The following is a 70878-nucleotide window of genomic DNA, read 5'->3' on the forward strand; positions in this document are numbered from 1 at the left end:
TAGCTGTGAGTTTTCTCCCTAGGGATGTGTGGTGTAAAAAGCTCTTACAGTTGTATGAGAAGGGATTTTGCTGGCTTGGTATGCCTAGCACAGCCTGATAATTATAACTAAGAGCCATGTCAAGTGGTTAGTGCCTAAGTTAACTATCTCCCCTAAACCCTGCTGCTCTCAAGATCACTTGTTAGGGTCACTTGGCAAAGCCACTCTGATCCTATGGAGAGAAGAGCCACAGACGTGCCTGTGCATAGATGTGAGCCATATTCTCCATGAGTGCGAGTGTCACGGTCCTGCCTGCCTGCTCATGAAGAGGGCTCAGGTGTGCAATGCCTATTGCCCCCGAGGTCCAGCATGAGCTGCGGCAGAGCAACGGGCTTGAAGGTGCGACTCCCACACAATATCCCCAAGGTTCAGGCAAACTGAGAGCCAGGTCCTGGGTGGCTCCTTGGAACCAATTCAACCCTCGTCTCTAATTTATTCTTCCTAAGGATACCAGCTAAGTTACAAAGAAGAGGAACCCCAGGCAAGTATCCTCAGGGTTGAGCACTGTTTAACGTCATCATCTGCCCTTCAGTTTGCACGGTGTTGAAACCCAGGAAAGTTCTTTGCTCTGCTGCAGAAAGCAGCAATGGAACGAGATGTGACAGCAATAGCCACCCAGCAAACAGGAGTTAGAAATACATTAAAAAAAAAGGCAGAACCTGTATTTTTAAGTGAATTGCAAAATTTATTACAGTGGTTTGATCCTGACAAGAACATTGCTAACAACCTCCTGCCAGAGAGGGAATGGAGAGGGCGGAGGGGAGAGAGACACTTAAGGACACTTTGCATTTTCTGAAAATAAAACATATTTTAAATCCCAAACCGTATTCCCCAGCTCCTTAAATCCACAAAATACAAAGTGAAACTGAACCACGGCCGTGGAGAGGCAAATGCATGAACATGTCGAAATGCAGAAACAAACATGCTCATCTGCATCTAATAAGCTTCCAGAAAATGAGCTGCTTATAGTCACAAAACTCTGCCAAGAAGGTAGGCGGCAGCCGTGCACAAGGCCTGCAAAGCGCCAAACTTCAGGAGAAACCGCGTTTCTCTGGGTACAAAAGTCCACTCTAAACAAGCACCTGGAATGGAAAATATATCGGACCCCACCCCTTACAAAGGGCCATTATTCACCAAGAATATGACCTGTGTTGACAGGGAGCTTCAGAACAGGGAGCACACAGCAATGTCGTTTAAGCCTGGCCTGTGCTGGAGCCTGGGAAGGTCCCGTGCTCGGGGAATAGTAAAGGACAGTTGAGCTGAAGTAAACCAACGTGGCAGCCAGAATAAAGCACCTTCTGGTTTTACCTTGCCCTGCTAACTAAAGCGGGAGGGGGATGCATCCACGGTCAAAGGGGCGCTCTTGTATCTTCAGCTGTTCTCACCTCCCTGGGTGGGAAAGCTCTATTAACTGACACACATGAACATGCTGCCAACGGACAGACGCTGCTAACCAGGGCTTGAAGCAATACACTGCTGGGTGGCCAGGGTGATGCTCGGATGTCTCACCATTGGGCTGTAGGTTATGGTCTAATTACTCCCAGCCAGAGGAAGCAGGCAAATGGGGAGTGGAGTAGAAACCCTACTAACCAGCTCAGGAACCCAGGGCAGCCTTTATGCTCATGGCCGACACATTTGTACTATGGCCGCTAATTCAGATGCACACACAGAAGACCCAGAGAGCAGAAAGAAATCCCTTTCGTCTCATATTCTCTCCGGAGGCTCTGTATCCTGCACTGGCTTGAATAGCATGACGCTCAGAAGGGCTGTGGCCAGTTCATTACCCAGCTGCAGAACCCCTGGGCCGGGACTTTGTGCCCCTGGTCCTATAGTCCTCCAGCAGGGTCGAGTGCTTCGCTTTGACTTCAGTGTCCAAAAATGGAGGGGACACTAAATAAAAACCTGGAGGAAAATACAACATGAGTGAGCCAGGAGAGGCAGAGTGGAAAGGGTACAGTATCGTGCAGCTGGGCACAGTGTACAGGACCCTGAGTAGAATAAACAGAGAAAATGGTCAAAAGGGACTGACTCCACTAAGATAGTGCTCAGGTGATTGATTGTATTTGGTGCTAGGCTACTGCCAAAGGTTCCCCCGGATCCAGCCCATGGGAAGCATTCCCTAGAGCACGCACGGAGCAGCTGGTGAGATGTCACAGTCAGAGTTGTCATTAGATATGGTGAGAAAAAAAGGTCCTTTGATGGTTACCTCTTACCCCTAGTCTATTTCCTGTGGCGCATCTCAGCCCTGTTCATTCCTGCTAATTCTGCCACGGCACACATACCAGGCATTATGTGGAGAAATCCAATAGGTGGGTTCAGGAGACTGTGCTTCTTGATTGACTCTCCGACTGGGGGAGCTGCACCCCAGTTGCTCTGGTCCCTAGATTACAAGAACACAGCTGGTGGCCAAGAAAGCACCTGAGTGGGAACGGGGAATGTTGTGATGCAGAAAAGCAAGGGACGCTGCAGCTGGAAACCTTCCAAAGAGAGTGAGATGGGACTGGAGGCGGGAGAAAACCTTCCCGGAGATGGAGGCTGAGCTAAGAGCTGGGGCCAGAGCTCAATGGCGTTGCGAGCGTCCCTGCTGAAATGTCAGCATCAGGGCCAGACTCTGCTCCATGGTGTGACCGGGGTCACTGAAGCAGTTGGAATGGAGCCGCTCTGGATCGTCCCTGGCATGCCTGGGTGTTGCAGGTCAGTGTGCAGGGGCCAACCTGAGGCTAAGGGCTGAGCACTGAAGCCATAAAGCACAGTTTGAAACTCCAGGATGACACCCCCCCCCGTCCCTGGTGTCCTGCTGCCCACCCGCTGCAGGCAGCCCCCTGGACACTCATTAGCAGGATGAGGCAGAACTTGTAATCGCTGCTGTGCCGGACTGGGGGTGGGGTGAGTGCTGGCCCTCCCTGTTAGCCAGCCACAAAACTTGAATAAACAGCACTGTAGCCAGTCAGGAAGCTGTTTATTCAGAAAGGGAGCCTTTGCCGCCCACCCCTGCACACACAACCGGCCACATTCAGCTCAGCAACAGCCCGGTGCAGTTACACCAGGGAGGAATTTGTCCCAGCAACCCTGCTCTCCACCCTGCTTGGAACGAGGAATGGTACGTTCCACTGCTCCTGCATCCCTCAGTCCAAGTCTGCACCTGCTCTTCACCCCACGGGGAATGGGGCAGCTCGTGGGGAAAAGGATGGCTCGCCACTGTCCAGTTCCCCGTTCCTTCCTGTAACAGTCTCCTGATTCATGTAACTGCAGGAGTCCATCAGCCCGTCCTAGGGGCACACTCACCTGGCCAGCCCGCAAGCAGCTTCCAGCCCAGGGGGGTGCAGGACACAGGCTAGGAGATGCAGAGACGAATGACTGAACAGAGGAGCTGCGATTTCTCAGCACTTGGATACTATGGGGCTGTGCTATAATATTGACCTCAGAGAATAAGGCGATTCCCCAGTCAGAATGTGACCAAAAGTCTGCTAAGGCCCCTGACGCTGGTCAGCCGGCCTATTGCTGCAGCTGTGCACTGGCTGTGGTGACATGGTGACCCTATCTCAAGCACTGTCTCCTGACCCAAAATGGCTTTCCTGAGCTCTGGGGCTCAAAATCCCAGGCCCGCCTGGGACACAGGGCAGGAGCAGGATGGTGATATGATCATTTCTCTTCCCTGGATTTAATGGCTGGATCCAGGTACATGTAGGTGGTTGCATTTTCCCCAGTACCCTGTCCCAGTCTATGTCCATTCCAGGGGGCTCTAGCATCTCCGTTCTGCAAACTATTCCACAAGGCAGTCTCCCTGCTCAACCCCTGCAGGCCCATTGCTTGCTCCACAAAGTGTTTCACCCCCAGGGAGGTGGCGACAACCACAGAGCATCATTTGGAGAAGCCCTGGCCTGTCGGAAGGCTAAAACCAGCAAGGTATCTTTTTACCTCTCTCTCCCCCCTTTGCAAGTGGGGTCCTGAGATATGTTTGTGGGCAGAAGGTGAGGGGGCAGGGTTAGGGCAGACAGCTGCTGAGGAAAAATCAGTCAAAATGAACATAAATAAGAGAAAAGCCATTTCTAAGGTTTAATCCTCCACACCCTGGAATTTGTGTTAAGCCAAATCGATGCTATGTAGTCAGGGAAAGCCAAATGTAGGACAGGCAATGGTCCCAGAAGGGCAGTCCGCACAGAGTGGAACATATTCGTCTTAGAGCTGTTAAACCATAGTTACTGTATATTAAAATAAATCATCTGAAACTTTCCAATAGTACTGGTTAAATATAATCACCGGGCGAGGCGGCGATGGACAGGCAGTGCTGCTAGGCCCGCCCCCCCAGCTTCCTTCTGCCTCTCCTGCATGCTCCCAGCAGGGAATGTCTCTGAGGAGCTCCGTTGCGAGTCTCTTGTCCGGATGAGCCACACTCAAGTCCGCTTGGCATGCAGCATTTCAATGAGCAGGTTGTTGCAAGGCACCTCCCCGCTCAGGTGCTTATGGTAGAGGTACTCCTCGGCCTGCATGCTGAGGGAGCGGATCTCAGCCAGCCGCAGAAGGAGCTGACGGAACTTGTCTGCGGAGTGAGGGTAGTGGCAGATGGTGTACTCCAGCAGAGCTGCGTTGGCTTTCTCCTGAGCATCCTTCGACAGGCTGTGGTTTTCCAAATATTTCACATCTGCAACAGGAAAACAAAAGGCAGCGTCTCATGAAATGGCCCAAAGCGCAGCCCTGTGTCACATTTACATCAGACCCCATTATGGACCCACAATGCAGCTAGACACTGGTCTCTAAGAACGCTGCAGTGCTGCTCCAGACAGCACTTCCTCCAGTCCCAGGGCGGCCGCACGCATTCCAGGGGAGATGCCCACACCTGGTGCTCTTCTGCGGGGAAGAAGATTGTTGTTTTTCTGACTCTCAGGTAAAAGGGATTAAGTCTACAAGAGGCTGCTCTTTTTGTATGGAAAAGCATAGCATTAAGGGACAACAGGAACCTGGGAGGAGACAGGAAAGACTGAAGGACAGAAGTGCTTACACCCTTCTGCTTCCATCTGTATCACCACCACTGCAATGGTAGGACGCTGACTGTGAGACACACCCTCCTCTGATCTCTGCTGGGTGCTCTAAAGAAAGATTAAATCCATCCAGTGTGCCACAGGGAGGGAGGAAATCCCGACACCCTGCCCCCCACATTCAGCAATGAGTTTAATGCTGAGCATGTGAGCCAGTTCTTACGTGTGCGAGTACTCTACTGAGAGGCCATTGCTGTCCAAACAATCGTTGCACCTGATTGAATCTGCTAGCACTTTTGAGACAGAGAATTCCAAACCCTGATCTCCCAGCAAGTGGGAAATAAAGCCCTGCTCCATTGCCAAGTTCCCATCAAATCCTGCAGGTACCGGGGTGGGGAAGGGGAAGGAGTTTTGGGGAGAGTTTCTTGTGGACCGTCCCACAGGCCCATAAGACATAAGGTGGTGAAGCATCTCGGCGACACTCTCAGGAAGAGAGCTGGGCAGCAAATGTTCATCAAAGAGTTTTCTCTATGAAAAAATGTGAAAAAAACTTGTTATGCTTTTTCACCTGTTCTTTGACCTGCTTGTGTCATGAATGCACGAGGAACTGGCTTGGAGCTTGAGGAAAGAGGGTGTTTGTGAGAGGGAAGCACTCTGGGCTGGAGGGAGGTGACTAGCAAGGCCACACAGGACCAGCCTCGGGGTGGGTTTTGGTGTTCACTTAATCAGTCAGCCCCCGAGAGAAAAGAGAGTCTGCCGCAAGGGGATGAGGGCACCAAACCATGAAAGTGGGCAAGTCATAGCAAGGCTATGCAGCCGAGTACAAAGCACTGGGAAGAGGAACAACTGGAGGTGAAAACGTTCAGCTTAACAGGAGAGGCGGGAGAGAGAGAGTGTGTGTGTGTATATACACATGCCTGTGGGGGGGGGGGCGTGTTCTACGATCCACAGAAAAGGGTGGGAGAGAGAGAAGTGGCATAGCTAGAAAATGGAATTGTTCTTATACCGTATAAGGGACGGGAAAAACCTACGCAGGAACCCTGCCCCTTGTTATAAAACAGAGTAGCAGAAGATAGATGAACTACTAGAGGACCTTAGGGACCTTTTCATCCCTCATTTGTATGAGCAGAACCATGGAGGATACTGCAGAGCCAGCGGGGTACAGCCAGAATCCAGGCAGCTAAACAGCTGCCAAGTCAGCAAGTTCGCAGCTTCTAGAGCTGATGAATTTTTAATGGCTGCTGTGCCCACTTCCATCTCACACAATCAAAGAAAATCTTATAGGCCATTAGCCTTAGAGCTCATCCATTTCTGAATGTCTATGAAAAGACTGGCTTAATTCCCTGATAAACCTGGTGTTTTCAATGTGGCAACAGAGCTCAGCAAACATAGTAACCCTGAGCCTTTATGCCTCGCAAGTGTCTAAACAATTCTCCGGTAACACTGTTGTTGCCTGGAACTGGCCTTACTGAAATGCAAGGCAGAAAGCTCTCCGGTGCGGAGCCACCACCTCGCTACTGAGAGACACAGCTCCTAGCACATTGAGCTACATTATCCTTATAATCTGCACACCTTGCTGTGGGTTTCAAATCAGTAAGACCAGGATGCTGCCCTGGTAAAAGATCATGATAAAAAAATCACTTAAAAGCACTTGCTGCTGTTTGTGAGAGAAGAAAACACAAACCCACACCCTGGCTTTCGTCTGTCCCTAGTGGGGCTAATGCCTGACTGTAATCCTATTTTCCATATCAAGCCACTCTTCAGTCAGGTACTTCCCGGCAGCCATAGAGACCAGTCTCACGTCCACGATCTGCGGCTCTGCTATCTTGGACTGTGACCTCATAAGCCAAGCAGGGTTGATCCTGCCCACGGCGAGGAGGAACCTCTTCCTCCAGGACAATGCTGAGCCCAGTGCTCCAGTGGGCTGCGTTCTGATGGAGGTACCACCGTTCAGGTGAGATGGACCCAGAACCTGGCCACCAATCAGTATTAAGTGGTAATTTGACAAAAATCAGAGTGAGTTATCCAAATGTCAGCACTTAATTGTACTCTAGTCAGATCCCAAGGGAAGGGTTTGGCTTCACTGGGCTAATCGAATGTGCAGTTCATTTCTCCTGTTTGCTCTCTCTGACACCAAGGCCATGTCTGCACTCGCGAGCTTACAATGGCACGGCTGCCCCGATGCCACTGCAAGGCCGCTCGTGTAGCCGCTCTAGACCGATGGGAGAGAGCCTCCGCCGCCGACATAAGACCACCTCCACCAGCGGCGGGAGCTCTGCTGGCGGGAGAAGCTCTCTCACTGGCAGTGTTGGGCACACCACCACTTTTTTCCCCGCACCCCCTGAGGGACATAAGTGTTGCCAACATAAGTGGTAGCGTAGGCATGGCTTTAGTCTTTCTGGCCACTCCAGGTCCTTTAAGGAGTTTTATGACAACTCTTCCCAGTGGGTGGCAGGATGCTATTCTGGCACTTGACAATACAGAAGACTTGAGTTTTCCATTTTTGTTCGGCTAATTAATTTCATTTTTTAAATCTAACATGTTGAAATCTGGGTGATGTGTGTATTTAACAAAGGCTTTGGTAAAATGGCACTAAACATACTCCATGTTATTAGGCTACTACAGAAGTACACAGTGATCATACCTGAGCCCCGACTTACATGAGACCGTGCTATAAACATCCGCTCTGAAAACATTTGGGCCGATGGAGTTAACAGGATTGCCTGTACTTGGTGGAGCTGCAGCCACAAGTGCCATTATGTCTGATAGCAAATCTGTTACGTCTGTGTGCACGTATCCAGTGGAGAGATGGGCCTCGGCAACCAGCCCTTTTAGGTTCAAGTTCAGATGAGAGACGGCAGCTCAAACATCTTGAAGCTGAATATTGTGAAGAGTCAGAATTGGGTCCAGATTTGGAGCATGGCAGTTTGGAGTGTTTGGGCCCAGAGGTTTCCTTCTACCCATTATAGACACTATTAGATCTTAGTGTATTAAAGACTCAGCAGTTCCCTGGAAATGCCTTCACGCGAGACTGCCTCAAACGTCTGTAATACAAAGGAATCTGTAACAGAAATTGCCCAGGGAAAGGACTGAGCAAGAATACACAGTGACTTACAGGGAAAAGATTAGGGTACAAATTCTTGGGGTAATTCTATTGACTGCTGTAGGGTTTTACACCAAGACTGAATTTGGCTTTAGAACTGCAGAAAAGTAGAATGAGTTAATGTTCTACCCAAATGGATTAAAGACTTTAAAAAGTATATTAGATAGATGAGAAGCAGTGATGGCAAAGGAAGTCTCTTGGTATGTGTGGAGAGAAACACAATCATCAAGTATGTGCTTCTGAGATGGATGAGCTACTGAACTTCTTCCTGGAATCTGTCTCCAACAAGCAAAATAAAACAAAGTCTGGAATAGACAATGGAGACAGGATGATAAGAGGCAGGTCATAGAGTACTTGGAAAAGTTAAATATATACAGATCAGCAGGCCAGTAGGATAAGCACCCCAAGGCTTTTGGAGAATGAACTCAGTCATTGGATACCATTACTGGAAGTGATGGAGAATCAGGCTTAGCAGACCAATGGTACTACTTCTGTAAATGTTTATTTGAGTGAGGGTCTACAGAAGTGGCCCCTCCATGATGGAAAGGAATGCAGCAGATACAACGTAGCTAGACTGTAGCAAGCGCTTGATACAGAGTCTCACACATTATTACTGCACCAATGTTTCCAGCTGGTTTTGATATGAGCAGTTACCTGGAATGAAAACGGGCTGAAAAGCCCTAACAAAGAGCCATGACACAATCTGCTCTGCCTCACAATGGCTACAGTGCCCACTGCCCTTTCCAAATGTTTTCATTTTAATAAATACCTCTACATGGTCTGGAAAAAGGGAACTCAGAATCAGCGCATAACTGAAATTTGGCCCCAGTTCATCAAAGCAGCCAAGCACGTGCTTAAGTGCCATTAGGCTTTAAGGTGAGCAGGTGTTTAAGTGCTTTGTTGAACTGGGGCCTAAACTGAAAGGAGTTGCAACCTTTTTCGGTAAATATCTATCACAGAGGCCTATCAGACTGTGGAGCAGTCTCATAAGGGAAGTGGCGGAAGCCTCATTGCTCCAGTCAGATGAATAAAGCCCCCAAGAATATGCCACAGGGAAAATCCTGAACTGGCTGAGGGCTGGACACGGCGATGATCTAATGGGCCGTTCCCATCTTACTGTTGCTTTGTACTGTGTAGCATAGTCACAAAGTATCTGAGGTTCTGTATAACATACACTTTATCAGATCAGAATTCCCTTGTCACTCCTGTGGCACATTTGTTCTTAACGCGCCTGTCTCTGTTATATTACAGCATGTTGTTATGAAATCTCTTTATCTGCATAAGGTTATTATGAGTGTCATTTAAAAAAACAGAAGTTATATTGATAAATGTCAAATCTATACCCTGAGTTGGCTCAACAATAGCTAGTTCTACTTGATGAACTCACCTGGTTCTCAGAAAGACCCTATTCACTGGTTAATTGAATATTTGAATAATCTTTTCATTCCTGCAATGAATAAAGAATGTTGTCCAAATAACATTGACTCACTTCATTTAGAGACACTGCAGCAGTTGCAAAGACTCTGTCCTGTGACAAAGCAGCCAATCACACATACAGATATGCCTGGGATTATTTCTATGCCCTCAAGTGTTCTTCCTATTCACAGCTCCTTTTGTTTGGGAGAAGCTGCTGATAAATTGCAAACGCTTAAGGGAATGTGGGCTATAAAAGCCTCTCTTACTCCCCTCCCCAAGAAGAGCTGCTTCATGAATATAAGTCATGAAATCGAATGATAGGTCAATCCATTAAGGCTCTATTAAGCCCTTCTGTAGAACAAAGCTAACCTGTGCTGTCCTCATAAATATTGCTATTTTGAGAAGCCCTAATTTTAATTAAACCTCTTTACCTGCTCAGGAGAGAAATCTATTTAGAACTCAAATGGCAGCCTCTTGTGTCTGTGGCGTTGGCTTTGATTGTGCTGTGGCAGAGTGGTAAATGTGGAAATTCTCTTGTTAAAGGCAATTACATCCTACACGTAATATGCAATCCTGTTCTCCACAGCTGAGCCTGCGACGGGCAAATTATACACACAAAATGATGGGGTCTAAATTAGCTGTTACCACTCCAGAAAGAGATCTTGGAGTCATCGTGCACAGTTCTCTGAAAACATTGGCTCAATATGCAGCAACAGTCAAAAAAGCGAACCAAATGTTGGGAATCATTAGGAAAGGGACAGATAATAAACAAGAAAATACCATAATGCCACTGTATACATCCCTGGTACGCCCACACCTTGAATACTGTGTGCAGTTCTGATCACCCCATCTCAAAAGAGATCTATTGGAATTGGAAAAGGCACAGAGAAGGGCAACAAAAATGATTAGGGGTATGGAACAGCTTCCGTATGAGAAGAGATTAAAAAGAGTGGGACTGTTCACTTTAGAAAAGAGATGACTAAAGGGGGATATGATAGAGGTCTATAAACTCATGAATGGTGAGGAGAAAGTGAATAGGGAAGTGTTGTTTACCCCTTCCCATGACACAAGAACTAGGGGTCACCCAATGACATGAATAGGCGGCAGGTTTAAAAAAGACAGAAGGAAGCACTTCTTCACACAATGCACAGTGAACCTGTGGAACTTGTTGTGAAGGCCAAAACTATAACTAGGTTCAAAAAAGACCTAGATAAGTTCCTGGAGGATAGATCCATCAAAGGCTATTAGCTAAGATGGTCAGGGATCCAACCCCAGGCTCTGGGTGTCCCTAGACCTCTGACTGCCAGAAGCTAAGATTGGACGACAAGGGAGATCATTTAATAATTGCCCTGTTTTGTTCATTCCTTCTGAAGCAACTGGCACTGGCCACTGTCAGGGACAGGCCACTGGGCTGGATGGACCATCAGTCTGACCCAGTATGGCCATTTTTATGTTCTTATTGCTCCAAGTGAGCTTTGCATTATGGAGAGAAAAAGTTGGATTTGGGGCAAAATGAGACACAGGAAAATACAGCGTATTGTTGCACATCCTTCCCGGAAAGCCACAGAGAAAGAAAAAAGAGGAAGAAATGTAATATACTTAGCACAATGCACAGCAATACAGGCATGTTCACTTAACTTCTGGAAAGGTTTCTTTACTGCCTGCTCTACGCATGCAATGGAGACAGGATTTTAAACCATGGCCACCCTGAAGCTGGGGCTTATCACCCTCGGAGCCACCACTGACATTTCATCCACAGGAAAGGCAATGGGAATTCAACAGAAATGCCCGCAGAGGAAAGGAATAAGCCACGCTGAGGCTGCTGTTCCAGTGCCTTCCATGTCCCAAACAAGGAGCAGTGGCATCAGACTGGGAATGTTTCCTCTGAGGATCCTGACACAGATTGGTTTGTTCAAACGGGGTTGGGCTGGCAAAGCACCCCCTCCTAATAAAACGCTCCAGCCCTGCAAGGTACTGCTACCCTCCTACAGTGTGTGAGGATACTACTGTAGGATTTTTATTATGGGCACAGCCAGAGTGGAGAGCAGGAGCCCAGGATACTCCACCACAACATCTGCTCCCACTGGGGGAGTGGGGAAGGGGCTAGGGTCTCCCCCAGACTCCCATCCCTCCTCAGATCGGCTCTGCCATCCCAAGCCTCCAGCCCTTTTATTTTCTAGTCTGGGTTCTGTTTATGTCACAGCCTTATCACTGTTTAAACAGCGAATTATCATATTTAATTTTCTTGTACTTTAAAACAGCTTTTTCGAAAGGAAACAAGTGAGATGGAAGGTTATAAATGTGCTCTCGGGCGCCGGGAGTGGCTCCTTCTCATCAGCTCTGGGCTAAGTCTTGATCACACACAGCCACTCTGAAGGCAGGGAAGCTGCTTCATGCCTGGACCCCATTGCAGGATCAAGGACTGAATATGTGTCTGCTCACCAGCATTTCCCAAGGAGAGCCCAGTCGCACAGAGATGGGAGCTACAGAAATCAGTATAAACCAGCCAGATTTGAACAGGGGTGACCTACTGAGCAGCCCAGTTAAATGAGATATATCCTAGAGCACATCTGTTAAAAAATAATCCTATATAATACCTAATTGCTATTAGGGTTCATAAACCCCCATGTACCAGGCCAGAACTTAGGCGTGGTACAAATTAACCCTACTTGTATCATGCTAATGTAACTGTTTACTCCACGCACTGATCTCTAAAGTTTCTTTTCTCCTGCCAGAGCTATTAGGGCAAATTTTGCCATCAGCTACATCCAGGCCAGCTCCCCAACTGCGACATTGCCCAGGGCAAAATTAAACCCATGGACTCTGAATGCAGATGAAACGTGGCTTTGTGAAATATTATGGATCATACTCTATCCCGTCTCTCTCTCAGCAGAATTAGCTGATGGGAAGGGTGAATAGACCTTTTAAATAGCACAGGTCGAGTCCCTAACTGGATCAGTCCTCAGTCATTGTGTGCCATAGAGCTGCACATTGGGTACTTTTCAGACATGGGAATTTGCTAGTGTAAAATTCACAGCTGGAGAAATTCTTATGGTATTAAGCCCTGAATGTGCCAGGAGCATAACCAAGTACTTTTGGTCAACAGCAAAACATGGACGATGAAAGCTCTGGTTGTGATTTCCAAAAGGGCCTGAGAGACAGTTAGGAAACAGCATTGGCGGTGGGAGCCTAACTCCATAATAAACCAACGCAGCATTCAATGGTGTCATGATAACCAACGCACGCCTTCTGCCATGAGATGTTCCACTATTACCAATCCTAAGTGTGCAAAAATCATGACTGGGCCTCTCAAAGTCATGAGATTAGCTTCAAAATCATGATTTTTTAAAATAATAAATGTGGGATTCTTCTTATTTACTTTCTAGCTTATAGAGCTTTTAAGGTGCGCAAAGGTCATGATTTCAAGTTCCTCTCCACAACTCTGAGGGCTACAAGCTGAGATGCTCACATAATCAATCACTTGACTCCCTGAGCTGGAGTTTTAAGAAAACACCCAATATTGTGAGACTTGTGTTAAAAACAGGAGAGTTGGCAACGCTGGTTCTATGCATTAAATGTGCACAGAATATACCCCTTGGACTGTATCTACCTCTTGGTTTGTTCCCGGAGCAACAAGCATGTCAATATTTTCATTCAATGGAGAATATTCAATGGAGCTCATTAAAGCTCACAAAGTACGGAGAAGTTAGTGATCCATTTGGCAATGAGGGAATCAAAGGTGTGACCCATTTCTAAGAGCAATAACTTCACAGCATTTGAGCTCACTGCCTGTGTAATATAAGGCACACAACTTTACTACACCACAGCTTGTTATTCCCCACTCCCACCTGTAACTCCTCACAGGGAAGTGGGCAGGAGAGACTAGCTCAGTTTGCCAAAGTGAGCAGTGTCTCAATTTTGGACTGACAATCTGGGACACCTTAAATGGGCCTGATTCTCAGGAAGTGCTGAACACTTGCCCTCTGAAAAACAGGATCCTCTGAAGGTGCCTCAGACTGGGGCCCCCCAGAATCACGCATCTTTTGAAAATTTAGGCCCATTGTTTTTTTTAAATCTCTCTCTAAAGGCCCTTGGCACACCAATGAACAACAACAAGATCCGTGTTTATAGGACAAGAGGGAACGTGATCTACTGGGCTGAGGTGAGATCTGAGAGCTCTGCAGCCAACTGTAAGCCTGAACAAGTCACTGCCTCTGTCCATAACACGGGGGTAAGGATACTTATCTGCCTTCCCGCAGGCCGGGTGAGAATGGAAGGTGTTACTCAGAGCTAAGGAACGTTGGCATCCTTTGGTGAGGGTGCAACGTGCTAAACTAGCCAGAGGAGACATCCCTTATTATCCGCACCTACCCTAGGAACAGAGTGACAATTATAGGCAGGCAAACAGTCAGCCAGGTGGGCCATGGTCAGACAAAGCCAGCTCAACTCCACAGCAAGTGCAGCACCCACCTTTGCAAACAGGACTTAATTTCCTTGGGACTTTTGTTTGTCACCAGGAAGGGCAGGGAGGAGAGAGGGAAGTGGGAGAGGAGGAGACCACAGGGATGGAGGCCATGGGGGTAAGGCCTGGGGAGGAGGGAAAGGTGGGAGATGCCTCAAACCCACAGGGGTGATTCTGGCTCTGACAGAGCTGTGTGAAGGCTTGGCAGTGCCCCAGGCACTTCCCCCAGGCAGGGTCTCCAGGCCAGGGTGGGCACACTGGAGGACGCGTGCCCTGCGGATGCCCAGGCTGTCCCTGTTCTGTGGCTGAACAGAGGCTGTCAGTCCCCAGAGCCGCCCACCCACCCCTCTCACTCACCAAGGCGAGTGACAGAGAAACGCCGCTGGCCCCTGCCGTGCACATGCCAGGGGGGCAAGGCAGCCCCGGCAGGCGCTCTGCCTGGGCACGGGACCATAGCCAGGCGAGCATTAGACGCCTGCGGGATCAGTAGCAGCCTGCACCTGCAGCAGGCTCTCGGTCCTGTAGCTGCGTGTTGCTATGGTAACTGTGGCAAGGGGTGGGGTTTCGAGACGGGAGGCCAATGCACAAGCGAAAGGGGCTGGCAAAGGCTGTGGCAAGGCCCCCAGAAATGTGCAGGGCCAAGCAGGAGGGCCAGCTCTCCCAGCCAGTGGCTGCTGGGGATATTGTGTCTAGGTGAGAAGTAACTATGTGAATCAGCCTGAGTTACTTTTACCACAGACTCTGAGACGGTGGCTCTATCATGAGAAGTCTGCACTTCCCTGCCTTGCATTCCTCTGACGCCAATCCAGCGAGATAGGGCCAGTCCCTGCGCCAGGCTCTGTCAACACGGCTGTTTTGTAAAGGCCCTATCAGCCCGTTTGTTTCACTGCCCAAAACAGGCCCTATTTAATGCCGGATGGGGAACGAGCCTGCACTGGCCCCTGCATGCTGACCAAGGTGGGATCTTACCCACCACTTTCCTTTCGCCAGGACGACTGTTTTCTGGGGCTCAGGGGGAGAAAAGGACGTTCTGGGAAACACTCTGATGAAAATAAAAATATTTTTGCTTTAAAAATTTCTCTGTTGAGCTGCAAGCCAAGGGAGGCAGAGGGATGTCAGTATATTATCTGGTCATCTAGACTGTTAAGCTTTCTGTTACGTGTCTGTCCAGCGCCTCCCATGATGGGGCTCTGAGCCACGACAGGCCCTATTGAAGTAACATTGTCTAATGCTCCCCCTTCTCACCCAAGCGCTCTCTGAAGGGTTCGCCCCATGGAATGTATTCGTACCACCTGCCACATTAAAAATAACCAACTGTAGCTGTCGCATGGCCCAGTGTCATTCATGCAGCGGCTTTGCTGTACATGGATCCAATCCTGCAAACATTTCTGCTGGTGAATATTCGTTTCTCCTGTGAATAGCCCCACAGATATCTATGGGATTGTGTCCATGAGCAAAGTTAGTCTCATGCCTACACGTTCTCAGGATGAGGTCCCCGACGGGGCGGGAGAGCTGTGAATAACTTCAGCCTGCAAAGCCAGCTCTCATTGGCCTCATTCAGTTCTCTCCTCGCAGCTCACCTCTGCTGCGATCCCAACACTCACTCAGCAGCTGGTGCACGGTGACTGCTGCTCGTCACACAGCTCAGACCCAGCGGGCTGTCACCGGGTGCCTGCCTTCACTGCTAAGCTGCATCCACCTGCTGTCTTTCATTTTATACGGCCAGGGCCATCTTTGTATTATATGCCTGTATACAGCTCCTAGCAGGATGGAGGCCTGAGCCCTGGCTGGGTGTCGAGACGCTACCGCAACACAAATAAATACGCACAGAATGAGGAGGGATGCCAGGTGCTGAGAGGGGCACAGAGCACTGGCCAGAGACTGTCCCGAAGCCCTAATACGCTCACATTACAGCCCCCGAGCCTGTGCAATTTCTTGCTGCTGCAGCAATCTAACCAGCCGCTGTTCAGCCCAGGCTGTGCGTGGCCACTCCTCCCCTGGGAGCGTGATGCCCTGCTACAACACTAGCCCCTGGAAAATACCACAGTGGGACGAGCCTCTGGGAACTCGCGCGGTTGCAAACAGCCCCGGGTCTCAGGCAGAGGTGCTGCATCCCCAGAGAGGGATTTGGGGGGCAAAGGCGAGGAGTCGTCATTTGATTTGTGTCCCTCCTTGTTCTTGATAAAATTACAAGCTATTTTACAAAGGTTTTTGCCTAATTAACTTTTAGCGCTTTGGCTGTTGCGGGCTCAGCAGGTTTATTTTCAGCATGTTTGTCTCTGGCGCTCCCTTTAGACTCTACATTGTAATCACCACACTCCCCTCCCACAGACTTACAGATAATGACAGGTTACAGTGATTTTTGTGTGCGGCTCTGACCAGGGCTGGTGAGAGCTTCCCTTTAGTTTCCACCACATCAGAGAAGCTTTGAATTGGGCTCGGCGACTCAGAGAACGCAGCGGGGACGTGCCCACTGTCCAGCTGCACCCGGCAGGTTCCTAGACATCTAGCAAACCTTAGGGGCAGGGGGACACGCCAAGACCTGTCATCTGTGCTGCTACCTCTGGTCTTTACCGCCCCAGAAAGCCATCATCTACGGAGCAGCCTGCATTACTGAACAGGAAGAAGCATTGGCCCTCTGGAACCCTTTGGCCCTATGCCTCCCCTCTGGGGCCCAGGCCCCCGGGAAAGCCAGTGGCTCTTTGCGCAGAGAAAGCTAGAGCCATGAGCAGAAGCCCTCATGGTATACAGCACCCCAGGGAAGGCCCAGCCACTGCAAACCTCTGGCTGCTATTAAGGATCCCCTCAAATAAAGGCTCTTCTCTTGATTTCCAGCATGGCACCCCCCTCCCTCGATGCAAACGCTGCTTCACCCATGTGCTCATTTCATTCCATGTCTTCAGTGCCCAATGCCCATCACCTCCGGCTGCCGCACGCTTGTCCACCTCTGAGTGCCTCTTGCCCTGCCATAGTGGTGGTCGGTTAACACCCTGAGTGACCCTTTGTACAGTGCCCTGAAGGCAGCACAGCCCTGGCTCTGGCAGGCCACACAGGCCACGTGCCCTCTGTCCAAAACGCTCCAGCACCTGCTGATCCAGGAACTCCCAGCAGAGACCCTGGCAGAGCTTAGCCCTCGTGGGGGCGACACAGGGGAGAGCTGGTCTCAGCCAGCCAGCAGGACTTAAACATTTCTGAACAGCGCCTCGCACTGAGCAGGCAGAAGCGAGCAGGAGCCAGGGGATTGCTCAGAGCAGCTCACCCCAAAGCAGCTCTGAATCCCCGGACACACATCAGCAGGAGCAGAGGGGCCTCATGTCTCTAGAAACCAGGCTTCTGATCTCTAGCTATTCCGCCCTGACAGGAGCAGCCCGCCCTGTCTGTATGTTTCTCCTGGCTCATGGTGCCTGAGCATTCCTCTGCCCCATGAGCAGCGTAGGGACCCTCTAGCCCACCAAGGCATCCCCATAGCAGCTGGGAGGGCGCTTCCCAGTGCAGGGTGACAGAGGGGCGCGAGTGTGGTCAAGGTGGCAAGGGCAGTGGCTTGGGCTGGCCACCCAATTATGTATGCAGGGGATCGGCGGGCTTGTAGTCAGTCAGCTAGCCCACGCCAGTGCCCGTGCCACTGTGCTATGATTTTTAACAAAGACAGCTAGCCCATGTCTGTCTCCCTGCACTGAGACACATGCTCTCAGTGCTGGGCGGACATACCCTGGAGGCTGTGTTTCGCCAAGCTGAGATCCTCTGCCAGGGGAAGATTAGATCCCATATCCTGCTGACTGCCTTGCTCCTGTGTGCATCTCTCTGTCACTCCCCCGAATCTCTGCTACCCCTTCGCACTGCAGAGAACTGTTACTTAGCACCTGGTGATTTGCAGCTTGACCCCCTTCTCACCACAGTGAGAGATCGCTGGCCATCAGACAGCAGAGAGGTGTTCAGGGAGGATTTTCAACAAGGAGGCACCAATGTGTCTGTGGTGCAAACTCCTTATCTCTGGAGGGGTTACCAGGAGGATGAAAGGCTTCCACGGGACACACCGTGAGGAGGTGCAGTGAACTTAAAAACAAGTCACATTCTGTCTGGATACAAGCTACAGGATACTAGTCATGCAGCCTCTTTGTGCCTCACTCCCCCTGTGAAATGGAGAGAACCATACTCCCTTTCTCCCCCTCTTCATTGTCTCTTTGGGGCAGGGGACTGTCTTTTACTATCTCTTCACAGAGTGCTTGGCACTATGCGCCCTCGGTCATGGCAGGGGTCTCTCGGTGCTCCTGGGCCACAAGTAAATAAGAACAGTCACTAATAACAAAAAGAAAAGGAGGACTTGCGGCACCTTAGAGACTAACCAATTTATTTGAGCATGAGCTTTCGTGAGCTACAGCTCACTTCAGTACAACTTTCCACAGGATGCATCCGATGAAGTGAGCTGTAGCTCACGAAAGCTCATGCTCACATAAATTGGTTAGTCTCTAAGGTGCCGCAAGTCCTCCTTTTCTTTTTGCGGATACAGCCTAACACAGCTGTTACTCTGAAACCTGTCACTAATAACAGCTCTCCATGCTTCCACCAACCGGGCACAATGCGAGAGAGCAGCTGCTCCGCCTTTCCCTTTGCTAGCTTTGCGTTCCAATGTCTCCCCAGCGGCACGCTGCAGAACTCAGTCCCTTCTGGGGCACTTACCGAGACTGAAGAGTATCAGGAACTTCAAACACACAAACTCTTGTCTATCCACCTGGAGCGCATGCAAGTGTAGGACCAGTTCTTGTGCCCTCAAGACCAGGTTATTCAGGTTGGATCCCGCTTGAGCCGCGATTGTCGCCATCTCCACCTGAAAGCAAAGAAGGAAGCCGGGCTCAGCAGCCTGGAGCATCACACCCTGCAAGGGCCTGAGGAGCGGTGCGAACCACACTGCAAGGCACTGAGCAGGGTCGAGACCCCACCGTGTCTCTTAGCTACGCCCTGCCTGTGGAGAGGGCACGAGCTGCTCATTTTAAACCCCCCGCCACGCTCCTTGCCCTAGGGACCGCAAATAGCCAACACCGCAGTGGGTCTGGAGGTGGACTTGAAAAGACTCCTCTCGTGAGATTCACCCCCCAGCCGAGGAGCCAGCACAAGGTAGGACTTTGGTAGTGCCTAGGTCTTGTACTAGCCCTCTACACCCTAAGGGTGAATACACCCGAAGTGACTGAAACAATAATGGTACTGGCAGGACAGGTGTCCTCACAGTGTCCCCCACCGCCGTAAGACTGGCTGAGTGGGATTTAGAATTATTCCAGCTCTCTGGCTGGATTATCACAAGGAAATGGCAGTGGAGGGAAGGGAACAAACTACTCCTTGGCAGGGTTTTCAGCTAGCCAAACTATAGCTACAGGGCAGCTTGGCTGCATGCACAGACCGTAGGTGCTGGAACTAGGGGTGCGGGGGGAGCTGCCCCACCCACTGGCTTGGAGCGGTTTTCATCACATACAGGGTTTACAGTTTGGTTCAATGGCTCTCAGGGGATGGATGTCCCTGATTCCCAGGAGGGCAGGGAGCAGCAGCCAGTTCTGGCTTGTGGCTAAAACATTACAGGACAGAGGCAGCAAAACTGTGGAGTCAGGGTGAAATTCATCCCTGGGTAGCCAGTATAAACCCAAGAGACTACTTAAGTCCCACGGCATCACAAATGGTGCTGCACAGGTCCTCTGGACAGGGTGAATCTCACTTCAGAGAATAAACAGGGGTAACTTGGAGACACACAAGAGAAAATAGCAATCTTCTGGGTTATTATTTGTTCTAATTTGTGTTTAAAGAGGGAGCTCTCACTGCACAACAGCAATGCTGTCCTGGGAATAGCTGGAAGATCAGGCTGCGATTCTGGGGAGACTTTGTTCCCATGTTCCCTGCAAAATCTACTATTCAAACAGAGCTGGTCTGTTCTCACACCAATTTCTGTAAATACAGACATGACTGTTGATTTTTCTTATGAGAAACATTTTGCTCCAAACCCAAGAATTCTCCCCTGGCTGGAAGGCAGTACATGCCGGCCGCCTGCGCTCCGGGGATGGCTTGGGTCTATCTACAGATCATTATTTCTCCCCTTGTGCAAAAACAATTCCGGAACCCAGCAAAAACAAAACACCAGGCATCTGCTTGGGTCAGCCTCAGTTCACGCAGGAGGAGGGACAAGACAGGAGGGCCTTCATTAGAGGGAAAGAAGTAAGACAAAAGTCACCCATTTTTTCTTCCCAGTTTGGGCTCCGTGTAGCTGAGATTGTCTGAAACTACGGAGATGGATTTTGGTTCCCATGGGCTCCCTTCCTGGAGTCTGAAGTTCAAGCCAGCCCCAACATTTAAAGCCAAGCAACCAAAACTGCCCAGGCTGGCCTGACTTCACACTACAGCCCTGCAAAGCCGCTGAGTTTCCAATGGCTGCCACACAAAACCAGTTAGCCCATAGACTGCAGAGCCAGGCGGGCCACGGCCCGACTGCTTTTTGGCCAGGCCAAACCTGAGTGTGACCCTGTGCACCATTTCACAAGTCCACTCACTAAAATTTGGAGGGGGTGGCTGCATGGGCTGATGGGCCGGGGGGTTAGATTGCTTGGGGGAGGGGGAATTTCAGAGCAGGGGAGGAGTCAACGGCTCCCCCACTTTAAATGTTGCCCCGCAGCCCCCTGAATTGGCTCAAGGCTCACCCAAAATTCTGATCCTAGAGAGATGCCACCAGAACCACAACTAGAGCAATGAAACACACTTAATAACAACAGATTAACCAGCAGGCACATGGTGCCTTTCATGTGCTTTCCTTTTGGATTAAAAGAATTGGTTCTGACCCAGCGAGGAAGCAGTGGAATTTCTGATTTCAACTGGGTGAAAACAAAAATGGCAAAGAAAAGTGACTTTTCATCAGTCTCATTTGGGAATAAATGGTGAGAGAGGGAAGATTTTCCTTTGCAGAAATATGGCAGATTTGCAGATCCTGAAGTGAACAGAAGGATGGACTGGGGCAGCAGCACAGTTACAAATCAGGAAGGAACTGGCCCCCATATCGCCCGGCTCTGGTTAGTATCCCAACACATGGACAAAGGCACAGGGCCTGCTCCCCTCTGATGCTTCACTCTTTGTGTCCATCAATCCATCTGCAACAATAATGCAGGCTCACTATTAGCTGTGCTGTCCTGACCCTTTCATGCCGTTGTTCGACTTAGCAATGCAGGAATTGCAGGGGAAAGGTACAGTCTGCTGAAACACTGGAAGGCTTTTCCCATCAAAGGAGAGGACATTACCTCCTGGCCTGTCACAAGCAGCATACTGTGCTCCTTCCCATGTTGCACCTGCCTGTAGATATGGTCAAATACCAGCAGCTCGCTCCAGCAGTTCTGCAGCAGTTTCATCTGATCGCCTACCTGAAACACAGTTGAAAACACAGCCATTAAAACCTCTCAGATCTGCTCACAGGCTAGGGACCTGGCAACACACAATGCAGAAGGAAGGTTGGACTTGGATGCAAAGTTGTCAACGGATGAGGTCTTGGATGCTTTTGAAATGAATGAGCTCCCCCCACCCTGTCCGGTGTCTCTGAGGAGAAGCCTGCATCAGAGTTCCCTCTGCTCTCTGACATACCCCCTTTCCCCCGGCTCATTCCTCAAGCCCTTCCTGTCAATGCCAGTCCATGGCCCATTAAAGCATTGTGACAGTAGTGTGATCAAGCGCACTCCTGGCTCCTGTCATCGGTGACAGGTTGAATTCACATTGTCAGCTGCAAAAGCCCATGTATGAATCAATGTCAGATTTGGTGAGAGCCTCAGTGAGCTTCCCACATCTCACCATGCTCCCGCAATAATGCACAAGAAGCATGTGTTGGAGCAGAATAAGGCAGTTCAGCAGCAGAGGCAGCTCCCAAAAGGGCTTTCCTCATGTGCCGTGATCCCCAGCAAAGCCGAGCAGTCGGTCAATTTCCCTTAAATGCTGTACTGATTGGACTGTACACAAAATGTACAAGGCTGTTAACAGAGAATTCCCCCGCCCCGCGCAGTAGCATTGGGTGAAAGAGCATAGCTGGAGCCAAGGTGCATGCCTGTACGTACACCGATAGATAGAAATGCACACCTTAGCTCCATCTATGCAGACTCACCTATCACTACACACATATATTTATATATGGTTTTGAGTTTTCCAGCTATGTTGGGTCATGGTCCACACTCTACAGCCAGGGCGCTGGAGAGGTATGGGTCTGCATGTGTGTTTGTGGGCTGTTCTGCAGTGCCAAGATGGAAAACAAACTGGTGGACCAGAAAGCATTTTACATTTACCAGCTGGAAGAGGGGAATGTAGAGCAATTTGAATGGAGAAGCGAAATGCAGTTCTCAAAAGTCAGACAGCATGTTACCAGCACAGAAAGGCAGGCTGGTCCAGCCATCAGGGCTTTGGACCATTTCAAGCTGTGTGGTTCTGGTTCAGTCAGATGAGTTACTTCTTCAAGGAATTAGAAGCTGCCCCAAAGGGCAAACAGCAAAGAGTAAAGGGCAGGTGTTCAGCACAGCAGAGTTGGGGAAACAAGAGTGGTCTTGTCACTGAAAGAGACACAGCAACATCTTAGCATAAGGAGTTAGTTTGGCACGGCCTCCCTTTAAAGAAATACATCAGCTAGCTGCACCCTGGAATCTAACCCAACTCCACCTCATGCAGCAGAGTATGGCAAGAGGCTGTCTGCCAGCAGGATGCGCTGTTCAGTGCCCTCACTACATTATGCACAGTTGGATTAGTTGGACACTTGATAAGCTGAAGCGCTCTGTGATGGCAGGGCCAAGTTTTGCTGGGAATAATTTCTGTTCAGCAATTATCTAATGAAACATTTGACCAGTGTTACCCTGGGTTAAAACAGGTCAGGTGCGAGATTTGTACCTTGTTTTCTGAGAGCATATGTGGAGAGAAGCAGCATTTAGCCAGCTTGGTCCCCATGGCTTCTTGGTACTCCTGCCTCTCCTGAACAGCGTTTCCATGGAACACAATCGGTGCCAATTAATTAAAAAAACCCATCTTTTATGTCTCCGCATGGAGATTGACAGAGTCAGGGGAGAGGCAGAAATACCCCCGAGCTCTGGAGTTTGATGCAGACAGGAAAGCCCCTGGCGTGTCATTTTCGGCAGGGGCTCTCTCATTTGGTGTGTGCAGTCTATCCCAGCATGCCTGGTGGCACGTCGCTATAGACATGTCTGTTATCACTACATAGGCACACATAAAACAGGCTGGATTAGACCCCGGGTCCATCTAGTGCCCCCATTTTGCGTTCGCTCTTCTGGGCCTGCGTGCCCCCTAAATCCCACAAGAACCCCTTTGAGTGCTCAGGGGGGCCAAGACTGTGTCAGCTGTCTGCACAGGGGTGAATTTCACCCTCTGTTCACAGTGAGTGCTGGCAGGACAGGCAGTGACTCTGCGGGGACACAGCAAGATACTTGCACCAAGCGAATTTAGAATGTGTAATCGCCAGAATTCACCTCTGCCTTTTGCTTACCCAGTCAGGGAACAGACACTTATATAACTTGTACAGCCTGTCAAAAGAGCTCCAGTTTCAAGCAGGGACTACTGAACTTTTCACAGCTGTCCAGCCTGCCCGTTGACTGAAGCATGTTCAGCTGAACCACGCAGGGGGTATTTTCCAACCTGCCGATACATGTGTGGAAGTTGTGATCTGCTTGTAAGGCAGTCACCAAACAGGAAAGAGCTAAAGCTGATAAGAGAAATGTTAACTGCAAACAGCTCATTCCACTCCAGCTAAGGCACCTGTGCTGTGTTCCCAACACTGGTGGGGTAACTTCACAAGCCACATGGAAGGTGATAAGTCACTTATGTGCTATGTGCCTCAGTTTCCCCACCTGTACCATACATAGTATGTAAGAATACCGCTCTTCCTTCTCTCCCTCACAAGGGGGCTGCAAGACTTAACTACCATTGATAGCAATGCTGATAAGGCCTCCAAGATAGACAGGCTCAATAAGAATACCCAGCGGCTGCATTCTACCTGCAGTCTGCAGAGGTGTGTCTCTTCTGTACTGTGTCTGACCAAGCGTGCTGTCAGTGCTCAGTGAACACTCAGGATACAGTCCTGGGAGCTCCTCAGACGAAAGACGCTACAAGATGCAAAGGCACGGAGGACATGGCAAGTTGCATTGCACCAAGGAAACAGAGACCCACCCGGTACAGGAGAGGGAAGGAGCCAGCCACTGTGCAAAGCAAGCACCAAGCTGTATTACGGCCACCCCCACACCGCTTCAAGACAAGTAAGCTTGTTTCATTCGCACTCTTATCAGCACTGGTTTGCCTCCATAAGGCAAGAATCTAACACAACCTGTGCACAAATCTTTAACAAAATGACTCTTGGACGCAGCCCTTCGCCCAAAGCTGCCCGGAGCGAGAGAATGCAATGTTGTTATTTTACACAAAGGCTTTGTGTCTCTCGGGATGGAGCTTTGGCTACTTTTTAAATGAAAGAATACAGTGTCCATCCTTCCCTTGCCCAGGAATGTGGGGTGGAGACGGCCCGTTTTGGGGAGTGTCAGTCCTGAAACGTATTTTAATTCACTGACTCCAGGCTGGAGTGCATTCTGCAGGCAGGCCTGGGGGGTGCCCCGAGCTCAGGGAGGAAATGCAATCCGCACCTTCAGGGCAGGCAAACCATATTTCCGGCTCCAGGACTTGCAAACTGAAGTGACCTGATTTCTTTCCAAGTGGCCTCTGCCTCTTCAGAGTCTCTTTTCCTGGCTCCAGGCATTCTTCCCAGCTGCTGCCATAACATGAGCAGACTGCAAACCACAGCAGCCAGCTTCCACAATAAAAGCCAGGTAGCGCCGATGCTGTGAGGGACCCCATTTTCGGCATGGGGGCACCTCTGGCTCCTTTGGGACTGGTTTGCCCCCTATTCCTGGTCACGATTTTACACAATGTCGAGAGACAGGAAGCAGTAATGAGGCTGTCTCTGGGCAGATCAACAGGGACAGGAGCATCTGCTCACAGCTGCTGAACAGAGAGGGGCTCCTCACTCACTCCTTTAACAGAGGAGAGAGGAGAGCTAAACCCGAGGGCCAGATGCTTAGCTGATGTGAATGGGTGTAACTGGGCATCTGGTCCGAAAGCTGCAGCTCCCAACAATCCCCAACAGTCCACAATTAGGTCCCACCTCTGAAGCTGGACTTTGTGATTTAGGCCCACTGCTAACTGTGATCCAGTTCTACGCCCCGCCCACAGACCCCCCATTCTCTCAGCCGGCATGGGACAGAGCAGCCCGGGTTGCAGAAATCAGGTATTGAGCGACCAGATGCCACCTACTGAGAACAGATTCCACGTTATTATGTTTAGAACCATATGTCTTTTCTGATATATATGGCATTAGACGGGAATGTATCCAACCAGCCACATGCCACAGACAAGGATCCTTCTAAGGGATCAGAATAACTGTAATAACTAGTCCCCTTTTCAGGTTCAAATGAAAATAAATGTCCAGTGCATCAGGCACAAAATACAGCTTTTGTATTTAAAAAATTACAAAAACTAATACAAATGTTTTCATGATTTAAAAAATAAATAACAACTGGAACAGTTATTAGTTTGCATTTTAATGTATCCCCTCCACTCCACCCTGGATTTGAAGCCCAGACACTGCTGGCCAGGCAAAGAGAGAAAATAAACAACATCCGAAATAAAATGCAAAGTTGGGGGTGTGTGTGTGTTAATTCTTTCATCGTGATGACGTGAGGTGACGTGCTCAGGAGATGAGATTGCTGCACAGACACCCTTTAATTCTAGGAAATCTGAGGCCAGATTTTCTCACAAATTCTGCTCCCATCTAGGCACCACGAGTGTTGCCAACTCTTGCAATTTTTATCCACTCTGTTGTGATCTTTGGTGTTTTTCAGGAATCTTCAAGAGCCAGGGGAGAAATGAGAATCTCGGCTTTCATTTAAAAACAAAGTAGAAGGTTCTAGCCCTCATGGAGAAAAGCCTAGAAATGGGGGCTTTGCTGACAAAAAAACCAGAAGGCAAATAAAAAGACCCCCACATTTCTTGTTTAAAAATCTCCTCAATTTTAAGCCAACCTCATGATTTTGGGCGGCTTGGCTCAGGATTATTGCATGATTGGGGTTGGCAAAACTGAGACTTTCAGACACTATAGAGAACAAAGAGGACACCGCCCCCCCCCCACACACACACACTGTTCTCTGTGGGAGATGCTGGGTGCTGGGCTCTTTTGAAAATCTGGCCACTCGAGCACAGAGGCCAAGGCAAGGCCATGGAGCAGCAGCAGCGCCCCCCCCCCCCACACACACACACTGGCCATAGCTCGCTGCCTGTCACACTCACCAGCCACTGTGCTGCCCCTGATGCAAAACAAGCAGCTTTGAGCAGGGGAAGTTCCCCGGCTCCTGGCGCTTTTCCCTTCTCCAGCCCCTCCCCTCCACACCCTCCTCCCCCATCCCTGCCCCCACCACCACCTCCCCAGCCCCCTGCCAAGCCTCCAAACATGCTCCTCTCCCATCCCAGCAGTCCCCAGCCTCACACTGCTTCCTTGCTCCAGCTGGCCCCAGCTCCTCATGCTGCCCACGCAGAGCCAATTCCTCACTGCTCCCAGCCCAGGTGTGGCCCATCCCAGCTCTCCCTGCTGGCTCCTGGGAGAAGTCAGGAATCAGCAGCAAAGTGAGGTGGATCATTCTGGTGCGGGGGCTGAGACAGCTGGGGTGGGCTTCCCCAGGGTACCAGTCTGCCCTGCCTCCTACTGGCCACACACTCTCCTCCCCTGGGGCTGCAGCCCTAGGGCCTGGATCTGCGCTGGCCAGCACTTTGTGCGCAGGGAGTTCAAACACGCGCCGTCAGGTTTGGCCAGTCTCGGACAGGTGCAGAGAGCTGCACAAGGTGCTAGGCAATGGAGAACCAGGCCCATAGCAACCACCGCTGGGGAGCAGCCAGAGGCTGCAGGGTTAACTGCTATTCTGCATCTCTCTCCCTGGGCACCCCTACTTTCAGAGGGGTGAAGGACACTGAAGAAATGTTGCTTTGTTTTAACGTGCAGGAGGGGAAGGAATTCTGCCAACATCTTACCACACTTTTCTCCATCGTCAGCCCAGCTGCCAGGGCCTGGGTTAGCAAATCACCAGGATTTGGGCAGTGAGGAGAGAGGACGAAATAGCAGAGCTGGATCCTGTTTCGACCCGTCAGGGTAACAGCAGTAAGGCACCTGCGTCCTGCTCCAGGTCATCAGCCCTGCCTCCTGCTCTCTGGGAAGCAGGTATGAGTCACGAAGGCTGGAGCGTTCCCAGCTGGGTGCATGTTGAGGGCAGAGCCCTTTGGAAAACCTGGCCAGAAGTGTCACGGTGAGAGCTGCTATTGAAAACACTATTGAAAATCTGGACCCTTGTCTTGGTGCCTAGATGAGTCCTGAGCTCTTCTGAAATCCGAGCCCCAGTTGTGAGTGCTGAACCCCTGAACCGCTGGCTCTGAGCTCTCGTGAACATCTGGCCTTGTGAGACAATACGCTGTTGTCAGGGGAAGGAGGAATGGGAGAATTAGCAGAGGATGCATGAACCTCAGGAGTTCCAAGTTTTGTACTGAACCTAGAACTTGTGGGGTTTCAGTGGGTCCAAATCTAACAAGCCAAAATGAGTTTCCCCCTCCCTTTTTCTATAGGCTGATCCATCTGGTAGCATAAAGGATCCTGGTTCTAAATGATTTTGTGAGTGGCTTTCAATCCCTATAGAGAAGCCACCCTCATCTTATCCATCAGGAGGGAAAGAACCACATGTTACTGTATGCTGTGGTCTACCAAGCGCTGCTGAGCACTTTGGTGTGAGATAAGAGAGAGGAAAGTGTATCATGAATATGAGGAATACCTCCACAAAGAATGAATTCAGGTCTATTGGAAGGGCCTTGCAATGCCATTGCGTTTGCTGCTTTTAATAGAGGGAAGACAAATGCAGTGTCATGGAACTGGATAATAATATTGTCATTCTGCTGAAAGGGCTGCAATAAACTAGCGCCTGTAGATTGCAAAGGGAATAGACATCAGACAAGAAAGAGCGTTATGGTTTCTGTGCCCAGCAGCCTTTGCGAATTACCTGGGTTTCTTTTTGATATGCTTTGGGTGAAGTTAGAGTTCAGGAGAGAGGGACGGACAGTGCTGGGTACAGACAGACAAAGTGCAGGAAGCCTTTCCTGGCGCTTCCTCCACACTCAGCATTGACAGTGCAGCTGGATCCTCCTGCTCTGGCCCCTCAGCTATTCCAGCCATTGACCCCCAGGCCCTTCTGTCTATGCAGCTCAGACTTGCTCTGCAGCCCCTTGTTTTATTCCAGCTCTGCTGGTGTCCCCGGAATGCACAGCAAATTGTGCAAACCTTTGTTGTGACTGTACATGGACCCAGAGGGCTTGGAAGTGGGGCTACCAAACTCCAGGATTCAGTCAATAAAAGCTGTCCATCCCTATTAAATACATTGTGAAAAATCAGTGGGTATCTGGCTGCCCCATCACATGTGCGCTAGTGCTGGGAGGTACCCACTGCCCTTAAGCACTCTAGTGCTGCAGAGTGTAACCTGGTGCCTGCCCTTCCTTTGGGGCAGGGCAGAGGGAGGGTGGAACTAGCAGCGTTGCAGGCATGGCTGATTGACCCCGAGGAGGCGTGTCTGCATTGCAGTGTGGTTATGGAATCACCACACCATTAAAACCTGCTTCGGATTTGCCATGTAAGTGGGATTGAAATGTGTTTGAACTGGGTCCCGGCATCTCTCAACAGCCTTGAACTCTGCAAGGCAATAGCACAGTTCAGACATGGTTAAAAGAAGTTTAAATCCCATCTATTCTGCAAGATCAAACTGCATCCTACCCATGTCATGCACTACCAGGTTCTAATGGGATAGGGCAGCAGGGACAAAAATCACAATTCAAACTCTGAACTCCCAGCATCAGTGTGTAAAGGCTCCTTTCCTTGGCTTTCCCCCTTGCCATTGAAACATGCCCATTGACTTTGGACCATCAGCTCCATGAATCTCAGTTTTGGGGCTTTGCTTTGGTATGTCTCCATTACAGATACAAAGGGTAGAGCTCCACAGAGAGATCATCTCCATAAAACCTGTGACTTATCAATGTCCTCTAACAAGAAGAGGACTCTTAATGGATGGCCATTCATAAAACAGAATCCGTCAATCATTTCTTGCGGAGATGACATGTACACACATACTCTTCTAAAAGCTAAGCAAAGAGTTTTCCTATTTAATGTCAATGCTTTTTAATCAAGTACTTTATCAAGGACCTAACACACACTATCTTTAGAGAACACATTCTTCATTTTAAAAGAAAGCATCTAACTTGTTCACAAAACCCAGTAACGGACATTCCAAGACCTGGCGATCACCCCAGCTGCAGCATCCACAAGAAAATTCCCTTATGATTAAATAAGGTTTTCTTTTGGCATGATCGGAGCTCTACATAAAAATCCATTTACCTGTGATAAATGGTCTTTAGAATAGAGAGGGCTGGAGAGACAGGGCAGAAGCTATTTCAAAACATACAACATAACAAATTACCAGAGACCTGGTGTTGCTATTAAGAGGCACAAATTGTTTAAAGGTCTAGGCAACATGGTCACCTAATACAGTAACTTGTCACTACTAAAAGTCTGGGGTCAAGCTACTAAAGCTTATATAGTGAACAATAAAAATTCCCTAGCAGTTCTTCATACTTCCTGAGAACAACATGAAATTTCAAAGCCTTGAAAAATATTCAGCTTCATGAGTTATCTGAAGGGACTTTAACTAACGTGTCTAACAATTAATCGTTTTCCTTTAAACCCATATATGAATCTGACATGGAATTGTCGACGAAGTGCCTAGATCAGCATTCTGCATATTCTTTAGCATTAAGTTGCAAGGAAGCTGCATGCTTCTGCATGAACATGACATGAAGATGGAAGATGCATTATAGACACATTGCCTCACAGCGCTAGACACTGGTGCTGGTTTCCCCATCCTGGGCTGTCTAACAATCATTGAAAAGGTCTGGGCAGTGAAGCTCGTACATGGCTCAGTGACACAGGCTCACATTTTCAGCACGTACCTAAGGCTCTGCGGTCACACAGCAAAAATTACATGCCAGCGCCCCGCCCCAGGTACGGCTTCAGAAAGCCATGCCCAACATTTCCATGGGCGTTAGCCACACGTTCCTGCTTTTCAGGGGAGATGTGCAGCATCCAATATGCAGTGGCTGGGTTGCAGCTCCTTTCACCCATGCCATGAGATAAGCCCCAAAGCTCATTGGCTTTCCTTTGCCCTACTCCACATCCCATCTTTCTCGTTTCCAGCCCAGCCTGGCTTTTCTCCTTTCCTCCTAATCCTGCTCTGGCTCGGACAGGCCTCTCTCTCCCAAACATGCCTCCCACCCTGTGAATTCCACCTCCCTTCCTCTTGGCCCTACCTGGTCCCAGGTCTGGCTGTCTGCCTTGCTAGGGCTGATCTTTCTAAATCGCTCTGAGTGCAAGGAAGCCCCGGAACGTGGATCTCTGCAGATGCACAAGTGAGGCAGGACCGCAGGAAGGTGGGCACGAGGCAAAGTTTCTGGGAGCATTCAAGGCAAAATTAACCGAGTCCACGGAGTGGAGAGTACAGCATGTGCCCCTCTCCTGCTTGATGCAGGGGGAAAAAGGGACTAGCTGACCCACAATTGGCTGTTGAAGGCCTGTAGATCAGGGAGAGATTTCAGATTTTGCGAACCCCATCCCTTCCCAAGACTGGACCTGCCCGTGCTCCTCCCTTGAAGTACGGCTGACCTCAGCAGAGCTGCACTCAGAAATGGCTGAGTCCCAGCCCGGCCCCATGACTATGTCTTTAGCACCAGAAGCAGGCTGGGCAACGTACAGAGCAGGAGGACAAGGTTCAAGAAAGCTCCGGTGCTCCAGGCACTGGCATAGGCCTGGGGAGACCTGGGTTCAATTCCCCACTTTGCCAAAGACTCCCTGTGTGTGACACTGGGCAAATCTCCTGGTGCCTCAGTTCCCCCTCTGTCCAACAGCACTGACCTGCCCCACAGGATCAACGCAGCAAAGAGCATGAGGCTCTCAGATACTGTGGTGATGGGAGCCAGAGAAGTACCTCAGACAGGTCAGGTTCCCTCCAGAAGCATAATACAAACCAAGTGACATTTAGCAGAGGACGAGGCTGAGTCAAGGTCTCACTGTCTTCAGAGCCTTCAGCAGCAGCATCCCCCTTTTCACAGTTCTTGTCTCCCGATCCTTGGAACCCGCCTGGTTTTTCAGAGCAGACTCTTTCACTTTTTTAACATTGCAGAGGTTCAAGCAGAAGATAAGAGGGTCCTGTTAAAGCGGGGCTCAGCCCAGCCGTAAATCAGGAGCCAGAAAAGTGGCTGCACAAGGAATACATGCGGCCGAGTCCTTGTCCTGCAGGGAACAGCCGCAGTTCCTTCAGGGGCAAGCGCTGCCCCCTCTGCAGCGGGGAGTGGGCAGGTCTCGGGGGCTGGCTGTGCTCTTGCATACGGAACAGGCAGGTTCTGCTGGAGGAGGTGCGGCAACATTAGAACCGCCGGCGGGTCTCAGAGCGACCTCTGCCAGCGTTACACTTCAGATCCACACAAGTCTCCAGCACCAGCATCCTGCTGCCCTGTGACACCTCTTCAGATTTCTCACTGGAGCTCAAGGTCTCCATGAAAAGCTTTGCAGCTGGCACAAAAAGCAGAGGAGACAATGGCCTGCTCAGCTTGTGCTGTGAGCGCTGACCAAGCTCGCTCTTCCCAGTAGTGCGGGGGTGGTGCCGAAGCGGTAGGTGCTTTGCCAGAGTGCTCACGTGCCCACCCAGGGAAGCTTTCAGCAACCCCCCTTCAAAGGACAAGACCAGAACTTCTAAAACCAGAAGCACCGCTTTGCCCTGCCAAGCCCCAGTGCAGAGCAAGGTGCCAGGAAGTTCCTCTCTGGGATGAAATTTATGATTTTTAAAAGTCCGATTGCTGAGTTATTTTTCCCTCCTTCCCCCAGGGACTCGGGCACTTCAGATCCTTTCATCAAACAAAGGATGTAGATGGTTAAGTTTCATTTCTGTGGCGACATTGGAGGAAAACTTCATTGTAACAGAGAGAATTCTGACCCGCTGCATCAAATCACTGTACATGGAGCTGGCTTCTTTGGAAAGTGTACCGTAAATGGCTGACAACCATCTCTCACTTAAGAGCTGATGAATTCAAAGTATTTTTGCCAAGTGCTCTACCACCTAAATGTTCTAACCAACACCTTCAGATCTATTTGGTATAAAGCAAGAGTGACTTTATTAGTTTTGTAAAAGTTGGCTGCCTTTAACTTTCCCTGCACGTTCGAAAAGTCATATGGCTGGCAGAAATAATGCTGGTGCCAGATAAAACAAATAATCATTCTCATCCTGTTTTGCACACCTGTAGCACTTCCATGGCTGACAAAGCCCTTTCTAACATGCAGATAAAAGGTTTACACCACGCCTGTGAGGTAAGAATTATTATTTCCATTTTACAGCTGGGAAAATTGAGGCACAGAAAGGAGAAGTGGTCACACAGCTAGAGAGGGGCAGAGCCAGGGATGGAACCCAGGCATCCTAATTCCAAACACACTGAACCTGTTTTGGCCCTCGACTGTTCTCATCAGTGTCACCTGAGAAATAATATAACTCTGCTTTGGCAGGGAGTTAGACTTCATTTGTGCTGGGAAAGCATTTGCACAGCTATTGAGGATGGTGCTATGGAAGAGCAAAGTGTCATTATTATTAGAGCTGGTCAAAATATGGGTTTTGTGTCAGCTTTTTTGTTTGTTTAGGGTGGTGGTGTTTTTGCAAATTTTATGCAAAAAAAATTAGCTTTTCATTTATTTGCCCTTTTTTGCTCCCTTTCCCCATCTTTTCAAGTAGCAAAATGGGGGGGGGGAGGGAAGGAAGAAAGGGAGAAAAAAATGAAAAACTGAAAAAAATATTTTTGAATATAATTTTTGTTTGTTTTTCATCAAAAAACTGGAAAACATGAAACTAAAATGGTCTTTGCACACTTTTGTTTAGGAAAAAAAGGCCAGTTTTTATAAAAAAATGGTTTTGAACTAAAATATTTCCAGCTGTAATTATTTCTCAGGAGGGTAGTGGCACTCGTGGGACAAACCCAGGATTAATGCAAAGCCTTTGTTACATAAATTCTGGCCATGAATCTCAGTTTTCGTTCTGGTGAGTACCTCTCCCTGCCTAGGCAGCCTACAGGAAAGGTCCCTGATCCTACAGAGGGTCAAGCAAGGGTGGACGTGCCCAGAACTGTTCCCCAGATTTGGCCACTCAGACAGAATCAGCTGGGGAGGCGGAGATTGAGGTAACAATTACAAGGGTCAATTATTGGGTGCAGGTAGGAAGTGTCACCTTGCCAACTGAGAGGTGAGACAGTGGGCTCCTGCTCCGCCAGTAACTGACAATCCAAGCTCTGCGCTAGCGGAAGGTGTTAATGGTCAGACGCAGGTCCCTGCCCCCCGCCCCCCCGGTCAGATACCACAAGGACAGGCACCCTACACTAAAACATCGAGTTGAATGGCTGTTTCCTAATGCAAGCAGCCAAACGTGCCCTTTTAATCACCTGCAATAACTTTACCTGGATCAGAACAATGGCGCACAGGACCAGTCCATCCTGCTCCAGTTTGGGGCCAGTCTCCCACCAACACCATGTGCAACGGCTACCACCTGACAAGCCTGCTGAGCTCTGCCTCACAGTGGCCACGTCCTCAAAGGTGCTCTAACCACGCACCGTGCCCACAGCTCCCAAGGCCCCTCCCCTCACTATGGGGGCTCTCCCCAAAGGATACTGGTAGCCACATCTCCAAGGCTTTAGTGACTGCGATATCTAACACAACTCAGCAGGCAGAGACTTCATCTCCCCACTGGGAAAAAGAGACATGTCATGGCCCCTTGGTATTTCTATTTGCTCCTACTAGCATGCTGTCATTAGAGAGAGATGGGGCCGTGGGGGGAGAGACTGGCTGGCGACCAGACAGCGACCGTCACAAGGAATTGGATTGAACCCCAGTGCGTATGACGCTAGCCGTTGCTAGAGCACCATGAGGAGAAGGAGATTTTCGATAAGCCAGAAATGCTTTGGCCGGTAGTCAGGAGATGGGGGTCAAGATGACCCATGTATGTTAAAGCCAAAGCAGTAACCAGCTACAAATAGCTCACAAGCATGAAAAAAGAAACCTGTCCAAAAGGCAGACATGACGAGCGTGGCCCATGGCCATCCCTGCACCCTCGGGAACGGAGATTCCCTCGGGATTTTCCGCTGCTCCGTGACCCATCCTGGGAGGAAATAACTACCCCCTTCCCCTGGCAACCAGCACAGTTCCACTCCGGAGGAGAGCAGCAGGAGGGGGCTCAGAATCCTTCCCCCCACATGGAACCCAGCTCCTCGAGTCTCCCTCCATGTCCCCAGGGAGTCGAGTTTGGGGCAATGGATTCAATGGCACCAGATACCGCCTTCTTGCTGCATCAATGGACAGAGCTCTGCCGCCCATCCCAGGAGAGCCCTGGAAGTTAGAAGAGTTGCATGGAGTGGGGGTGGGCTCCAGCCCAAGGAAACATTCCCTCCCCTAGTGGCATTTCCCAGGGACACCAGCGATCTGGCTATTTCTGCAGCGCTGCTCACCACAGGAGCCCACAGCCTCGCGGCACTAGGAAAGCAGCCCAGCAAGCCATACGAAGAGAGGACCCATGTAGTAACATGCTAGTGCTTAGTGTCAAAGACCTGCCATTGTCCTGTGAATCAGACCCTCAGGAGCATCCCAGAATCTGGGCCCAGCTGAACCCCAGGGCTGGGAGCCAAAGCCCAAGGAGATTATTCAAGGGCAGCATTAGCAGAGGGCCCTGAAAGCACTAAACTGGGGGAATTATCCTTCTGAATCCAGAACAGTGTCTGGTTGAAGAACCTGCCCATGCAAGCTCCAGGCATCCCCTGTCACCTGCCCCAGCCTAGCCTTGGCAGAGTCCCCAGAGAGTCCAGCTTCACTGTGGCTGCCCCAGAATCTCTGCACCCTATACAAAATGCAAGTTCACCTCCCAGCCTGCCCAGCAAACGCAAGGGACCCGGGAGGGGAGCAGAGCCCTGAGTCTGTCTCTCAAACAGGCCACATTGTTTTATAAAACCTCAGCAAGTAGCAGAGCAGCCAATGGAGAGATGGTCTCCTCTCCTCCTCCAGGATGCTGCTGCCACGCTCCTCCCTGCCCCTTTCCCCATCGCCCCCTTGCTCCTTTTCCCTTTCCGCAAAAACAGGGAGTCAAACTGAGTTCTCTCCTCAGGCAGGGCAGAGCCAAGCGATCTGCACAGCCAGAGCTGCTAGTTCTCAGAGGCACCCTCCCTAACACAGTGCAACAGGGAGCTTAGGGTCTGCACAGGCTTGGACCCAGCCACCGCATGGCACAGCGCTTTGGAGAAGGTCGGATCTGGACCTAGACCTGGCTCTGCAGTGTGGGACCAGCCTGTCTGCCCAGAGACTAAGGAACCAGTCACGGCTGTGATTAGCGTCAAACCAAAACCTTCCTCAGGTGCTGCATCTCCCTGTCCTCAGGGTGTCTGCCCCCTCCTGGCTGCAACCAGGCTCCCCCGACAGCACATTTCAGGTAGGGCTTGGGGGTTCTGCCGAACCAAATGCAATTTGTTTAACCTTCCAGGCCTCTCACCTTAAGCTAAAGGTCACTTTGCCCTGCTGCCTGGACTTCCATTATAGATACATAGATATATTAAAAATTACATCTGAAAGGACAAAGTTGCCTGAGCCTCATGACCCGGCAAAATGTATTTCACCTCCCTTCCCATATTTTTCTTCTAACGAGTAGATGTTGCAAATCTTCTCTTGAATCTTGACACATCTCATCTAGCCTCAGTTAAAGTTTGTATTTATGGGTGTCAGCTCTGACCTCTTCCACCCCAGCTCCCTCGCCGACCCTCTATAAACAAGCAGGCCCCCAAATCCCCCTTTGTCGAGCGGCATTATTAGTCTTGCATCCGAAGGCCAGTGTAGTCCGTAATTCTCTGTCTGATGACACAAGATGAACACGGCAGCATCACTCTCCCCAGCAGATTGGCAGGCCGGCCCTCATTTGTCAGTGGCAGACTGACAGAATTACTAGCCCTTAAATGAAACGATATATCTGGGACGTTAAATCTGTTTTCATTCTGACTGCCCCACACCTCCAGGTGGACGTGGCGTGTGAACTGATGTCCAGAGGCCATTAGCCCAGCTCCCCCTCCCACAGCCTTCACAATAACACAACTACAGCCCCTGGGGAGTGTTTCCAAGGCCCTCCTCCACCCCGCGGCCACACTGCGCTGAGCCAGGGCCTGCTGAGGCTCCTGAGGGGGAAATAATTAGATAGAACCATCACCACCTGTAGAGAAAATACCTCCCCCACCAACACTTCGCAGGCCCATAGCGGCCCAAAGCCCCCCTCACCACCACCACCCCCGCATTAGTCTGCCCAGTGTAACAAGAGCCTACACCAAGGAGACAAGTCTCTAAAGCAAATTGGGCCTGACCCTCCTTTCCCAGGAGAGTGCCTCTGCCTGCCATGGAGTTACCCCACTTCACGCCACAGGGAGGGAGTGAACGGAGGAGCATCTACTTGGGGGTTTACAAGCTGCCCTTCCATACACGCCAGGGGGCAGGCTCTCCAGCCCAGCAGACCATGGGGTTCCCTACAACCCCGCCCCCTACATCCCAGGCAGACATTGGAGGAAGAGGGGGCAGAGCTCAGAGAGGTAGGTGCCAGCTCCCATTTTGGGTGTGTTGGCCCATCCCACCCCGAGCCTGAGCTGAGCTCGGGCCTTGAACCCGGAAACTCAAGGCCAAACAATCTGAGTTTGGGTCAAACAAAGAGGCCTTGCCTGGCTCCAGTCTGAAATGTCAGCCAGCCCAGGCCTGCCAGAAGCTCAGCCCCAAGCTGCCCACAAAGAGTGTGTGCATTCAGGCCAGCTGCTGCACCGCAGCCGCTCCGCAACCTGTTCCCGTGCCCAAGCACTGCTCCCTGCGCGCCCTGGGCTAGTAGCACCAACGCCCACTTGGGCAAGAGGCAACAAGGACACAGTCTGCATCTTCCCCCAGACAGCAGCCCCATAACAGCCCCACAAAGGGTTCTGCAGCAGGACCAACTGCCCTGCACACAACACACAGTCAACCTGTGGAACTCCTTGCCAGAGGATGTTGCAAAGGCCAAGACTATAACTGGGTTCAAAAAGAACTAGATAAAGTTCATCATCAATGGCTATCAGCCAGGCTGGGCAGGGATGGTGTCACTAGCCTCTGTTTGCTAGAAGCTGGGAATGGGTGACAGGGGATGGATCACTTGATGATTCCCTGTTCTGTTCATTCCCTCTGGGGCACCTGGCACTGGCCACTGTTGGCAGACAGGATACTGGGCTAGATGGACCTTTGGTCTGACCCAGTGTGGCTGACTTAGGTTTTTATGTTCCTTACAATGGAGTGGTCCCAGGCAGACAGAGCGTTATTGCTGTGCAGACCCTCCGCTCTGTGCACGGGCTTGTCAGTAAGCAATGCTGATAGTTTAGCTGATCGCCATATTTGAGGCCAGGAGGAAATTTTCCCCCAGGGCAGATTGGAAGAGGCCCTGGGGGGTTTTTGCCTTCCTCTGCAGCGTGGGGCACGGGTCACTTGCTGGAGGATTCTCTGCACCTTGAAGTCTTTAAACCACGATTTGAGAACTTCAATAGCTCAGACATAAGTTAGGGGTTTGTTACAGGAGTGGGTGGGTGAGAGTCCATGGCCTGTGTTGTGCAGGGGGTCAGACTAGACGATCTTAATGGTTCCTTCTGACCTTAAAGTCTATGAGTCTATGAAAGCCCTGCACGCTGCTCACCACCGCACTTCTTTATACAAACACCTGAGCCAGGAAGAAAAAGGCGTAGAGCTCAGAGCTCAGGCCATGCCCAGCACCACCCTCTGGCCAAGCAGCTCTGCGATAGGCTGAGTTGGTTTTCCTGCGCTTTGTCCTGTCCCAGCACTGGCTGACTCCCCTGTGACTTCTAGAGCTTTCTGGAGCAAAGTGTCTCAGGGCTTCCTAAAATCTGTCAGGGTCAACAGAGCAGTTACAATTTGATTGACCCAAATAGAAAGGGAGCCGGTCTGGGAGAAAGGGAGACAGACAGACAGACAGAGCGTTCCCCTTTATGACTAGCAGCCACTGTGGGACTGATCTAAAAGGAAGAAAGGGCTGGTGTGTAGACAGGAGCTGCACTCTCTGACCCTCTCTCCCGGGGAGTGCTGGGGTTAACGTGCTGCTCACCAGCCACCTTGAGTTGGGAACTGCAGCCTGCTGTGTATTTACTTGGGAAACAAGCCCCTGGTCTCTGGAAACAAACCATCCAAATCACCAGCATTCAGGGCTGGTAATAGATGGGGAGGCAGACGTGTCTCCCCTCTGAAAATTATTTTCCAAGTAAATGCAGCGCTGGCATCAGGTGCTGGACTGACAGCTGGGGGGGGCAGACTCCTCTCTGACCTCAGCTCTGCGCCCCCTTTCCCTGCAGCGGCAACGCACTGTTCCAGAAGCCCCATTAACAGCCCTGAAAGTCCAGCTTTTGTACTGGCACAAAGAACTGTACTGGAACCAGAAGGCAGTTCGCTTGAACAGGGACGGTCTGTTGTCCCTCACAAAGCAGGTGAGAGGCACCTGGCTTCACGCAAAAGTGACTACTGGCTAAGTGACTTGCCCACGGTCACACAGAGAGTCTGTCACAGAGCAGGGAATGGAACCCAGGCCTCCAATGGCTCGTGCCCCACACCGCTAATGAAAGGCTAATACAGCTGGGCCGGGAGGGACAGGCATCTCCCATCCTCTTCCGAGACCTCAGAGGGGCGGGGCAGGCAGAGGTGAACGGGAGAGCCGTGGAGACCACCTCAATGGCTAGCAGAGATTCCCCTGGAGCTCAGAGACCTGAGCTCTATCCCAGCCGGTGATGGTGTCACAAAGAGACGGCCACTTGAGGCAATGACGAGCAGACCCGTATGTGTCCCTACCCCGGGGCAGCTAGGCCTCACCCCCTGCTTTCTCAGTGGTGCGTTCATTCTGGGAGTTATCTTTGAACTACTAGTGAAAAACAAAATGAAGTCAACGGTTTGTTAAATAGCAGCTCTTCCCTGAGCCTGGTGACAGCCCCTGGGACCCTTTGTCCCAGAATCGTCTTCCTCCTTTGGGTCAGAGACGCGCAGGCGTGCTTAGGCTGCGGCTCCCTGCTCTGAACCAGCCATCCCTCACTGAGATCCCAGCACAGCTGGGCCAGGCCCGCCAGACTGCCGCCAGCTGGGAAAGCTCAACAGACAGTAGCCCAGGAAGCCAGGCCCCTGAGCGAGCCCGCCTTGCAGCCAGGCCGGGAGATGGGCCTTACCCTCTGTGCGGGGAGGGCTCTGGACAGAGAGCTGCCCCCACAGGGGTGCGCAAGTAGCGTGTGACTGCAGGCAACAGGGCTCAGCCTGGCAGGAGGGCGAGAGCCCGGCCGCATCTGCAACGCCAGGCAGGGCACGAGGGACGGTCGGCGCTAGCAACAGAGGCTTGGTTCTCTAGCTTGCACCCCCACTTCCAGGTTTTCTGCCACTTGCTGTGCCACAGAAACAGGAAACAGCCTAGAATGGTCCCCCTATCCTGAGGCAACGCAGCCCCTCAGCCTTCACACACAAAGCCATCCCAACCCCCAAACCCCTGCTGCCTTAGGAGCAATATCAGCATTGCCCTGCCCCTGCTCCACTCCACACACCTGCTCCTTTCCCCCTTTGGCTCCCTCCATCCCCGAGCCATCCCATTCCCCGTTCTCTCTGGACTCCTCAACAGTGAGCTGACTTCTCTCCAGCCCACTTCCTGCAGCTCCCAATGCTCCCAGGAGGGAGTCCTAGAGCAGGGAGGTCTGGCTGGCTTTTCCCTGCAGAATGCCTTGTACATGCTGGCCTGTTTCGGAGGGGCGGGGTTTGTCTCCTGCAGGTCACAGCACTGGCCCGAGCAGCCTCCTGTCCAGCCCATGCCCAAAGCGGCCTGTGGAAAAGATCTGAGAAGCATGCTCCGCTCCCCGCTGCACACACACCAGGCCCATGGGAACAGCATGTGCGAGAGACCCTGACACTCCCTAGAATTTGCTTCTCTTACCACAGGTGCCTGGTGCCTGGCTTTAGGGCCCGGGGGCCGTAGAGTGGACGGCAAAGAGAATGATGCGCCACCCGGAAAATAAACTGACTGCTTAGCACCCGCTCCCAGACACTGCCCAGGGGCACTCGCCCCGCATGGCTCCTGCTCGATGCTGGGAGCCCACAGCCATGTGTGCTCTCCTGGGTAAGGAGGGTGCAGAGAACAGCAGCTGCCTGGCAGCCAAAAGGTGTGGGGCACTAGCCATTGGAGGTCTGGGGGCCATTCCCTGCTCTGCCACAGGCTTCCAGTGTGACCTTAGGCAAGTCACTTAGCCTCACCATGCCTCAGTTCCCCACCTGTACAATGGGGAGAACAGCCCTGCCCTGCCTCATGGGGGCTCTGAAGATAAAGCCATTCGAAGGCTGAGAGGTGCTCAGATGCTACAGAGACAGGGACCATCTAAGTTCCTTTGCTGGGAGGCTCCCTGCTCGCTCCTCGAGCCCCCGCACAAAGGAGCAGCAGCGGAAGCTTTAAAAGGCTCCACTCTTGGCTTCCCCCATATCTGGGGCACCAGCCTACCAGGGGTGCTTTGGGAGGCTGGCAGCCTTCCCAGCCCCATTCCTTTGGGGCAGTGTCGGCACACTCCGCACCCCTTCCCTGGGCTTCTCAGAAGTAGCAGGGGACACGACAGCAGCTCGGCCTTGAAACTTGCCCACGGAAAGGCAACGGGGAGCCCAGAGCACTGGAGGCTGCAGGGGAGGGGTGACACCGCGCTGCAGGGGAAGGAACCGTCTCATGAACCCCGTGTCAATGGGGCGACATCGGCAGCTGACAGCAAATGCCTCCGCGGGAATACAGAAACTGGCTGGGAACATGCCTGAGAAAGCACTTGCCTTTGTGATGGCCAAGGCAGCCCGCATCCCCCATTCTGAGAGTCCCTAAATGCCCCAGCTCCATTCATGCACTGCTCTGGCTGTGTTTTTAGCCCTGCTCGTGGCCTTAGTGTAACGCTCTGAAGTCTGTGCTGGCAGGAGTTCATCTACCGCCTTGGCGACCCATTGGCTTTCATTGGGCAGATGTGGGGAGCAGGGAGAAGGGCATCCTTGGGGCTGCTGCACCATCCTGCTGCCACAGCGAAAAGCAGGCAGAGAACCACTGGCTGAGCACTGCTGTGAAAGAAACCTCCAAGCCCTGGGCCTAGCCCCGGCTCCCCGGGAAGAGCGCGCAGGCCGGGTGAGCCGCAGTGGAAACACAGATCTGCAGCAGCTGAGACTGGACACCCCCTTTGCCCCAGAGAACAAAGCGCCCCTTAACACCCAGCCTGTCCAAGAAGCTCACCGTCACTTGTGGCCCAGGGCACTTTCCGCACAGGAAGCTCTTCAGGGCAGGGCTGGAGCTTTGTCCTGGGTTTATGGAGCCCGTAGCCCAGCAGGGCTCTGGGTCCTGACAGGGCCCCTAGAACTGCTGCAACACAAACAAGCAATAATCCTAGCCCCAGCGTCCTGGGCGGTTCTGCTCTGGAAGGCAGATCAGTGCTCGGGCACAGGACGCAGACAGCCCAGCCCAGGGGGAGGGGGCAGCTTTAGGTCACCTGGTTTTCTGCAAAGGCCACTTCAGCCCCTGGCACATGCAACAGCCACCTCCCTACTGCTGCCTAAGGGCTGTGGTACCCCCAGGGCACCCTCCGCCCCCGGCTGCCCCCATGCAGGGATCAGGGGGACAGGGGCAGACAGAGTTACTCACGTCAACCCTGCACAGCTCCTGCCCCAGGGGAATAGAAATCTCCCTGCTCCGTCTTCTTTGCAGCCTTTAGGTGTTGCCAGTAAAGCACATAGGGGTTAGGGCCAGAAACAGCCCCACTTTCTTACACTCCCCCTTGCAGCTTCCATAGGAAGCAACATTCATCCTTTCCTACCTAAAATGTCGTATAGTGTTGCTCTGCATTGCTGAAGGGCTGCCATGTTCCACCCCAGAGGTGGCTGTATTTCTTTCGTGAGTGCTGCGGTCTCTATATATTGCTTCTACCTGCTGGTCCTGTGCCCAATAGCAGTCATGACCACAGACTGTAAACGGCCCCAGGAGAACTGCCTGCTCAATCCATTCACTAATGTTCTTTTCTTAGCCACACAAACCTATTGCTGCCATTAAATTATCCCAAGCCAGAGTGGGTGAAGAAGTCTCTGGCCCCAGTGGGGTGACAGCTTTGCCCCAGCAAACAAGAAATCTGCCCTGCAGCATTCTTGAAATCAGCAAAATAAGGTCAAGGCGGCACTAACCACGCAGGACGCGCAGCATCAGATTGCAGATGGTTTTACCAGGGAGTGATGGGGGCTGACAGCAGCTTCTGCTGCCAGTACCACATGCTCAGCCTCGAGCAGAGGAAGGAAACGCAGCCAAAGGAAAACAGGAGTCTCCAAGTTCCTACAGCTCATGTTGAAAGGATAGAAAATCCGCCCCAAGGCTTGCCCTGCTCCAACATCTGGGGTTGGGCGGGGCCTGTGCTCTCCCAAGCACTACGCAGGCCACAGGATTGAATCACTTACCAACGGCACTGCTGGACCGCAGCCCCGCTCTAACCTATCCAAAGCAGGTAGCTACTGATCTGTGTTTAAATCTCTGCCCACCAATCCCCATCTCCTAGCGTTCCTGGCACTAGGAGACCCGGAGATCTGTGGAGTCCAGTTTCCAGGGACTGCGTCCTCTAGCTGCATTGTTACACAGTGTGACACTTGTTTATCAGGCCGGCACACGGGCGGAGTCCTGACTAGGTGAAGCCCTGGCATTGCTATTGTACAGCACGTGTCACTCTGGGGGGAAGAGGGGCTGATGGATTTGTATTCACATGGAGCAAAGCCATGCCTGAATGGTGTAACCGCACGGACAATGGAATTACAAGGCTACCCAGCAAGGCAGCAGCAAGCTGAAGCCACTGTTTACAATATCTCCTGCAAAACAACAATTCCCCGTTCCCAGAATCCAAGCAGAACACTGATATGATTGAAATGAACAAAAAATGCTTCCACAATGCAACTTCCTGGCACTGTTCTGGGCAGGGAGAGGTTATTCTGAGCAGGGAAGCACACTGCCATGCTCTGGAGGCCCAAGGAGGGGGCCAGAGCGCGAAAGACCCCAGCTTCTGAGATGGTCTGGAGAGGAGCAGAACCGTGGGCCACAGCCACTCTGGGGCTGGCTGTCCCCAGCGAAGCAGCTCGGTCGCCATGGAAGCTCATAATGACGTTGGGACACTGTTGAGGGAGCTACTCTGGAGGTCACTGCCTTTCCTTTTCATTTGCAGCTCCGGGACAGGGCCCAGCGCCGGAGCTTTGCAGGGGTTTGGTGACCGGCGCTGACTGGGAGCTAAGGCCAGATCTCCAGTTTCACTGCCCATTACAGCATCTCACTCTGCCGACTGCCTCACTTTGCCTAGAGTCCAAATGTCCTGGGACTCCTCCCAAAACGGCCCCTGTTCGGTCTTTAGAACACTCCCAGCAGGAGTCCGTGGTTCCCTGTGCTCAGGCCGCTGAATGCTTCTCTGAGGCATTGGGCAAACAGGTTCAGAGCAAAAGCCACACCCCCGAACCGACATGCACCCCAGAATCCCACCCCCAAATATCCCCAGAGCTTTGCTAGAGGTTAATCAGATCCAGCCCACAGATTTGCCTTAGGCCTGCCCCCTTGGGCTGGGAGCAGCACCTGCTGCCTGGGGAAGCTTCAGAAAACAACCTATTCACTCCTTGCTGCTGTAAAAAATTAAATAAAATTTTAAAAAATCACTAGACCCCATAACCCTCAATTCCTGTGAAACAGGGGAATCAGCATGGCTCCCCAGACAGATCCAGCTGTTCAAGGGCCAAATTAATTCCTGTTGTAACCTTACTGACTTCAGCAGATTCATACCAGGGATGAATTTGACTCAAATCCAGCACAGTCCTCTGGGGATGACACCCCCACTTCCCCTCACCCCTGAACTCCAAACAAGTCATTATGGGGAGGGGGGAAATCCTTCTGCACTAAATAATTTTTAAGGAATTGAGTGTGATACTTCCTGTAGGTCCTACATAAACAAATCTGTGGCCACATGCAGTAATGCCAGGGGATGCTTGGTTTACGTTTGGCCCAGAGGAAGAGGCAGGACAGCTATTTTAAAGAAAAAAGCAGTAACTTGCATGAAGACCAGACTCTCTCCCAGACTCTGCAGTGTGTGCGGGATGGAAGGGGGGACAGGGTGGGAGGGTTCTGGGGGTCAGCAGAAATCCTGTCCACTTCCCACTTCAGAGAACTAGAGTTGGAGCAACCTGCTGAAGAGCAAGCTGGTTGCAGCTCCATCTGTGGCTCTTTCTGGTAATTTCGATTGCTAACTTGGCTCCTGAATCCCTGAGGAGTGTCACTGATCTAGAGCCTGTAGGCACCACACCTGGGGCAGCAGCAGCTGGGGATTCATGCAGGGAGGTACCCACCCCGGCTGGGGTCACGTGACAGCAACTGCACTGCCGAGAGGCAGCTGGGCAGACCCATGCCAGACTCTGGTCTATGCAAGCACAGCAGTGTGGGCAGCTGGTCAAAGCCCAGGTGATGTCCCCCCACCCCTGCTATGGCAGGAAATTCCCCCAGTCTGGAGGCCAAGGCTGCCGGTGAGGGCACCAGTTAGTGTCACTGGGGTGCAGGCAGCTCTCCGTTAGGGACTGGGCTGAGACCCATTAAACCCATTTCAGCCAGGCCAGCACACAGCCACCAGGAGAGGTGGCTGGGGGGGATCTGAACTGGGGAGCTGGGAGTTCCTGTCTCCCAGTGCCCGGGCTCTGAGCTGCCCTGTCCCCTGGGCAGAGGCTTCTAAGGAGAATTAGAGCTGAGCCTGCAGGCTCCTCGTCCAGACACTTAACAGTTAAATTGGGGCAGCTTTGTGGTTCTCACGCTGGGGTCTCCCCCTCTCTTGCCTTCCCTGTGCCCAGCTCCAGGTCTGAGCATCCTTGTGCCCCCGGGAGTGTGCGGGAAGGGGGGGGGGACCTGCCTCAGGCCAGTGACTCAGGATCCTGCTCTGTGCACAGACTGGTGGAAGCCAGATGCCACAGGATGGATTCCTCCCAGCCCAGGGGGTCACACCAGGCCCCCTGCACCAGTTACACCCTTTAGTTTGGCCCCTTATTAAGGGCTTTAGTGGTGTGAGGGGCCTGCAGGGTCCCTCTCTGCTGGGCAAATTTCAGCCCCACTGTCTATTTCATTCCCAAGGGTTGCCTCTTGGAACGTACCTGCAGGCCCCACCCTTGAGTGACCAGCCAAGCAAACCACCTACCTCCAGCTCCTTAAAGAAGATGCAGCTCCGTGCCCACTCCACAATGGAGAAGAGGGTCTGGTCTGCCATCTTGCACATGAGGCCAAAGGTGCTGAGTTTCTCATGCCGGCCTTTGCCCTGCTCCTGTTGCAGACAAGCCAGTATCCGCGCCTTGACCTGGGGCTCATCAGGCTCCAGCTGCAGCAGCTTGAGAATGACCTCTGGGATGTCGGGTGGGGCGCTGTTGGGATAGGCATCTGGATACATGTAGCTGGCCATGGACTCATGGGAATTTGTGTAGTGGTCAGGGTACTCTGACTTGATGGTGCGGTTGGGAAAGGATGGGTAATGGTAGCTGGACAGTGCCCCGTGGCTTGGCACAGTCATTCCCAAGGATGGCGTCCCATATGGACTTCTGTCGTAGTCGACTGGCGGCATAGTGGCCGGGTTGGGAGGCAGGCTCTTGGACACCGAATGGATGCCATGGATGGTGGAGGACAGGTTGTAGTCAGTTTGCACTGGGGACACGATCTGAGGCACAGTCTCCAGCTTAAAGCCATTGGCGCGTATCAGAGCTTTCTTCTGCTGTTTTAAGGCACGATCTCGCTTGTACATGGGGCCGAATTTATTTCTTCCTCCTCGCATCCGGTCCGCACGCACAGCTGTGGGGCAGAGAGAAAGAAGGGCCTTTGGAATTCAGCTGAGCCCAGGGGAGCCTTATCACCCCAAAAGATCATGGCAAATAACCCTGAGGGCTCTGTCCAGATAGACTGGGGGGAAGAGGGTGGGGAGGAGGAGGGGAAAAGGCCGGGTAGTACCCAAACACCCTCTTGGTGAAACAATGCATCTTGTCCTGCAGCCGTTCCATCACTGGAGTGATAGACGGCTGCATCGGGACACAGGGCTCCTGGTGCAGAGTCTGTCCTGGGGCAGTTATGCTGCCTCTGAGCAGCGAGTAGGGGGTGCTGTCCTAGTGAGGCAGTATAACCCCACTGGCCCTGGAACACGAAGAGCATCAGGTTGAGAACACTTCCTGAGGCCCCGTCCTCCATGACAGAGCTGCTTCTCTCCTGGGGTCTAGATCAGTGTCGCAGACCTGCCCCCCAGCAGGCATAGCCCCAGCAGTAAGGCCATCTTCAGCCACTCCCTGCACTGCAACTCACTAGCCATCAAATCAAAGAGTTTCAATTTGCAGAAAACTATATCTCAGCAGCATTGCCCAGTCTCACTATTTTATCACAAGTCTTGCAATATTGGTGCTTTTCTTAAAGCCCAAGCTCCTGGAGTCAGGTGAATATGTGAGAATCTCATCTTTCATTTAAAAAAAAAGGGAAAACAAATTAAGTTTCTAGTGCTCATTCTTGCAGAGAAAAGCTTGAAAATGTGAAGTCAGGAGGCAAATAAAAACAACCCCAAGTTATTGTTTTTTAAAATCTCAAGATTTTTAAACATAACCTCACAATTTGCTGGATCTTGACTCGTGATTTTGGAATGACTGGGAGTTACAATAGTTTCTCCGAGATTTTGTTGAATTGGATCCAGTTGTGCACTCCTTCCTGTCAGTCCCTTCCATTACACGCAAGACAAATGGTCAGGAGAGCTCTCCAAAATATATTGGCCTGATCTACAGTTGGTGTAGACCAGCCTAGTTCCATTGACTTCAACCAGACTATATTGATTTGCCCCAGCCGTGAGTCTGGCCTGGTGTGTGTGTGTTATTAAAATTGGCTTAAAACTTTGCCCAAGGAGTTTTACAACAAGTTCCTCACCCCCATTAGAACCTCCCCCCTTTCCAAGAAACAGATGTTCTCTCTGGACCCCAAAAGAAACACAAGAATGTGTCACTGCTCTAGGAAACAGGTGCTTCTTTGCTTCACAAGATCATTCACTTTCCTCGGCAGCCATTCCCAAGAGTGTTTTTGCCTTAAAAAAACGCTCTTGGAAGAGCCTCAAATAGTTGAAAGCTCCGCGTTGGAGATCTGCGCAGACGGATGTGAGGAAGGCTGGGCAGCTGGTGAACCCAGGGCTTGGGAAGCCATGGAAAATGTGTTCAAACAGGGAAAGCAACTAGCTTTGCCACCCCACTCTGAGTGGAGAGATCAAGTGTTTGTGCATCAGCCGTTATTTCTGCAAAAGGCCTCTCACTAACCTTTCCTTTCACTGCAGCCTCGGAAACCCCTTTAGCAACCTTCACTGCACAACAGAACCACAGTGCTGGCTGAGTTTCTCAGAGACTAGCTGGGAACAGGGGAGCATTGATTAGGGACTGAAAGCCAGCCAGGAGGCAGGAGATGTTTGCAGAGACTTTCCTTGAAGCGGCACTCGCACTCCATGGAGAATGCTCTCTCCAGAGAGAATCCAGTTTCTTCCCATTTTTCCTCCCTCATTCCTTCGTACCTAGGGATATTTGCACGGAAACAGCCTCTCTGGGGGGCTGGCTGGCTAAGGGCAACAATGCCTGTGGAATACAGAACACTTCACCTCTCCGTCATTGTTTGAGATCCCACCTGATTTACCCTCCAGTGGCTGGGCCATAGGTTATATGGCTGCCTTAGGCCAGTTCCTCACAGAGAGCACGTGAAAACCACCTCCACGGTCAGCACTAACCTGCGCCTTTGGTGGCAGCCTCCACAGAAAGGCCAAGCACTGAATGAGCCAGAGAGACCGAACTCCCCTTCCACACTTATCCTTTGTCTGCACTACAATGGTTTGTTCCCATTTCCAGAGCTTAACACGGCATAAAAGCCCCCGTACACAGAGAGCGTTCAGGTGCTTCTCTCTGCTCAGAGCAGGTTTTCATGCCCACCGGAGCCCTCTCTTCGTCAGCTGTGACGTCACTGCTACCTCCGGGGCCACTGTAGCACTGGGAGAGAATGGCTCGTGACGACACCCTTAGAAATGACTCCTGCCACCCAGGGTTGTGGCACAGTGGGGTGTGCAGAGGAAGTTTGCACAGCTCCTACCTGGGCTGTACCTGAGCTGTCAAATAAATAGAGGCGGGCAGGCCCCAGGGCACTTGGTGTGGCATCTTTCACAAGCGGGAAATGAACGCACCCTTTTTTCTTTAAAAACAAGCACCTTAAGAGAGAAGACGTGCTTTGATTCTCATGCGTTCCCCTGTGCCAACTATTCATACATCACCTGGGATCATAAACACCTCGCTGCATCCCAACTGTGTTATTGGGCTGCCACAAACTACAAGATTCTGATCTCAGGTGGGAAACCGAGGGCAGGGCAGATGGACTGGTTAGAAAAGCAAGGATCCTGTATTCATTCAAATGTCTCCAGGAACAGAATGAAACAGGAAGTACAGATGTCTCCAAACTAAGGACAGACAAAAATGATGGAGGCTGAGATTTTCGCAGCTACTTAGACTGTTTCTTGGATTCTCAGCACAATCTGAGCTTATGAATCTTTTTGGCTGTAGTTTAACACACACTCACCTGCTCTCACTCTCTTTCACATACACACGGCAACTTAAAACAATCAGCATTAGCTTCGACTCTTTGCCGTGAGCGAAGGATCGAGGGATCAAAGCTAGGCTGCTATAAGGAGATGCCCTATGTGCCATGATATTTTTCACTCTATTAAGTAGGGCAGTAGCGTGTAAACCTCCCAACTCATGGAGAAGGGTCAGAATTAGGCAAAGTGAATTCACCCATCTCCATTCTAGGTGGACACATCTTCAGTGAGGCCTCAGCTACTCTTTTATTCTCCAGAGTTAGTGCAGAAAGAGCCAGCTCTACCGGGACCTGGTTACTAATTCCGTACTCTGTGGAGAATATTCCTGACAGATCAAGGTTACCACCCACCTTCTCACTGAAGCTCCTCCCCTCACGCGCCCACCATGCATTTCAGGATCTGCTTTGAAATTGTTCTTCCTCTTTTTAAAACTCTCCCTGGATTTGTTCCAGCGCATATCACAGGCCCTCTCTGCCCCCTCAGGCCTAGCACAGGCCTCCTCGCCATCCCTTCACGTAATCACACCACAATCGATGCAAGAGCCTTCTCTGCTGGATCTTTGCATCCCTCTTGCCCCTGGCCTGCACCACGCAGTGTTTCTGCCCCTCTGCTGCACGTGTAATTCTTTGAAACATGCTCACCGGGGGGATTTGCATGGACCGTGTTGTGCTGTCACTCTAGAGGGAAAGCCTGTATGTGACACCTGTTATTATCAGAAGCTGAACTGTGACCAGCGCAAAACACACGGTACTCTGTGAATGCTGAGCAGCTTCAGAGACTCTCTTGTCGCTCTACTGCAGAGCACTCAGGGGAGCGTTCTGATTTGTCCGGGATATGCTGAGATTGTGTTGTTCACACAGTCCAGGCTTCTCGGTCGTTTCCTTTCTTGAGCATCAAGAGAGGCCTATGTCAACATCATACGTGTCCCCAGAATCAATCATTTCAGACTTGCTTTTGTCCTATTGAGTTGACGGATCTCTTTAGAAGTGTCAGTTCAGATTTTCTGCCCAGCAAATACTAATAACTAAGGAAACGTAAGCTCCAATTTTCACTACAAAAGACAGACAGTCAAGCTGGGATGTCATTTTCCCTCTCGGTGATCCCTGGTGGATAAGCTACTGCAGAGTTTCATCAAGCAGCTCAGAGGGCAGGGAAAAGGGTGCTTTGAACAGACAGGCAGCAAGTATCCCGGCTTTGCCTCTGAGGCCCACAAACACACAGGACCACACTCAACCCTGCTGTAAGCCTGGGAAGCGCCTCGAAGTCAGGCGGGTGCAACTCTGTTGCCAACAGGGAACTCGGGGCTCTGATTTCAGTGTCCCTCACCCATTCACCACACACAGGAGCAGAGTATGAGTTCTGATTGCCAGCGAAGGCGACCGTGCCCTACCTGTGCCTTGTTCCATTGCCCAACTGTTCTCCGTTACAAGACAGAGTGCTGGTACAAAGTGTCAGACCCTGCGATTTAGCAAAGCCCCTGAGCAGTGCTCAATTTGTAATGAAAGAGGTACCAGGGCTCAAGCAATTTTTTCATTTTCATGATTGATGCAGCAAGCCCAGAGGTGCCAGAGCTCTGAACTGCCAAGCCCAGAGGTGCCAGGGCTCAGCCCTTGCAAGCCTTAGCACAAATTGAGCCCTGCCCCTGGGTAAGCCGGACAGTTGGCTCAGGACCTGTTTGTAACTAATATTCCAGTCTCAGCCAGGCCTAAGGCTCTGATCTGCTTTTGAAATGACACTCAGCGCTGATGCCATGTAGTGTAGTGGGAGTTTGCATTGGCTGCCTTTGCAATTAAACGATGTGTCCTGCTCTTAACTGTTCAGCCTCCAAAGCCTTCTGCCTCCTTCCTGCTTGGGAAATGATTTCAGTTTCTATTCAGGTATTAGCAGTACTTTATGTTCAGCCCCCACTTTGCCCTTAATGCCCATGTGAATGCAGCACTGAGTCCCGCAGCCCTGAGCAGGTGAGAGATACTCCACGAGCTTCAGCACTGTCTGCCCAGATCTTTCGATTTGGTGTAAAATTTAGTCCCTTTTTCCCCCATTTTTGTTACCCGGCGTTCGTAATGGTTTTCCCTGGCCCTGTGCCCTGTGTGCAGTGTGAAGTTCTGCAACATCAGTGGGTAAGTGCCACGTCAAACACATCATAATACAGAAAACAATATGGCCTGATTCTGCTATCAGCCACACCAGCATAAATCAAGACTGACATCATTAGAGTGACCCCAATGCCAATCTGGTGAGAGACCCCCTGTGCTACTATGGGTCCCCTTGTATAAGGAGAAATTCCTGTTGCAGTGAACGTGGCAAAAGAAAAATTGTATTCTCACTATGGCATCCTGCCATTTTATCCTGATTCTCATGATACTCAGTGTTCTCCTTAAAGCCTCGCCTCTGGGAATTATGCAAAAATAGGGGAATCTTGGCTTTCATTTAAAATAAACCAAAAAAACCCAAAAACCAGAACATTTTCAAGCCCTTTAGCTCGCAAAGAAAGCCTTGAAAGTGTGAACCCTAAATTCTGAAAAACCAAAAGGCAAATCAAAAGAACCCGACATTTATTATTTTTTTAAAATCTCATGATTTTGGGGGGGCTGACTCATGTTTTTTGAATGCTAGGGGTTGGCTATGCTGTATCCTGGAGGCTGGTGAAGAAAAAAAAACAAAACTATCTAGCCCTGAGCAGAGAGTTTACTTGGAATGATGATACTACAGTGAGAACCAAGGGCTGTTTTTAATTCTGAGGTCATTGCTTAATTCCCAGGCACAGCTGTGCCAGATGGTCTCATAACCTAAAATATTGCCCAGGAAGATACAGATCCACTGACCCAACCCAAATCATGTTTAAATAAAAAGAAATGAAGGAACCACAATTCCAACACACTGAAGAAATAATTTCTTTTGCTAGAAGCAGCTGTCGTAGCTGGCTTTGGGCCTGATCCTGCGTAAGGGCTGCCCTCAAGTCCCAGTGATATCAATGGGAGAAGACAGTATCAATGGGAGAAGACATGTCACAGGATCTGGCCCAGCTCACACCACAGCCGTACCCCTGACGACCCTCCCTTCTTCCCCTGGGGCACGCAGAGTTAAGGTGCACGAGGTGGCGGACCGGGGCTCTTACCTTCTAGTCTCATTCCCACCGTCAAGCACTTCTGAAAGCGACAGTAGGGACATCTCTTCCTCTGGGTTTTGTCGATTTTGCAGTTCTGGCTTTCGGTGCAGGTGTAGTGCTTGTTATTCTGCACGGTCCGCTTGAAAAAGCCCTGATGATAAGGAGAGAAGGCAGAAATGCGGGGCCTTACCACGCCAGCATTTGCAGTATGAGCAGGGCGAAGCAGGCATCCCGGGGAAGGGAGGCTCCTGCCCTGGGCTGCTGTTTAACATAGATGCCTGGAGCATTTCTTTGCAGCCCCACCGTCCTCGGCGCAGGGCACCAAGTGGCTTCGGGAGAGCGGGACGCTACACACCAGTTACAATAGCACCTTAGCGGACAGCTCTGCTGTTGCCCAACAGTGCATCATCTCTGGTGGCTTTTATTTTCTTTGCCCCTATCTTCTAGTTGGGGGAAATTACTTAAAAAACGGCAAGAACAAATTCGCGGAGCTGGATTTAAGGGCAGCGAGCAGCGCCAGGGGGGAAGCCCATTGCCAGAAAAGCGAACAGCCACGGACAGGAGCTGCAGAGCCAGAAATCATGTATTTTCGTTCAAGTTTTTAAAAGACAAAGGCTGCAGGCTTGGCTTCTCTCCCCAGTGTCTGAACTCCCCTGCCCTGGGAAGGTGTCTCTTCTCAGTCAGACATGCTCTGAACTCCAGGAATCTGACTGAAAGACCACGGGAAACATTTGATGTTTTTCATCTGCTTAGGACTCTGCAGAAATAGGATGGGCCAGATGCTCAGCTGGTGTAAAGGAGCGAAGTACTCAAGGCTCATTACACCTATTGACAGCAGCTCGTGCTGAACGCTTAGGAAATGCCCGGGCTCCAGTGGGGAAGCCCAGAGGCCCTTGCTTTCCTTTTGTAGATTTCTTTCTTAAACACATTTGGGCAATTGTGGAGAAGATGAATCCACAAGTCAGCCTGCCCCTCAATCTTCATTAACAGCCGAGGTTAGAAAGGGGCCTGCTCTTTGAATACAAATCTGTGTCTACGGCGTGATTTATGTCTTCAAAGGCCTGGGCAACCATTGCCCCAAACCCCCCCGGTCAGCGGGAGCAGTGAGGATGCCGGGACACTTCAGGGGGCCCCGTAGAAAGGCCCCAGAAAGACCCAGGTGAAGAGACCACCGCGCAGGATGCCAGCAGGCCAGGCCGGAGCCCTGCGCAGCGCAGCTCGCCCCCAGGGCCTCCGCTCCGGTGCGGCTGGCTTGCCCCAGAGGGGGCCCGGGGCTCAGGCAGAATGAAAGGCAGGGCCAGGCTGCCTGCATAGGGCCTGGGGGGTGATGCTCCCCGCTGAGAGCAAGGAGACTGTTTTACATTCTTCAGAAGCAATTTGAGAGCTCCCCCCTTCCCCCCCACCTCTGATTTTAAGGAGCCGGATTTTGCCCTCAGTCCAAAGCCTCTGAAAATAAAACACAGCCAAGGGCTGGCTGATCCGCGGCATTTAAAAGAGGATCTTTCCAGCTTCTGCCATCCCTCCCAGCCCAGGCAGGTTGTGCTATGGGAAAGACCCGACCCCTCTCTCCCTGTCCCCCGCCGACCCCTTAAACCAGAGCTACAGGTAGCGGCCAGTCTCCAATCTGCAAAAGATAAATGTCCCATTGCCTGGGAGACCCTCCCATTTCACCTGATTGCACCTTCAGGCCGGGCATATACACGCAGCTGATGGGAATTAAAGGGGGAAGGAAAACGCCTCCCTAGGTCAGGGGAGCCGCTTTCCTTCCAGAGGGGCCTGGACCCGCGGTCAGCGCCCCGGGTACTGCCCCTCCGCACCCAGCATCAGCCCTGCGGTAACCACAAAACTCTGCACGAGTCGGCTTCTCTTCTCTTCTCTTCGCTTTGCTTTCTAGTCACTTGGGGATTTGGTTCCGCGATTTCCTCTCTGTCTCCGGCACTTCTAAAGCGCCGGTCACCTGCGCTGCAGCTCGATTGCGCGGGAATTTGAACAGGATGCCCCAGAAACACAGCGCGCTCCGCTCTCACTAGATGCCCCCCAGGCGCCGGCGGTATCTCCCCATGCAGCCAGCCCGCCGCGGTGCGCCCCGTTCCCCGCCGCCGCCAGCACGGAGCGGTGCCCCTGGCAGGGCGCAGGGCCGCCGCCACTTCCATTCCACTTTACAGCGAGCCACGTTACCGGGCCCGGTGTGTTCCGCGGTGCGGATCCGTGGTGCAAGCGAGGTGCACCCTCCTGACTGCGAAATAAACTCACCCGCCGCCCCGAGAGGGCTAACGGTAGGGTAGGCATTTTTAAACTAAAAAAAAAAAAAATCCCTGAACCATTTGACTGAATTTATTTTGGTTGATATAAAATTAATATTTCTTCTAAAGAGCTATTAAAAAAAACCCTAAAGAGCCTAAAAGTCTATTTTGGTTTGTTCTGATGAGCCGCAGAGTCAAACGGAAAATAAAAGACACAAGCAGCTCCCCAGCTCGGCGACTCGCTTGCGCCCTTTCAACTCAACGAACTTTTCAATTACGTGGGGAAATGCGGGGGTCTAAACCGGGAGGGAAATGACTCTAGCTGCTCCGGAGCTACACGCCGGCCCTGAACGTCCGAGTTCCCGCACAATATTCTGGGAAGGCAGCAGGTCACCCAGGGGACCAGCAGCGGCTGCAGTTTCGTTTTAACAAATTAAATGGCAGGCAGCGAAACCTGTCCCGGACCTTGTCTTATATGCAAACAACAATCCGATTACTTTGGACTTCGAGTATCTTCGAATACGGGCGCGGGGCTCGGATTTTGTTGAATAAACTCCCCTGACGCCCCCCTAACTCCCCCCGGCACTTTAACCGGGGCCAGTAACAGAAACGCTAAATAAATCGGGGAACAGAAGCCGGCAGCTCTCCGACGCTCTGAGGCAAAGCGTCATTATTGAAATACTTCCCCGCGGGCAGTCTGGGTTTGCTCTGTAGACTAACCCCGTTCATTTCTACTCCAAGAACAGAAATTATTTTAGCTCCTTAATTATCCTTTATGGTTATGTGCGTGGCCACATTTCCCCGATTTGCCGCGTCAACCCCGGCCGAGTTTCCAAAAGCAGCCTGTCCCTGGCGGGTGCTGGACTGCGGGCTTTGCATTTATTATGATGAAAATGCAAGCGCCGTTTCGGAAGTACCCCCACGCCTGTCTCTGCGGAGTCGCCCCAAGAGAGGGGCAGCCCCTTCGCTGAAATTCACTTGCAGCTTCAGCCTTTACACGCGCAAAGCCTCGCACGCTTCAAAACCGCCGGGCGCTTCGTCCAGGATTTTATGGGAAACGATATTTGTTGAATTCCGCGCTCCCGGCTAAAATCGAGCTTGGGCACCGGCAGGGGGGGAATCGGGGCTTCCCCAGGCAAATGACCCCCCCCCCTAATTTATTCGCCAGGCACATTTTGCGTGTTAAAACCCCCAACCAGACGGCCCTGGCGAGCGCTGCAGCGCCTGGAATTAGAGCACAACGATTTCCTGGCCTTGCTGATCAATTCCTAACTCCTGCCAACGAAACCCTGGAGCGGCCGGGGTGCCCGCCGTGCCCCCGCCCGCGTTTGGCTGGAGCCGGCTGCTAGGGGCCCCTTTCAGGGCGAGCCTCCCCAGCTCGCGGCGGAGCGAGGGGACTGGAGCCAAGCCCGCCTGGAAGGGGCGACCGGGACAATTCCTCCTGGCCCCTTATCGATAGCAACAGGGCCTCGTGCCCGGCCCCCGGCTGGGCGGTTTCCTACCTTGCAGCTTTCACAGGTGAGCAGCCCGTAGTGGTATCCGGAGACCTTGTCCCCGCAGACAGGACACAGCTCATCCAGGTCCTCATCATAGGTATAGTCCATCACCTCCAGCGGCCCGCCTGCGGGAACGAAACCGGGTCAGCGCGGGAGGAGCCGTGGGGAGAAGCCCGGCAGCCCCTGGGCCGGCCCGGCGGGGTGGCGCGGAGCGGAGCGCGGGGCGCTGCGGAGCGTGACAGGCAGGTGGTGGGTGCTGCGGGTGGACTCTTTATAGCGCCTGAGGCTGCAGATCCAGGCTGGTGCGGGGAAGTGACCACCCCCGAGGGGCGGCAAGCCCGCCTGTGGGGGGGCCGCAGCCAGCCGCGGGGGGTTGGGAACAGGGCGGGGGCGGGGGAAGGGGCCTGGAGGGCAGGGCCGGAGAGCGGTGCCACCCTCGGCTTTCCCGCTCTCGGCGCGGGGCTGGGGTGCCAGGGGCCGGGGGCTGCCCCCGGGGAGCCGGGGCCGGGCGCTGGGGCCGGGAGCGGGCCGGGATTCCGAGGGGTCTTGGCTCTGGCTGCGCCCTGCCCCGAGGAACTCCCGGCCGGGGGCAGGCCCGGGGCTGAGCGGGAAACCGCCCGTCCCCAGCTCCGGGCTCGGGGTCCCGCTGGCCGGGCGCACTCAGGGGCTCCGCGCGAGTCCCTGCAGCCGTCCGGGACAATCCTAGAGCCGAGGCGAGTGAGGGCAGGGGACAGGTCATGGCTCGGTCTGTCCCTGCTCCCCGCCGCTGGCTTCCCCCCGGGCCGGGACGCGCCTCGGCTGCAGGGCGAACCGCGGGCACCTCCGGGCTTCTGTCACCACCGAGCCCGCCCGCGGGAGCTGCCGCTGGGCAGCCCGAGCCCGGCCCCACCTCGGCGGCTCCACTTTGCCCCAAGAGCCGGCGGGAGCTCAGCTCCCTGCACCGACGGCACCCCCAGTACCGGGCCATGGCGCAGAGCGGGCCCCGGGCCCTGCAGGGGTCCCAGCGCCACCCTCTCTCCATCCCTGCCCCAGGGGGCCCAGGGCCTCTGAGCCCGCCAGCCCGAGGCCCTGTCCGGCTCTCTGGGGAGCCTGGAGCTGTCCCGGAGCGGCGGGGAAGGGCACAGGGGCGCACACACGGCCAGCGGCGCGATGGCCTCTCCCGGGCGACTCGGACCCTTGGCTGCCCTCTGCAGTGGCCTGGCAGGCCGAGAGCGCAGGGCAGGGCCGCCCCTTGGCCCCTGCAGCCACCAGGGGCTTGCCCCGCGCCGGGAGACAGGGGCGCAGCGGGCCAGCGCCCCGCCCGGGCCGGCTCATCGGTCGCTGCAGGCTCTGACCCGTGCCCGGGGCAGTGCCCTCCAGGGACCCGGCCCGTCGCAGCTCCTCGGCGACCACTAGAGCGTCCCTTAGCCCCGCAATCATCCGGCGAGCGCAGCCCGGCCCCGCCCAGAGCTCCTGCGCTACCCCCGGCTCTAACCCGGCACGGATCGGAACGGCCCGGGCCCCAGCGTGCCCCACACTAGACCGTGGCTCAGGCACCGCCGGCCTTTGAGCACCGAGGGGAGGTGGGTCCCGTCTCCAGGTGCCCAGATCTCGGCGCTCAGAGCAACCGCCCCACCCGCCCCAGCCCGTTCCTAACCGGGACCAGGGAGCAGCGCCAGCAAAGGTCCCGCTCTCCCTGGTGCCGCGCAGGGGCCGCCTGCGCTGCTGCGCTCCGACAGCCGGCCCGGCCCGTTCTCCCCGGGTCGGCCTGGGACTCGCCCGCACCGCGGGGGTCCCGAGCTGCCTGGGCGGGAGCCGGCCGGGCTGGGTCCTCCGGGTTCATTGACTCTCCCGGGGCAGGAGCCTTGCAACAGGCGGGTCCTGGCAACCCCGGCCCAGGCCGAGCCCGGGAGCGCACGGGCCAGGGGGCTGCATCGCAGGCACCCCCGGAAACCCCCGGCCGAGGCAGTGGCTGCTCCCCGGCCCCTGCGGGGCACTGGGGTTTCCCTGCCCCAGCTCCGCAGCCCAGGCCCCCTCTGGCACCGGCTGCGGGGCTCCTAGGGACCCCGGGGGTGTCTCTGTTGGCACCGGCTTCGGGGCGCCGCAGGGACCCACGTAGGAGTCCAGCTTCCCGGGAGCGGGGCTCCTCAGCTCCCCGCCAGGGCAAAGCCCAGGGGCAGAACCACACAGGGACCATGGAAACCCCCCCAGCGCCCTGACCCACCACTCAAGGCCCTAGGGATGCGGGGGAGCTCAGCACCTCCCCGGAAGAGCTCGGCTCCTGGCAGGCTCATTGGGGGCACCCCTGGACGCGGCCCCCCGCTTTGCTCCAAGAGCTGCCCTGCAAGGGGTTGGGCACCCGTTGGCCAGTGGGGGTAATTCAGCCCCCCCCCCACCTTCCCCCCGCCCAGCCCCACGCACTGACAGCGGACCAGATCCTGCCTTTGCTCACTGGGGTCAGGGCTGCGCTTGGACCCCGAAAGAGCCGGCCCTGGGCATAAGCAGCTAATCGCGTAGGCCCGGAGCTGCTCAAGGGAGCCCCTTTGCTTTTTATTGTGTGTGGGGGAAGGGAGGAAAATAGCAGGGCCCCTAATGGGCTAGCCCCGCCCCTGCCCTCCCCACCCCCCCATTTAGCCAAGGGGACCGTGCTAGCCCCCCCACGCACTGAGACCTGATTCTACATTTGACCTTCACTCTCCCCAGCAGCAGCTTCCCAAATCTTATCCAGATCAGGGACCGGCTTGTGCCCCCCGCACTGCGCCAGGGGATCCCAGGGACCGGCGCTGGTCCGCAGACCCGTCCTTGAGAAACACTGCTCTACAGGCCAATACCCTCCACCATCAAAGGGCCCCAGAGCAGTTAGAGGCCCTTAGCTAATGAGCTAAGAACCTGGGTTTGAAAGTTGCCTGGAGGGAGCCTGGGAGCAGAGGGAATTATTACATGGGCCCTGACGCACTGCGCTCCAGGAAGGTATAAAAGAGCCGTAAAAACAGCTGTCCTCTGAGAGCTGCCAGGAGGCTGCCACATGGGGAAGCTGGCCCTGGTCTGCCCAGGAGCCTGGGGAAGGGGAAGTCAAACACTGCCACAGCCCACTCAGACTCTGCAGCGGCCCTGAGGCTTCTCCACGGCACTGGCCTGGGGAGTCCTAGCAGAGGGCTGGCATATGGCACAGGGGCAGAGTTAAGGTGGGGGCTGGCAGTCATTTCCTCAGCTTTGGCCCTCCTGGTTCTCAGAGGTTTGTATTTAGCCACCCTCCTCTGTCCAGCAGGCCCTGCCAGCCTCAGCCCTGGTAACGGCTACGGGAAAGAAGGCTTCACCCAGTTTGCCTGCGGCTACCTTCAAGTGGAGCATGGGTTTAACACATCACGGAAAGACGGGAGGTGCTACTGTTTCCAAGTCTCTTCCAAGGTGCCGTAAACACGGGAAAAGGGGACGTGGGATGAACCTGCAGACGCTCAGGGGAGCAGACATCATGCACAACCCAGGCCTAGGAGATCCGGGACAGACCATGCCGCTAGCATGAGCTGTAGTCCAATCCCTGAAGCTGGAGCAGGCCCAGAGATGACCCCAATTCATCCATCTCTTCAAAAGCAGCTGGGCCTGTTCTCAGTGTAGTGACTAGCTTCTCATTCCCTGCAGGGCTGTAGAAATCCTTTTAACGGTTGCTATTGACTTGATGGTAGGAAGCTTCTCCTCCTTCCCAAGAGAGGGGCCTTTTGCTGCTGGTTTTATGCTTGCTGGGACCCAGCCCCAGAACCCAGTTCTAGTTACTCAAATCCACAACCCGATGATTGAATCTCCATCTCCCCCTGACAGCTCCAGCACCACTGAAGGTGAGGTGCAGGCTGAGGGCAGACGCCTGAGCTCTGTTCTACCCTGCTGCCCACCTTGCCCGGGGACCTTGGGCAGGCAATTTCACCCATCACCCTCTGACTTCACCGGGGAACTGCCATTAATCCATCCGTAGGGAAAGCCGGGCTGGCCAGTGCTTTGAGATCCTCAGGTGAAAGGTGCTGCTGGAGTGCTGTGTACATTTGGACATTTGCAGCCTTCGCTAGGGAAAACTAATAACGTCGATACCGATAGACACAACTCTAGGAACACGGCCCATGCCCTGCGTGCAGTAACTAATGCAAATGGTGACCTGACCCCTCAGCTGAGGGCAGTTACTCAATGCTGGGATTTAATTCATTGCTTCACTTAGTTTAGAGACACCTAATGAAACATTTCATGGCAGCGACATCAAAGCACAGCTTACTAGGAACACACTAATGTGCACCGTACATTTTCTACTGATCAAGGGGGTTTTGTTCTGTTAATGGAAGTTTGCTGCTTGCAGGCAGGTATGAACCCCGCACACAGGCACCTGTCATGTTCCATCTGAGAACAGAAATCAAGGCTCCCGCCACAGCCCACTGCCCTCACTAACACCCAGAAAGACTATTCCACCCCACACACACTATCCAACCTCCGTCACACACCCCCCCTCACCCTCCGCACAATTCCCCCACAAACAACTATTGCACCACCCTCCCTCACTCACACACACACTATCCCACCCCCACACACATTAACTATCCCACCCCAACTCTCACACACAATCCCCACACACACTATCCTACCACCCTCACTCACTCTCTCACACACTCCCACTCCCCTCACGTATACACAAGAGGCCTAATAAATAATGTCACAGCTAAACCCCTCTGTAGCAGCCTCACTGGGCAGTGGCCAGCACTGCTGTAACAAAGAGAAGCACATCACAGGGTTATAGGAGTGTCTGCACACAAGGCATGGGCCTGAGCAAACTGCAATTCCCTTCACAAAATCCCAGTGCACGCCCAGCGTTCTGTCTTGCTCCCATGACTGGTGCAGCCTAGGGGAGCTACTTATTTTATCTTCCCACCTGTAGCTTGGTGCTTTACTTCCCCTGGGTATGCACTATCTGGGCTGTGACAGACACTTCATCTTCAGTGTGCAGAGCATTAACTTGTGCCCTGGGGCCAAATCCAGTCCTGACTCACACTCCTCAGGAAACCCTCCATATCAACAAGGTTGCAAAGCATGTGAGAGAGACACGGGCCCATTGCAAAAGCAACTGCTCTGCTACCATTGCTCCAGAAATTCACCCCTCGAGTGCAGTGCAGGGCCCTGCCGCCTAGCACCTGAACGGGAAAAACGACTGCCTTGGGGAGCATTTCCGTGAGAGGGGTTGATACCTGGCCCTGACATCAAACTGACTCTAACTAAGGCGAGGAGCAGATCTAAACACACCGGCAGCACGACACGACTCCAGCGGTGCAAAGCATTCAGGAACCCCCAAACAAGGCAGAACTTGTTACAACTCCCAGTCACCCCTGCAAGGGCCCAGTTCTGCTCCCTCCAAGTTGCTGGGAACATGATGCTCGCAGCCTGTGGAAGCCAATGGAGTTGCATGGATGTGCACAAGGGCTGGCTTTAGCCTCAAGGGCCTGGGAAGGTTTGCAGAGCTCGCAGCCTGAGGTTTGTGCTCCATTTTAGGTGCACCTCTTCCCCGCCCATAGCTCCCGGAAGGGGGTTCTGGGCTGGTTCTGAGTTCTGGAGCCCACAGTGAAATTCCAGGGGTGCGAATCTCATGGGAACAAAAGCCACTAGCCAGCCCCCTGCAAGCAAAACTCCTGTCGCTCCTCACAAAGTTCTGCTGGGGCCCAGCTTGTTTGGGGCTCTGCCCCTCTGACGCACGGCGGTCTCCTCCTAAGGTAGCAGCCTCAGCCTTCCGCACACGCTGCCCAAGCAGAGGGCTCCAGCTCGCTGAGCTTTTGCATGGGGGTGGAAGCTGCACTCCCAGTGGGTTGTGCAGCGAACAGGAAATAGACTCCAGCAGGGTAGGATCACTTCATTCAAACACACCATTACAAGAGCCTCGTCTCTAATAATAGCTGCAAATCAGCCCTCGGTGCAGAACAGCAGTGCTTTGGCTATTGTTAGAGGAAGGAAAACTCCCCTTAAAAGCTCAGCAGCCCCGTCATTCACTATCATGTTCCTCCCAAGGATCTCAGGGAAGTAGCTGGGTGCCTGAAGAGCAGGGCAGGGGGTGGAGCTGTACCAAAGAATCGTTGTCTCACAAAGAATAGAAGAGGCAATCACAGCCTCAAGTTTGGTGGGGGAAACGATCCAAAATGGCAAGGACTGAAAGCAACTGGGAGCCAAAGACTATTGCTGTCTCCTGCATGTATTGCACCCTAACCAAGAGCCCGAGGGGAAATTAGACAGTATATTACTGAAGGGAAGGATTTCTGTATGCTACGCAGTCAGCTGATTGGTAATGGGGCCATAGGCCCCTCTGCTCTAGTACTCTGGCCTTACGTCAGCCTGGGGAATTAAAGCTGGAACCAGCTGATGGCTCTTTGCAAATGCACACCTGCTGCTAAGTTGGTGGCAGTCTGAGCTGGGAAGTCCAGGGACGGTCTCCCACCCATGCCTGTAACCCCTTGAAGCACGCTGGCAGAGCAGAGCCATGTGTGGTAATGGGGACTGTGACTTTAAGGGCTGAGCTTCCCAGACAGAGAGCCTGGGCAGGGTGCTGGGAAGCTCTTGTTATGCACAGCCAGCTGGACTCAGACACCAAATAAAGCAGATCTCTTCTGTGCTCCTTAAGCACCGAGTCCTTGAAGACCACATCTGGCAAGCGTGTTCTGCCATTGCCCGGATGTACTAGTCCTCTGGACGGCTTGGCCTGAGGAATCTTCCCTGGGTCAGTTGCTCTCAGCACTAAGGAGTTTTAAACAACTAACTCTTTAACCTCTTCCCCAGCCTCGGAGGCTTTTGCAGGCTCTGTTTGTACCTTTCACTCTCCCCAAACCTAGAGATGACACCATTGAAGAGGCAGCAGGAAGGACATTTGCTCCCCTACCTCACAAGCAACCCCAACATCCAATCACACCCAGATGTGTCCAGCTCTCTCTCAAAATTAATTCAGTGCTTTACCCCCTGGCTCCCGCTGGGAGGCTGTTCCAGAACCTCACCCCTCTGAGGATTAGAAACTGCCTGTTAGTTTCCAGCCTGAATTCATGGCCAGTTTAGCTGCATTTGTTCTTGTGCCAAGCCTGTCCTTTAGCTTCAATGGCTCTTCACCCTCCCTGGTGTTTACCCCTCACGTATTTATCGAGCGCAGTCAGCTCCCCTCGGGGCTGTCTTTTGGCGAGACTAAACAAGCCGCGCTGTTCCAGTCTCCTCTCCTCCAACCCCCTGATCAGCCGAGTAGCTCTTCTCTGCACCTGTTCCCAGGGGGTAGACACATTTGCCTGCATGACACACAGCCTGCAGCCTTGCCCCTCACCAATTAACCCATCTTCCTGCTGCCAAACTGCTACACAGCCAGCATGGCTGTAGGGAAACTTTTCCGTGGGCTAAGGTGCCACGTACATTAACAATAAGCTGTACCCCAGACGGTGAATTTCCACGCCAGTGTGTCTGTCTGTGGGAGGAAAAATACACCTCATCCTAGCACATCCTCTGGGCTTAAACTAGGATAGTGGTAATAATGAGAACGGCCCTCATGAGGGATCTCCCCGGAAGTAATTGTTGGGTATTTAGATCCTGTTTCATGAGGACTCTCTCATGTTGGGTGCCCAGCTGGAGAGCAGGAGTTCAGAGCTCCCTGGAGCAGTACAAAGCTGCCCCCCCACCCCCTTGTGTGTTGGTTGTGAGGAAAGTTTGGGAAACAATTTGTATTAAAGTGAAAAAGTGGCTCAAGCCTCAGCATTCCCTGGAGGTGGCTTGGGCCAGGTGTGGAGACCGGCAGCTCTCCTGGGCCCATTACCCCAAGTTCCCTGGGACTAAAGCAGCACCAATCCTTAAACAAGTGAAGCACCTGGAGGGGCAGGGGTGGGGTTCAGCACTTTGGGAAGCAGCAAGGTGTGTGCCGTACAATGGCACAAGCTGTCCCAGCTCCACACTGCGGGGCCTGGGCCAAGTGTTGGTGGGAATTCACAATAGCAACTGATTCCAAAGTTTTTATTCCAATAACCGGAAACTGAAAAGGGGAGATGCAGCTTCAACCTCCCTTCCCAAGGCACCACCAGAGCCTCCCTCGCAGCCCAGACAGCAAACGCCCAGAGTTAGACAGGGACCAACGCCCAAGCAGAGGGCTGCGCTGGTGCGGCATTGCACGCCAGACACTGCAGAGTCCTGGCCAGCCCCGAGAGCAAGTGGCTCAGCCTGTTTCACCCCCAGGCAGGAGCCAAGACAGCGCTGGAGGATTTTAAAAGTGCAATGATTGAAATGACCTTGATTATCTCTGCCGTGAAATACTCACTCCGAAGGCAGCTCTCTGCTTGGCAGGCTGGGGCAGGCGGGCGAGTCGGCGATCTCGTTAGTACCTCCAAAGCGAAACTCCAGACCAACGAGCCTTGGCTTTAATGGTTCAGATGGACTGTCCCACACGGCCGGGGACGGGGCTGATTTGCAGGCCCTCTGTCTCTTGCGTGGGTATTTAAACATGCACACGCACACACCGTCTTGTGCTGGAGGCCCAGCCAATCTCCTCCCCGCTGGGGGCTAGGCTTGGGGAAGACGGGGCCAAACTAGTTGCCTCATTGGCTTCTGTGGCCACGTGACTGCGCTAAAAAATAATTAAGATACAAAACCCTGCTCATAAACTAGCATTAGAAAGTGACGGAGTGGAGATAAGTGGGACCTTTGCCATAGATAAAGCAAGAAGGAGAAGAAACATGCAAAGGGAGGGATGGGATGGACACAAACGAGCCAGGGAGGGGAGAAGGAGTTCATTAAAACACAAGGGAGGGGAATGGAACCAGGCGGATTTACAGCCCCGCTCAAGCACGGGGTTGGGCTTTTTGGTCCCCTCTCCTGCCCTGAGATATAAAAGAATGGGGGATTGTGCACCCACCCTTCCCATACAGGCCAAGCACAACTCGGGGCCCCTGGGAAGAGACTCCCTCCTTTCCATCAGGCAGTGCCATTTCTGGGATTGGAAACCTAGGGTTCACGGACTTGTGCCACTAGGGTCCAAACCAGTCTGGCTTGGGGGACTCAAGGGCTCCAGAACTTAACGAAACACTTCACAGCTCATCATCCAAGCTCATAAGAACGGCCATAGGGGTCCATCCAGCCCAGGATCCTGTCTCCCGACAGTGGCCGGTGCCAGATGCCTCAGAGGAATGAACAGAACAGAACAATTATCGAGTGATCCATCCCCTGTCATCCAGTCCCAAATACTGGCAAACAGAGGCTAGGGACATCCAGAGCTTGGGGTTGTGTCCCATTGATGGACCTACCCTGCATGAACTTATCTACTACTTTTTTGAACCCAGTTATACTTCTGGCCTTCAAAACAGCCCCTGGCAAGGAGTTCCACAGGTTGACTGTGCATTGTGTGAAGAAATACTTCCTTATGTTTGTTTTAAACCTACTACCTATTCATTTCATTGGTTGACCCACTGGTTCTTGTGAAGGGGTAAATAACACTTCCCTATTCACTTTCAAGGCACCATTCGTGATTTTAGGGACCTCTAGCATATCCCCCCTTAGTCGTCTCTTTTCTAAAATGAACAGCCCCAGTCTTTTCCCTGCGGCCACAGAAAGCTATTAATAGACATGTTTGTGTAGCGAACTGGAGAAGTCCAGGGCAGACAGCTCCTTGGATTTACAGAAACAAAAGCTTCCCCTTTTATTATTATGCACAAAGTTCCCGAGGGGAGAGCGAGAACTCGGAGCAGCACCATAACCAGTTTCCAGGCTGCTCCTCTTTCTGCTCTGTAGCGGTCACACCTCAGCTGAACAGTGTTCCTTCTAAGTCAGACACAGGGGCAAGCTAGAACATTCGTTGTCACATTATTTCCTCCCCCCACAGAGCCCCTGGGGAGATTTTATTATAACATAGGGACCTGGTGTCTAATTAACCAGTGTGAAATAGACTCAGGTACTGAGCCCCCAGTTGCTAAAACCTAGTGCAAAGAACATATATAGCAGTTAAAATACTTTGTGTAAACCATATTTTAATGGAAATCATTTTTTTAAAATTTAGATTGAAATATAACCTTGCGATGATTCCAGTTCAAACATTGCAGCATTTTGCTTGTGCATAAAAGCCAGAAAGTGAACCTGACTGGGATATTTTCATTCTCCAGTCATGGAAGTTTGAGGTGGGAAAAAGCCATTTGATGAAGAAAAAAAACATGTTAGAGAAAGTAATACTCAGAAGGCACTGACTGGAAACTAAAATCCTTTGTTCAGCATGGAAATCCTTTAGGACCCCTTGGTCTACCCCATATCACAGACAAATGCTAAAACAAGCACACTGCAAGAAAACTAACCTTAAGTGGCCTAAGGGACACGTACAAAGGTTTGTTGTGGGACCACAAAGTCTCCTTGTAACGGGCCTAGAGTGACCAGATAGTGAATGTGAAATATTGGGCCGGGGGTGGGGGGGTAATAGGCATCTATACAAAACAAAGCCCTGCATAGTGGGACTGTTGCTATCAATTCAGGACAGCAGGTCACCCTAAATAGACCAGCACCCAAGGGCCTGGCTAAACACACCAACCCCTTTGGCAGATTGGACATAAGAGTGAGGACTGGCCCCAGTCCTGCAGAGAATCCCGGAGTTGGAGATCTTTACCCACCTACACTGAAGTCAGTGGGTTCAGTGCAGGGCTCAGGACCAGGAGACAAAAAGAGCAAATAGCTGGATGCCGTCTCTCTCTCTAGCAAGTACATCAGAGAGACTCAGGCAGGGCTCCATGTGTGAGCAGTCACCCACACAAAAAGCCCCACTGAATTCAAAAGGGCTGTGGAGGCCTGCTCATTGGAGGGGGGGTGGGGGAGATAAGCGCTAACAAAGGTATGCTAACAACAGCCATTCCCCTGCGGTGGCATTGCCCCGGCTTCCCTCTTCCAGGACAGACGCATTCTGCAGTGACACCAGATCACCCAGGGCTTGGATTTGACCAGGCATTTTAACATAGCCTTTGCAGGAAAGCATCGAAGTGAGAGAGTCGTTCACAGCCCACAGACCCAACAGCAAACGCCCAGCGGAAGTGCCCCACGGAGCACAGACCAAGGCAGAGCATACGGTGCTGACCAGAATCAGGCACCACAGAAAGCTTCCGTGGAGGTCTGCTCTAGTCCCACTTGCTTACTACCTGGGTTCTAACCCCCAGCCTGGGGTCTGTCTCAGCCTCAAGACGCAAGAAAAGCCTGCAGGATCTGCCCTCTCCAAAAACCCCACCGTTCAAGTGTCTCCATCAGCCGTATCAAAAGAAATGAGCAGAAGGAGAGATGATTTCATACTGCTGCTAGGAAGACAGGACAAGGGTCAGGGTTTGAGCTTCAGAGGAGCCAATGTAGCAGAGGTGGATTAGCTATAATTAATATCTATGAGGAATTAAAGGGGGGAAGGACTGCTCGTGTTAGCAGTTAAACATCAGTTTGGTCTCAGCAGCATTAAAAATAAAATTTCTCCTGCTACTAATATTGCCCTCGGTTGCAAAGGATGCTGCTTGCTCACCCGGAGGGGAAATAAGCCAGCAGAAGCAGTTACATGGTGAGAATGAGAGGACAGGCATGTATGCTGGTGAGCAAATGGCAGTGGCCATTGTGTATGCAGCGCAGAGCTGAGCTGAGCGCCAGCATCGCTAGGTACCTTATCCCATGTCTCAGTACTGGGGAGTTTATGATAAAGCCCCAGCTCCTGGAGTCAAGTGATTGTATCAGACTCTCAGTTTTCATTTTTACAAAAACAAAAGGAGGACTTGTGGCACCTTAGAGACTAACCAATTTATTTGAGCATGAGCTTTCATGAGCTACAGCTCACTTCATCAGATGCATACTATGGCATCCGATAAAGTGAGCTGTAGCTCACGAAAGCTCATGCTCAAATAAATTGGTTAGTCTCTAAGGTGCCACAAGTCCTCCTTTTCTTTTTGTGAATACAGACTAACACGGCTGTCACTCTGAAACCTTTCATTTTTACAGTGTTTCTAATTCCTCCTGTTAGTGGAGAAAAGCTCGAAAACATGACCCAAAGGTGCCCAACAGCTGAGAAACCAGAAGGCAAATGAAAACCTACAATTTTTTTTTTATAAAAGCTCATGATTTTTGAATTGATCAATTGACTCATGAATTGCAAATGTTTGGGACTGGTGCTATGGATACCCAGGGGCAGCTGGGAGAGTGGACAATGGCTCCGTCTGGTCAGAGACGGGGAGGAAGCTGTGTGGTTAGGGGCTGCGTGGAGAGGGCTGGAACCAGGAGTGCTCTGCCTTGGAAGCCAGGTCAGGTGGGCGCTGTTTGGGCCAGGGCTAACTTTAATGGGGATTGATAAAAGCTCAGCTCTTATCCAGTGTTTTTCCTCTTAAGATCTCCAAGCTCTTTACCCAGGGGGGTTAGTATCATAACCCCCATTTTACAGGTGGGGAAACTGAGTCAGAGCTGCTGAAAAATGAAGACAATGACAGTGGGATCCTGGCACTTCACAAAGGGATGGAGGGTTAGTTAGTTAGTGTTTGTAAACACCAAGCAAGGCCTGGAAAAGCAGCCTCCATGTCTAGGAAACAAAGAAAACAGCCTTCCTCAGCTCTGGGAGACAAGAAGCTAGAACCTTCCAGCCCTGTGGGATAAGACCCTTAATAATTCAGGTCCTGAATACTTGTGGACGGCCTAGATCTTACCCTCCCTCCAGCTGAGAGAGACCTTGCTCCTTTCCTGGACTCCTTCCAGAGCTGGCTCAGGTCAAGGAGTCCAGCTACTGAGCTCCTTCCTTGTGTCCACTGAGCCCTTCTGCAGCTCCAGCCATGTGACCCTTCAGAGGGCCTCTGTCTAGCTTAGGGCAGGCAGATGGAGTGGGGGGAGGGGTTCCCCATCATTTCTGCTTTGTGAGACATTGGCCCCTAGTCCACTCGGTCTGGTGCTGACAACGACCCCCACAAAGGGCTACGGCTCAGCAAACAGCCAACTGCAACCACTGCCCTGCAACCCAGGGCTCTGGGCTTGTCACCTTAGACTGCTAGCACCACGGGGCAGGCCGCTGGAGCTCAGCCAGCAAGAGGAGTCCTGCCAAGATAGAGAGACCCCAGCCCCGGGCGCAACAGAAAGCCGAGAGAGGCTGCAAGGACAAGCCCCTGGCTCTGCAGGCCTGGTTGTTTTTTCCTTGCTGTGCAGCTGAAGCGAAGAGAAAGCAAATGAAAACACAACTCTGGAAGAAGAGCCAGGCTCTGGAAAGGCAGCTTCCGCCACGATCCCAAGCAATTATCAGCCGAATGCCAGATGTTCCGATGCGATGCCAATGTCATGGAAAATAAATCTTTGGCAGGTTCAAGGTCTTGGCCGGGCTGGGTATACAGCGACTCAGCTGCTCAACACAAAACACAGGCAGGGAAGGCTTCTTCACAGAGTGTCCACTTCCTCCCGCCGGGCATTGTTCCCCCGGGATGCCCCGACCACACACTGCTCACTTGCTATTTTTGCAGCTAGGTGTTTTCAGGGGTAAATACGTCCTCACTGGCCTTGGGCATTTGCCTTGGAACAGGCTCGTGCCAAGGACTTAGCCTGGCTTCTAGAATTAGCAAGTACCCCGGGATCATTTTGAGTTCATGGCATTGCAGCCACCCCACGCCGGGCTGCCATCTCAGCAGGTCTCCCCTGAGAGAGACCTGCCGAAAGGGCCCAGCATGTCGCCGCCCGTGGCACTGGAAGCAGAGAGCCGACAGCTGCCAGTGGTCTTGGGCACAGCAGGGGGTGCCCTCCTTTGGCATGGGCAGCTCTTAGAGAACCGGTGCCCCAGCCTGGGGACGGCCGGACAGAGAGGGGAGTGCCAGGACCCTTCACCTGCGAGGGGCTAATACAGGCCTAGGCTCACGTGCTGCTTGGACGGGCATCCCTGTGCACTGGGGATATGGACTAAGAGCAGCACACGGCCCCCGACCCCAGAAACAAACAGCTCCAGGGGCTGGGCACCCAGAACAGAGGGCGATGGCTCTAGGTTCCCGCCCCCGGGCTGTCTTCAGCTGCTGAGGACTGGGAGTTATGCAGCTCATGACTCCCAGTGCAAACACAGACCCCTGGGAGCTCCTCACAGCCACAGAGGGCCTGAGCCACAGCATCACCTCCAGAGCCTGAGTTCAACCCTCCTCCCACAAACTCTGGGCCACTCACCTCTCCGGCCTGGCTGCCAGACCCAGAGCCGGCGCTGGCTACTAGTGCTTGGCCATTTGCCCCCTGCAGGCTAGAGCAGCCCAGGGCCCACCGTCCCCATTAGGAGACCCTAAAGAACTCCCCCCGAGAGCTCAGAGGAGCTGCTGCACCCTGGAAGACGAGTCGTCTGCACTTGGAGTCCTCTGGCAATGCAGCCTGCGGCCCCTGCACCAGCTTCGCGCTCTGCCTCCACGCGGGCCGGGAGAGAGTTTGCAGTTATCAGACTGAAGCCCAGGAAAGGCAAGGATGAGCCAGGTCCCTTTAACACTGGCCCTGCGTGGGCAGGGGTAGCAGGAGACAGAGGGTGGGGGAGTCAAGGGCAGGGGGAACAAGGAGGCCAAGCACTGGCAGTGGGAGGTTTTGGGGGCAGAGTGTCTGGCAACCGACCTCTCTCTACCCAGAGTGGAGCTGAGCGTATTACCAGGCTCAACACGCCAGCAGTTGGCCTCAGTTTCACCCCAGCCCTCTGGAAAAGGACGGGATGGGGTGGAGGCTGCTTGGTTTTCTCTCAGTGGCAGCCCTATGAGCTCCATGCTGTTTGCCAGAGGGAAGGGGGGTGCTAGAGAGCCAGGCTGGGGCAGGGTTAGGGTCCTTTAGTCTCTCTCTGCCTGCACTCCCCGTCTGGGCCATGAGGGTCACCGCCCTGCCCTGCCACGCAGCAGGTGTGCAGATAAACACAGTAACCACCTCGAGGAGCTCACACGCCATGCTGAAAGGGGCCGGAGAAGAACCTTAGCTAGCTACCGCCTCTGTCCTCCTGCCCGAGAACCCGCAGAGACAGGCTCCAAACACGCATGCCTCAGGCACCCAATATGCATCTTTAGGTGCCCAAACACCTGGCCCTTGGTTCTGGCAGTGCCTGTCCTGGCCTCTCTCCTCCTCTGGGCTGTGAACAGCCTGTGGCCCTGCTGCAAATAGCCTCAAAACCAGATGTAACTTTTCCCTTTGATCCCAACTCTCGGTGGAGCTTCCAATGGAAAGGGTCCGCCCTGC

General features: G+C 52.6%; 1 protein-coding gene across 1 annotated transcript; it reads right to left on the reverse strand.

Annotated features, from left to right (window-relative positions):
• Positions 1–4433: 4433 nt before the first annotated feature.
• Positions 4434–55821, reverse strand: NR5A1 (nuclear receptor subfamily 5 group A member 1). Its single transcript, XM_073314187.1, has 6 exons — positions 55720–55821; positions 51984–52125; positions 45425–46065; positions 21262–21381; positions 18674–18821; positions 4434–4681 (listed from the first exon to the last, which is right to left on the reverse strand). Exons 1-6 carry the CDS (start codon positions 55819–55821, stop codon positions 4434–4436), a joined length of 1401 nt encoding a protein of 466 aa, XP_073170288.1.
• Between the last annotated feature and the right edge of the window lie 15057 nt (positions 55822–70878).

The sequence above is a fragment of the Lepidochelys kempii genome, chromosome 16 (genome assembly GCF_965140265.1).
Source record: "Lepidochelys kempii isolate rLepKem1 chromosome 16, rLepKem1.hap2, whole genome shotgun sequence".
Taxonomy (NCBI): domain Eukaryota; kingdom Metazoa; phylum Chordata; order Testudines; family Cheloniidae; genus Lepidochelys; species Lepidochelys kempii.

Excerpts from the sequence above, each read along its gene's own strand:
- NR5A1 (XM_073314187.1), bottom strand. The coding sequence starts at position 55,821 with ATGGACTATACCTATGATGAGGACCTGGATGAGCTGTGTCCTGTCTGC. Across the intron at positions 52,126-55,719 it reads TCACCTGTGAAAGCTGCAAG|GGCTTTTTCAAGCGGACCGT; the intron begins GTAGGAAACCGC and ends CCTTATCATCAG. Across the intron at positions 21,382-45,424 it reads TCTTCTTTAAGGAGCTGGAG|GTAGGCGATCAGATGAAACT; the intron begins GTAGGTGGTTTG and ends ACTGTGTTTCAG.